We start from the raw sequence: 60,948 nt of genomic DNA on the forward strand, positions 1-60,948 counted from the left end.
TGGTGAAGAGACAGCTGAGTGTAAAATGGTAAATGGCCTGTATTTGTATAGCGCTTTACTTAGTCCCTAAGGACTCCAAAGCACTTTACACTACATTCAGTCATCCACCCATTCACACACTGCTGATGGCAAGCTACATTGTAGCCACAGCCACCCTGGGGCGCACTGACAGAGGCAAGGCTGCCGGACACTGGCGCCACCAGGCCCTCTGACCACCACCAGTAGGCAACGGGTGAAGTGTCTTGCCCAAGGACACAATGACTGAGACTGTCAGAGCCAGGGCTTGAACCGGCAACCTTCCGATTACAAGGCGAACTCCCAACTCTTGAGCCTCGATGCGAGCAAAGCTCTCAATTTAAAAGTTGGTCTACATCCTTTATTCTCCCATTTGGGTAGTGACTAAAAGAACGAGATTGCAGATGCAAGAAGCGGAAATGAGCTTCCTCCAAAGGGTGGCTGGCATTTGACTAGGAGGCCTCCTCGGTGAAGTGTTCCAGGTATGTCCCTGAAATAGTTTCTGTTAATTGATGCAAATGTGTTACTTTGTATTTTTTACCCTGGATGTTTTGTCAAATTTCCTTTAAGTCAGACTGAACTGCATTATTTTGAGTGGCAGTAGTACTTTTGTAGAAAACGTTTAAAAGTCCACAGCTTGTTGGTCAGGGTCAGGGTCAACATTTTTGCATTGCTTTGAAAAGTATTAAAAATGTTAAAATATGAGGAAAAAACATAACAGTATAAAAATATATATATATTATAGTCATTTTCTGTTATTGGTTTGTTGAATACATAACTTTTTTTCAAAGTCAAAAAAGTGTCCAGGTGAGTAAACATGTTTGCAAACACCATGAAAAATGAGTTGGTAACATTTCAATTACACTGTTTGTTTGTTTTTATTTTTCTTCTCTAAAGAAAAATAAAAACTCTCAGAAATCACAATCACAAATCTTGACAGAAATCTTGTTTCATGATTTCATAATTCATACATGAAACAGTTTAAATATGAAACAGCAGATTCTTTTTTTTTTTTATGACATTTCAGTGTTGGAATCATTATATCCATGTCAGGAAAATTAGACGTATGTCAGGAAAATGAAACTTTGCTTGGTTTTAAAACATTGCCAAATTACTGCTCAAAGTTTGACCTGCTCATCAGTTTGATGTCATGGGGGAGTTCCAGGTTGTTTGTCATCAGTTGATGTTGTCTTTAATGCAGTCATAATGATGATAATTAGCCAGTTGACTTTATCCCTTTGTGTAATAATAATAACCTCCACTGAAACTAATTAAAAGTGATCATTAACGGGATCATTAATTATTTAAAGACTGCTCTGTTGACTGGCGGTTAATGACAACACATGCAATAGCAGGTAAACAACAGAAGGTTAAAGTTACTGGGGAAAAATAGTCAACAAAACTTAAATTGAAATTACTTATATTAATGTTAAGATATATTCCTGACTGCTAAATGAGTTTGAAGGTGTGGAGAAATAATGCTTATATGACAGGATCTATTGCAAAATGTAGGTGTGCAATATCTTTCACACCTTGCTATCTTCATATGACCTTTTAATTTGTTTAATTTGCATTCGTGGACCCTGATCATTTGTGAAGTACAAAAGTTAGTTACATTAAACTTCCAGTGCAGAAAAGTAAATAAGTGGTATTTAAAAATGCAGTCAAACATTTTTTATACCCACCCCAAGAGCTATAATCAAAGAATTTTTTTCTTTTTGTTCACCATAACTTTTTTAATCTAGCTTTCAGCATCGTAGCATTATATTGTGATATGTCATAGTTTCAATAAGAAAAATCCGCTAATTTAACATCTCTGTGCAGAAGAACAATCATTCATAACCTGAGTTTACCTGATTTCTGAAAAGTCACTTAAGAAAAATTCAGAAACTGGATTTTGGCAAAACTTTAAATGGTCATATCACCATTTGGGATAGGTGGCTGGTCAAAGCATTCTTGTAATTCTTCAGTATGTTGGAACAGTGAAATTTGCAAGAGCCATCTAAGAGCATGGCTTTGCACAACACTCACTTTGTTATTTACACAATCTACAATTAAAAATAAAAATAATTCTGCTTTCTATTAAAAAAAAGACAATCCAATCCAACTTTATTTATAAAGCACTTTAAAATAGCCAGCACAGCACGTACAGTAAGTAAGTTAAGAACAGCCAAAAAATAAAACACAAATACATAAAATTACATTTGAAACAGCCCTATATTTAAAAAAAACAACATAAAACAACATAGAATAAACTAATAAAAAATAAACTAAAAAACAACATCTCACAAGGTGTCAAAGGCCAGCATCTCACTAAAATCAGCATCATCAGCTCACTACAACCAATTAAAAAAAAACAACAACAACAACAACATCTCACATGGTGTCAAAGGTCATGGTGAAGAGATGGGTTTTCAGAAGTGATTTAAACACAGGCAGAGAAGAGGCCTGTCTAATCTATAAAGGCAGATAATTCCACAGTTTTGGAGCTGCTACAGTAAAAGCACGATCTCTTCTAAGTTTACGCTCAGTCCTGGGTACATTCAGGAAACAGCTGACCTGAGAGAGCAGGTGGGTGTATAAGGCTGTAGCAGGTCAGAGAGATAAGATGGGGCTAGGCCATGGAGGGCTTTAAAAGCAAAGAATTTTAAAATGAATCCTAAAAGGAATGGGCAGCTAGTGAAGTGAAGCTTCACTGGGGAAATGTGCTCAAACGTTCGAGTGCCAGTTAAAAGACGGGCCGCAGCATTTTGCACCCTCTGTAGATAAGCAATGTATGACGCACTGACCCTTATATAAAGTGCATCATAGTAATCCAGCCGAGTGCTAACAATTGATTTTACGATTGCCTTAATCTGAATGTGAAGCTTCAGTTCAGAATCCACTTTGACCCCCAGGTTTGTGACAGTTGGCTTATTATATTGGGCCAAGGAATCTAAATACACATTGGGGGTCTCAGTGGAACTACCAAAAACCATCACCTGAGTCATTTTGTCAATGAATTTTAAAAAGATAAGAGACATCCAAGCCTGAATGTCATCAAGTCACTGAAGTAATGGCTTTATGAAATAAGTGCCTTTTTTCTTTAGAGGGACATAGATCTGACAGTCATCAGCATAAATGTGAAATGCAATGCCGTGTTTTCTCAGTATAAAACTAAGAGGGAGCAGATACAAAGAAAAGAGGAGGGTGCCTAGAACTGAGCCCTGTGGGACACCACAAAAGAGAGGAGCGGGGGACGACACATGGTCACAGAGACTGACACAAAAAGTTTAGGACCTGAACCACTCCAGTGCTGTGCCCCTAATGTTGTAGAGACCCACCTTTTAGCACATCCCAGCACACCCACTCACTTCACCAGATGCACCTTGTTTAGTTCTCTCACCTTTGATTGGGTGTGGTGCTTGTCCTTGATTGCACTCACCTGTCACACATTATATGTCACACAGTACATAAGGACTGCAATCACTCTTGGCTCACTCTTTCCGCACTTCCACACGGGGCGGCAGCTGAGGTGAGGTTCTGTTTGGGTTTTTATTTTATGTATTGTTTAAGGTACTGAGTAACTTAAATCTGTTTTCTTTCAGCATTGGCAGTCCATGTGTGTCTTTGTTTCCTTCCTTTTTTGCCTTATTTATTTGAGAATAAAAGGAGTACCCTGAAAATAATTCTGCATTAGATGGCTGCTTTTCTTATTCTAACCGGATGAGCCCATGAAGCTGATTGCTTCAGCCCTGAACCTTCCTCCCTTCAAAACACCTAATGCTGTTCCTACTGTTCCAAACTAGAGAGTAAAATGGCATGATCCAGTGTATCAAACGCAGCTGTCAAACCTAAAAGCACAAGAACAACACAGTGGCTAGCGTCAGTAGCTAAAAAAAAATCATTAAAAACTTTTAAAAGGGCTGATTCAGTGATATGTAAGGATTTAAAACCAGATTGGAAAACCTCTAAAACATTTTGCTTTTCCAGAAAGGTCATTAATTGGCTGTGAACTATCTTTTCAAGAATTTTCTAGAAAAGATAGTTTGGAGATAGGCCTGTAATTTGCAAGAACCTAGAATCAAGAGCAGGTTTTTTAGTCAGGGGTTTGACAACAGCATGTTTAAAATCATTAGGGACTACACCTGACAACATACTGTGGTTTACCAGCTCAAGAACCAACTGTTGGTAACACCTCTTTTAAGAGTCGGGGAGGGACAGCATCATCTGGAGACCCCGCAGGCTTCAAATGACTCTCCTTTAAAGAGAACAGAGGCCATGTCCACACTAACGCATCGTTTTCTCTCTGTTTTGGTCTCCCGTCCACACTGAGACGGCGTTTTCCTCAAGGAAAAATGCAGCATTTTGAAAACGCTCTCAAACGCATACACTCTTAGAAAGGATGTGTTAAAATTGACACATCATGTGTTAAATTTTAACACATGTGCTGCATCAGCTCAGGGACAACACATGATGTGTCAGTTTTAACACAATTAATGTGTCTGCTCCTTTAACACATCTTCTGTGTTAAAAAAAAGTCAACACAAGGATGCGTTATTTTGACACAAAGATGTGTTAAAATGTGTGCATTTCATTTTTTTTAAAAAGGAGAAAAAAGATGGTATATATTATACATTTATTGAATTCCATTTGTTACTTAGCATATTATAAATTATTACAAACTGAATAAACAACAGTTTTCAGAATCTTTTCAATTAAAATGTATTAAATTCAATTTTAGCCAAAGCTATATTACAATTTTTACTTGACAAAATCAAACAAAATTAATATCTGTTAGTTAATTAATAACTTTCTAGATCACTAAAATGTCAAATATATATGTTCTCATATAATCATGTCCAGACAATACATGAATTAACTTTTTTTTAAAGGTAACAGTTGTCATCTTCAACAAATTGTCAACATTCAACAAATGTGCAGTTGCATGCAAACAGAAAAATATATTTACATTTTGGCAACTATAGCATCCAGGTTATACAATTTTGTACCTTGGGTTTAAATACAGCTTATTAGCATCAAAGCTTGTCACTATATATAAAGGCTGAAAATCAAAAATTTCAGCCAATGTAATCAGTTCATATTCGTCTGACCTTTCCACTGCATAGGCATAAAAATGGTCATCAAAGAAGCTGACTTTCAGAATCCTCACAAACACGAAGACGGACTCATTAACTGACTGTGGCAAGATATGAATGACTTCACCAAACAAAGGCTCTTCTCTAAAGTCTCTTCTTAATGTCAATACAGAACCAGTTCTATAAGTCTGGCCGTACACACCAATACTGTGTGACACAAAAACAGTACTAGTCAGAGAAAGGTCTTGTTCAAGGGTTAACCTCAAGTTGTCTAACAAGACATCTGCTTTTTTCAGTGACCCCACACTAACTAGATAGGCATTGGGCACATCCATTTTCTTAGCTAGATTATCACTATGCTTATAGTGATACATGTGTTGAACCTGATGTTTAAAAGCCAATGTTTTTGACACATTTTTGAAGTTACAAACTGAATGTGCTAGTCTTTTAAATGGATTGTGCTTGGATTCAAATCGCATACACCAAAGTTTAGACAGAGGTCCAAACAAAACCATCATTCTTGGATAATGTATCATAAAATGATGTTTCGGAATAAGATTTGTGGCATACAGCTGTTTGAAAAGAGTATGGTGCTCTATTATCAGTTCTTTTAAGAATACTACAAGTCCCCTTGTAACGACTGGTGCAAAGATGATACTGCATATCTCTCTCAGTAAAATAAATAAATGCCAATGTTGACTTTTTCGGTCTACACAATCTCCCAACAAAAAGGGCAAGACCAGTAAAAGGCACCACATTTGAGATGCTGTCTGTTTTAATGCACTCTCACTGTTTCTCAAGTTCATTATAACACTTGGCTTGTTTTTAATGTCTCCATATCCATATTGAAAACTGGAAATCCTCTCATTTAGCTGTTCCAAAGTCAACAACTTCTCCTCATAAATGAAATGGCGAAGCATTAACTTAACCTCTAAAGGGGCTACACCTTCAAGTACATCATGCATGATATCAACACTTATGTTTTGTGTTACATGAAAATACTTAAGGTTATTCAGACAGGAGTCCTCTTTTACACCAGTTTTGCTTGGTTCGTTTAAGCTGACATGTTCCTGATAACTGTCTTTGGTGCGCAACTCAACTTTGTCTTCATCATATATCAACTGTGCATCTGCTTTGTCAATCATGCAAAACTGACAGAATTTGTTTGCAGAGAAACTTTCAAGGTAGCCACAAAGTGAATGAATTGCCAAATTATCTGCTGTTAACACACAAACTGTACCATATAGTTGATGGCTATGACCTTTTAAATCCACAATTAGACCAGAATTTTCAAGAAATCTCAAGTCATCAAGAAGTGGTTTCAAAATCTTGTCAAATCCATATACCTCCCTGTCAATTGAGTTAAACAAAAGACACAGGTGAATATTTGCAAGTGAGGAATTCCACTCTGGTGGCAAATTCTTCAAGGTAAAATACACAGCTCCTAGCTTATGTATTTTTGTCTTGGAACCTAAAGGATTTGTTGTTTCAAAGTCATCAAAGTAAAGTTGCATTTGAAGAGCATCAGGGTACATTTTAAACAATGGGTGTGAGGAAAAGTGAGAGCCATCACAGTAATCACGCATTTTGGCATCAGTGTTCTTCTTATTCTGAACAAAGAAGTCCTGAATGTCCTCATGTTGGAATACAAACTTGAGCGTTTCAATGACTGATACATACTGGCATGTATCTGCTGCCAAAACCTGTTTCATCTGACCATCTTTTCTTACAGTATCTGACCTGTGACCCAGAAAGATTTCCTGTGGTTTAACAAGGGAAAACTTCTCAGTGAAGTATTTGTTCATTTTATATTTCGTGTCTACATCTTCAAATATGTTTTTAGCACTTTCAAACTCCTTCATTAATGCTTGAACAGCCTCACTGTCTTGTGGTACATCCAAGCTACTCAACAAAGCAGCAGTTGACTGTTGCAAACAGTCTACAGTTTTCTCAAGCAACTCCTTTGTACAGTTTACACTTCTTGTAACATCTGTTAAAGTAATATTTGATGATGCATACATCTGTGCCATAAAAGAAGCAGCACATTCACCAAGATCAGTATAGTTTTTTAACTTTGATACTGCACCTGCTACATCACTGGGTATCTCCAAAACATCAGGAACTAGATCATCAGTTTCAACTGAACTGTTTGATGTCTCTCCTTGGTAAGAAGGTTGAACTGAGTCAGCATCCATTGAAGATGAAGTAGAATGAGATCTATGCAGGTGCTTTGAAAATGAATTTAAGTTATAATACGTCCTTGGGCAGCCATCTTGGCTACATATAATTTTCAAGTTTTGTCCATCTGTTAAGCAGTGTATTTGACGAAGATGCCAAATGAGGTTTCTCACCTCTGTGAACAGAGACTCTCTACATTTTGGACAGGTGAACATTTTACTTGCATGCTTTAATCTGTGCAATCAGCTCCAGTACTTTGGTTTTCCTTTGGGTGGACAGCGGCAGGTCATAGACAAACTCAAAGAAGGTGAAGACGGAGCCAAGCGGTGCTGGATAGGACAAGTTACATACCCAGTACAGTTTGAAAAGCTTATCCACAGCACACGTCAGGCCATCATTCAGAGGAATGGTTACTTTATCATTCTTAGCAACAATGATGTACTGCCTGGTTGCACTCTTTAGATCACCGATGCATATCAGCTGGGGTTGGTGTGTTGTGGATGATGCTTCAGGATCACTGCAAAGCGATGCAATACTTGTTCCAGGCTTGGAGATGGGGAAGATAAAGATAGATTTTTAGAGAAGTATTCAGTGAGGTGTTGACCAATGCTTTCCTCAGGTAAATACCATGAGAACTGTACTGAATACATACCAGTGCAAAATCAACCAAGTGCGTTATAGCTGATTTAAGGCTGCAACGACTGGCACCAACTGGTGGGAGCAGGTGTGTTAACACCACAAGGGCAGTGTAACAAACCTCATCTAGCAAAGAAAAGCAAGATGTAAAATTATTCAAAATACAGAAATGTGTTATTTAATGAATTATGAGATGTACATCAAAAATGACTTTTTCTTTTGTGAATAGATGAAATCAGAAATGCAGAGGCTTAATGCACCTCATTTGGCTTATATGTGCAGCTAATAAAGTCGCCCAAGGCCACATAATTTAAATTCTCCTTACAACCATCTCCATAGACCTCATTCTCCACCATCAGTAAACATAGACATATTTCAATTCATTTACCAAAGGGTGGCATCTAACAATTTCTTTGAAAAAGAACAACAAAATTTAAAAATATAACCCCTTCTTGTATAGTTTTTCTATTCAGCCTTTAACATCCACTTACTTGTCATCTAAAGACAGTAAACAGAACTATTAATTTGATCATCCTTTTTTTCTTACTTTCTAATAGTAAACGTGAGGCGGGGGGGATGGAAAAATACCTTCAGTCTTCTCTTCAAAATCCTTCAACAGAGAGGACATTCTTGTTTCCAGGGCAGCTACTGATTTGAGTTTCGGAATGATACTGGCTTCCCATTTTCGTAAAAAGAGGTCCACCTTTCCTCCTGTAAGCTTGCCAAACTCCAAGTCCAGCTAATGGAGAGAAAAAAAGTATTTAAGTTTAAAATTAAGCATTAAATACATGAAATTAAAAGTACATTCTGCCCATTTGGTAGCTGTATGGCTAAAATCAAACCTTACAGTATCACATTTCTGTTACCCACTTCCACATCAAGCTTACCTACACAGTGAAACATAACAATTTACTTGGAGTGGTATTTGAATACAAGTCTATTATTCCTTAATTTTAGCTATGATTTGGGTCCCATCAGACCCTGAGAAAAAAAATAGGACTTTCTAGCAGCCAATTTCTTATTTTGTCTGCGGTTTGTCCTGTAGAGCTTTTTTGCTGAAAATAGGTGAAAGCAGAGTTCGTACAAATTTAGGTGATCCTTTTGTCGTTTTTTCACTTCCACGAGCAGCACCTTCTGCATTGTCATTTGATGTCCCTACTATTAGATAGTCATTTGGTGGCACGACTAAGATTTTGGATCATTTGAAACGTGATGCTCATTGTAATAAAAGCCCAGTGAATAAAGATCCAACTCTGAAATTATAAAACTTTCAAAATATTCACTAGGAGCTCATAAACATACCTCCAAATGTATCCACTCCTGTTACATACTTTGTATGCAATACACAACTGAGTGGAGAAGGAGTACATAAACCATTACCAGGGAACCAAGCAACTTACCAGACTTGGCATGTCCAAAAACCGTGGGTACTTTCTGAATATTTCAGCAGCAGTGGGGGAGTCCTTGCTAATCCAGGCTCTGCGACTGGTGTATGTTTCCTCCATGCCTGACATGATAGTTGGAAGGTTCTCAGCTGAGGGCCGCAATCTTTTGATCAGGGTGACCCACTCATCTGTGCTGCTGGTATTCCCATCCTCTTGCCTGAGCTTCTTGTCTTCACCACAGTCATTGGTCACTTTTCGCTTCTTATAACGTCTCTGCCCCTGGTCGAGATTCCGTCTAAGGTTGCGCAGTTTAGTCTCTAGGAATCCACAATGAGAGACTGGATCATAATAATGCTCCTGAGGAAGAAAGGACAGAGGTATATGGATAACAGCTGAGCAATTTTAACTGAGAAAAAAACCCGCTCTAATAAATAATGAGATAAAGGTTAAAAGATACACAGTAAGTGGGAACAAGTGCAAGTATGTAGTGGAATTTACATTATTAAAATGCTAAATTTACTTACAAATCCTTCCCCCTGTCCTGCCACTCGGACACTCAGGGATGGAAAAGTGGTGATGATGCTTTTTGCTACAGTCAACTTCTCTGCACTAAGAGGGTAACTGGAAAATAAAGGTAACCTTTTTTTTACTCCTGTGCACTTCAACATTTTTAAAGAAAACATTCATTGCAAAATTTTAACAAAGTGCAGTAAGGTGCTATACTTACTAACCACACCTCTCCACCAAATCCCCAATGCAAGTCTTCACAAGAAGCTTCCTCGATGGCACTGACAGGGTACCTGTAGTTTCATACTCCTTAAGAATCTGTGGGGCTTTCCTCTTGAGTAGTGACTTCAGGGGTTGACTTTGTTCTTCTGTGGTAATGGTAGACTGTGTAAAGGCAACACCAGACACTTTACCTCTCTGCAATAATCTTCAAAGTCATGACAGCAAATTTCCACAGAGCATAGAAGCATGAGTTTACTCAAAAAGCTGCAGCAGAAGAAGGCGGTTTCTTAATTACCGTGATTATAACGCAATGACTAAAAGAAATTCTGAATAATAATTAAATTGATTTTATCTTCTAGTTGCTACTTGGTGAATAAATCTGATCCTGACTAATAGTTAATAACTGTTAAAACACATTTTATGACTTAGGAAACTGAAGAAATGCAAAGTGTACCTGATTTTGTCTAATCTCCCCAAGAGAGGTTTCCATCGGTGGCCCTCTGGCTGACAGGAAGATATGGAATCTATCAAAGTCCTTAACGTCTACCTCATTGTCAACATCAATATATTCCATGAAATCAGTGTTATGCTTTAGCAACCTATCAAGCACGCAGCCCATGTGCTGAGCTTGGCTTTGACCTATGATGTCTTTGGCACTGCTGACATGAAGAATTTTTTTACAAATCTCTTTCTCATCTATAAAAGTGGTTACAAGGACTTTGACAGATTCTAAGTTGTCATATTCGTGCTGAAAAAAAAGGAAACACATGGCTAAAGTGCATGGTCAAGTTGCTGTTGTTTTTTTGTTTTTTAAATAACACTGACTATTACTTCCTCATAAGGTCTGCATAAAAAAGAAACTATATCAGAGCATGTTTCCAGCAAAAAGCCTTAAAAAAGAAAGACTTTAGTTAATCATACTAAATGCAAAAACTGCTTTAACTGCTTAAAAAATAATTATCTCTGTCAATGTGAGGTATATTTCATGTTAACCAGTGATAAGTAATTATAACAAATATTTATCACAACACTACTAAATGTAGTCTATTAAGTGTGATAACAGAAGACAGAGGGGCGACATCAAACTAAAGTTACTCAGTCTTAAATTCCTATTCTGTGCTAGCAAACGAATGGTCGCGGTGATAACTACATTTGCTATATTCAGAGCTAACAACAATATTGTCATTTTACACAACACTGCAAATGTTAGGTGCTGACTCTGGCGTTGCTCATAGACACCAGAATGCCTGTCGGAGCCGCTAGCCAACTACCACACTGGTTCTAAGAGCAATTTCTGAATACTCTAATACATAAATAAAGTAAATAGATAAATACATGAATAAAGTAATACATAAAAATACTACCAAAACACATTAACTCTAATGGAGTATGGCACGAAAGCCAAGAACTAATAATAAAATTAAGAGTAGGATATGTTAGCAAGACTGTTACATTAAAGTTAGCTAGGTATAGTTAAGCAGTAATTAACTTAAACTCAAAACTCCTACATAACTCCAATATTTTATGTAAATTCACATTCTTCCAGAAACCCGGCATATTTTCAGTACATTAAGATAAACTGGTAAATGATACTTACTGTAAGGTCTGACAACATACTAGGCGACGTAACCTCCATCTTTGTCTCCTTTGTCTCAGTGGCGCGAAAGATAGCGCCCCCTTCCCGCCGCTGGTATGTCATGTTGCTGGGCAGATTTTGTTTCAATTTTCAGCATGTGTATTCTCAATTTCCTACTTTTGCTTCAATTGTATTCACATGTTGCGGTCAAAATTAAGCCTGTTCTTTGTGGATACTTATGCTTGTAGTATAGCCATGGCCATTAATTGGTATGCCATACATATTGAGAAATAAAAAATTAATCCTCTTTCAGAATTTTAGTACACCATACACACCTTGGTCCACATTAAATTATAAAATGTTTTATTTGTTGAACGTAATGAGGAAAGGATTAAGGAAAACAAACAATAACTAAACATTTTATTTATTCAGTTAATATAGTTATAATACATTGTTAATCTACAATTTATTTCACTAAACACAGGGCTAGCATCAAATTACTGAGCTGCTAATTTTAGGTCCTGTTGTTAGATTCTGAAAATAACACACAAAATGTGTTAAACTGTGCAACACATCAAGTGTGTTGAGCGTTTTACACATTTTTTCAATGTTTACACATTGTCTTACACATGTTATGTTAAAATTCACACAAAATGTGTTAATAGTGTAACAACACATTTTTTGTGTCACTTTTTAACACATCTTTTCTAAGAGTGTACATTTAAAATGGAGCTGTCCCATCACAGTGTGGACACTCGAAAACGCAAACTTTCTAAAACAATGACGCATTTTAGTCATGTGATGCAGTCACGTGACCAATTAAACAAAGATAGCGAAGGGCATTACAGCAGTTGTTTTGATTGTTCTCGATTTTGACAGCCCTAAAAAGATTAATATCAGTTTGTACATGCTCCAGATGGCTTTTCTTCAAATTCTTTAATTCTTATGCGCATACGCATGACTGGAATGTAAGCATTTTGGGCCGTTTCAATGTGGACGCATGTGTGGACACGGAGCGTTTTCAGACGAAAAACACAGTTTTCAAATCTATCCAGGCTAGTGTGCATAGTCAGTGTCACCGGCTCAAACCTGTCAAAGACAGCAGAGCAGGAAGCAGAGACTGTGGGGTCATGAGCAGAAGGAGAGATTTCAACCATGGTGGAGGAGACCTTCTCAATAAAAATGTATAAAAAGATTTTTACAGGCAAGGGCTCGATACAGTCAGTATGTGGTGCACTAAGAACAGAGTTAATGGTCTGTTAATAAAACATGCAAGTTGTGACATTTTGATAGATTAATGTCAGAGAAGTGCTTACTTTTGGTACCTTTTACACTTTTTTGATACTGACTCCAACAGTCCTTTAGCATCTGTAATGACACTTGTAGTTTGTCCTTTCTCCATATGCGCTCAGCTCACGGCACTCGCATCTGACAGCTCGGGTCATGTTGTTCAGCCAGGGCTCAGATTTAGTTTTAGGCAGCCTGGTTTTTAATGGAGCCACAGTGTCCAAAGCAGTCCCGCAGGTGGAATAAAACCAAGAGCTCAGTTCCTCAGTCTGGGTGCATAAAAACTCCAGGATTTTATAGCTCTGGTTAAAAACTCATGAAAACTGCTCAGCAGTGGAGGAGTTAAAAATGTGACAGTGCTGAGCAGCAGTACGAGGTTTAACTGAGGTACAGGGAAGAGAAACTACAAACATCACACTACTATGGTCAGAAAACACAGGATCACAAATCTCTATGTTAAAAACAGAAAAACCATGAGATAAAACAAGATCCAGTGTGTCCACGTTCATGTGTGGGACCGGTCACACATTGCACCAAATTAAAAGAATCGATAAGGTTTAAAATGCCCTTTGCCATGGGCATGTCAGGGCAACACACATGAATATTTAGAAAAAAAGACACACAGGAAGAAATTTCAAATGCATGCATGAGGTGCAGAAATGTGCCAAAAAGACCATAACACTTCTGGGGGTTTTTTCTGCTTTTAGTTTGGGTGTCTTTTTCTAAGGGCCTTCAACTTGTCTGCCTGTCTGTCTATTTGATTTCGATAGATAGATAGATAGATAGATAGATAGATAGATAGACAGTGCATGTAGCTCTTTAACCACAGGGGGGCGACCTTGTGTGTATTTTGCAGAGCTTTCACTTCATTGTTAGATGAAGATTACAAGATTGTCCAACACAAGGCACATTCAGCCCTTGTAGAAATTAATATGAAAGCTTTGACAGTTACACAGAAATACCATGGGTGAACACTCCAATTTCAGTATTAGCAGCAGCCATTAATACCATGTAGTCAGAAATCAGAAAGCTGTAATACACTATTTCAGGGTTTAAACATGGGGGGCGGGGGTGTAAAGAATCAGTCTTTCAATAGAACAAAGATATTTTCTTTTCTTTTCTTCTTTAAATCAAAATCTATAAAAGGGCAGGGACAGGGTTTAAGCAGACCTGATCATACAGAACTGGATATTTGGAGCACTTGACACATAGGAATGTGATAATTCCATGAATACCTGCGTCTAAGGAAGTCAAGAGTAATATCAAGAGTAAACGTCATGAGTATTGTATATATTAAACTCCTAGAAGAACAAGTCTCTTTGTATTTTTTGATTTTACTGAAGAATTTCCATATCCAACAGTCATACATCCTAACATCATATCTTCATCATCATATATTCATTTTTATTATTAGTTTTTATACTGTGGCAACCCCAATGCAATAACAGCCTAATGTTACGCAAAGTGTAAGATAATGAAGATATAAATTTTAAAAATGAATAAATATGCTCCCAGTGCTTTGTTGCACCCTTGTAGTTTGGATCCTGCTGGCATATTTCGCATGAGTGAGTACAGAAATGATTTGTATTCTCACAGCAGTAAGTAGTCTAGTCATTATACTGATAGAAAATGTTTTCCGTTTTATTAGATGTCATTTAAAAAGAACAGCGTTAGAAAAGGTTAAATGGATATAGAAATGCACCCTGTATTGTATGTCCCTCCTCGGCTTCCGTTGGAGCCCTTTGCTCGATGTGTTGTAATTGCGGCCGATCAATATGGCCGCGCTTAGGAAGGGAGCAGTGTATCTCCGTTTCGTCAGGTAAGGCATTAAGGTTGAATAAACATACGTACTGATTTTGTCATCAGGTCGATTTATCCTAGGCTGAACTGACTTTTGAAAAGAAAATCCTTTAGTGTAGGAAAATGATTTTTTTGTTTGATATCGCGGTTAACAATGGCAACGGGAAGTTATGAGTCTTAAAGTCATAACTCAGCTACGCTTAAATGAGCGTTGTTTTTGTGACGCAATAAAAATGTTCAAAATTACATTCATTTGTAAACCAGCTTCACTTTTGTTTTAATGTTTTATTTGGTTTTAGTTTGTTTGTTTTTCCCTCGTTGGGCTTTTTGAGCTTTGGTACCTGATCGACTGGTAAAAACGTCATGGATTTCACTGGAATTCGCAGCCTGAAACTGAAAGTATTTTTTTGTTTTTGTTTTATCAGGAGTTCCGGTAGTGTCCTGTTGAGCAGCAGAAAGCCTGCAGTTAGTAAACTGGGAAAATGGAGAAATATTCTATACACAGGTGTAGCGTCGTTAGCTGTGGGCGGTGGGCTGTGTGCTGTACCTTTCAAACAGGTGAGTCGGCCTCCCTGCCCCAGCAGTTGTTACAAACTTAACAGCAGTATATATCCGCTACCTGACCTACTTTACATGTTTATGTTCTGTGTCTTTGCTGCAGGTTGAACCCCTTTCTCATGACTCCCTAATCAAAAGAGCAGCCTCTCTGGCGACCGACAGCTCAAGCACTTTTCTCTCTCAGACCAGTCTAGCACTAATAGATGCCATCACAGAGTACGCCAAAGTAAGTCTGGCTCTTATGGGAAACTTTCTGTCCAATTAGTAAAATCTAGTCCAAGTTCATGTTTATTGTAGCATTTTTACCATCACAGTTGATGGGAATTTATCTCGATGGGCTCACATATACTGCAAGAAACATCCAACAACACACAACTCTGCACAACATGGTATAAAAATACAAGTTCATGCTATAGATCACCCCATAAAAAACTCCACTGGATCAGTTTTCTTTAAAATGGCTTTAGTGGAACAACAGTCCACAGTGCAAGAGGATCATTTAATATACAGCTTAATATATAACTTTTAATTATTATAATTTTTTGTGTTATTATAATAAAGATAATAGTATAAATTTCAGTGCATAATACGTTCAGATTATATCATCACAGCTGGATGTAAATAAACTGAATTAATAAAAGGTTCAGTGCGTATTAAGCTTGGGGGTAGGTAGTACTCCTGAAGTCTGATATTCTGCTACTATTACTCTTGTATCTTTTGCCTGATGGGAGAACATTGAACAGGTTATGTGAAAACTAGTACTACATTTTTCTACTAAAGTATATACTGATCAGCCACAAAGTTGAGTAGTACCTGCCCAAACAGTTTTCACCTGTTATGACATGGTCGTTCTGTGCCCATGCTCAAATCTTGGCAGCAGATCCTTTGGATCCTGTGTTCTGCAGGGTGGTGTGGGCTCCATAGATCAGAACGTTCTGGCCCATCACCTAAAGATTATACTGTGATCGTAGGGGTTTGGAGGCATTATATTGTGTTTTTGCTAATGTTTATTTATTTGGTTTCTTGTGTGTGCCCCTTGATTTTGCATTAATTAAACATAATTCAGTTTGTGGCTCCATAATGTAGTACTTAGTATAACACATTTGATTTAGCAGATTAAAGGATGCTGGTTCAATTCCATTTGAGGAATTCCCCTTTGGGGTTGTGAGAGGAGGGACATCTGGCGTAAAATTCAGCCAAATCACTACCTGCCTACTTGCTGTAATGAGCCTCTGTGAAAAGGCAGTAGCCAAAGTAGCTGCTTGTTCTTTTTCTGACAGAATGCCTTTCCTGTCTGTGGGAAACAGTAGCCCGATCATGCCTTGCTCAAAGCAGTAACATCATCACTCTGTCATCAGCAAAGCAGACAATCACATAATTCAGTATATAAACACCTGGTCCACAGACTCCTCAGTCTAACATCTTGTAAAGATTATTACTGCTGATGACACCCACTGGCAGCTATACCTATCATCAAGCGTTGCACAGTTCTAAATAAGAATTAGTAGACTATCAGTAACTACGATCAATACATGTGTTCACGAAATCCTCAAAACATATCAAGAAAAACTGGTATAAAAACAGCATGCTGTGACTGTTATGAACTGTGTGTTTCAGCAAATACTATTTTCGTTAACATAACCGAGGCTGTTTCAGTTGCTTAGTACAGTTCAGTGAGAGAAAAACAAGTAACAATGTCTAAATTTGTCATGTGTAACAAAAAAAATGTTCTTTCAAAAATTAGTTTTTCAGCATTTTGGGGGAGTTAGTTTCTTTTTTGTCACATCCCCATGAAAAAATTGTTCACACAGCACACTTGTTTTTATTTATTATAAAAACAACACAGTGTCCCTGTAAATAAATGTCAGTAAACGACCTGTGGATCATGTGTCATGTCTGGAACAAATACATCAGTGAAGTATTTTTTTGACCTCTGCAGTGGCATCAATGCTTGCACGGTGGGTATAGCTGGGTTTCACTGTCAAAGAGTTCCCACAAACTATTTGCTGATTCTTTTGCTGTGGTTGCTGCTGACACTGATGATGATCATAATGACATATGTTTTTTGGGTATTTAGTGTCATCAGGTTTGTTCAGCAGTCTGCTGATCAAACATAGAAGCACCAGAAAAGCCACTTTGTCAAAAATGGCATGAAACGAACCAAAACATCAGTTAGCTGTGGTCATATGATGTGGCTATTTTGAACCATGTTTCAGACCAGTGTACAGAATATCATGTAAGGCCAGTATCGAGTTTCCCATTCCCAGTGAGTACACATCATGCCTGTTCAAAAATCTGCTTATTAGCTTGATAAATAAAGGTTTATAAAATCACGAGTTTGCAGACTGCAGTGCTTATCCTGCTCAGTGCAACACATTAAACTGCATGTGAAAATGCCTCCAAATATCACTTTGTTCCAACACTTTCATGCTCTCAGATTGCATCATAAATCTAGCAACTGTTTAATCTTGCAGTTAAAACCATTAAAATAAAGTTTAATTTGTTTGAACATGTGCAGTGGAGAAATGGACAACAGTAAATGGTGACCATGGAGCTGTTTAGGGATGAAGTGAAGAAAAAGACAGGGAAATTGTTGGTGTGACTTAAGATAATGTAAAGGATAAGGTGAAGTGGGGATAGATGTTCTGCTGTGGTGACCCCTGAAGTGTTCCTACTGTTTCCAAAGTACTACTAAGTTGTTCTTTAATAAGCTCCTTGTCCTTATTCCAGGCTGTGCACACACTCATTGCCCTACAAAAACGATATCTGGATTCACTGGGAAAACTGACCCCAGCAGAGGAGGATTCAGTCTGGCAGGTGATCATTGGCCAGCGTGCAAAGGTCAGTCTTCATTGCTCTCTTCGGTTAGAAGTATTTAAAGAAAAACATCTCGTTTTGTTTTTTTTCGTCATTCTTTGTAAATGTGACCACAGATTTACAAACAGGTTGCTGTAGATCTGTTTGGGTCTTATTCTGATTTTGTCCTGACAGGTTAATGACAGACAGGAAGACTGCAAGCATTTCGAGTCAACCTGGTTCAGTGCAATGAAGCTCTGTGAAGCAGCAGCTGAGGCCGCATACACATCAGGTGTGTTGTTTTAAAAAAAAAAAAAAAAAACATGAGCTATTTGGCCTGTGTGGTACAACAGTCAGGTTGTAGTGTTGAGGCAAGTTCTCCTAGGGTTCATCTTTTTTAAGCTTTCTACATTGCCATTTGTGGTGGTTTCTATTCAGGTGCTGACAGTGTTGCACCTTGATCGGTGTATGGATCATTTGCTGTCACTCTGCAGACGGACAGGTTTTTGCATTTAAACAGAATGGAGATGATGGACAAGGAAGGCTGCCTAATGACTTTAGCTAATGTCTGAACTGGATAGGGTTGTTGTGTGAGTCTTTGAACACTGTTTGCATTTGTTTTTTTTCAGGGGCTGAGCATGCGTCTGTAACTGCAAGGACGAACATTCAGTTGGCCCAGGCGCAAGTGGAGGAGGCACGAAAACTCTCACTAGATGCAGATAAGAAGTTAGCCGAGACTAAAGTAATGGAGGTTCAAAGGATGGCACAATATGCCGCCTCCTTAGAGAATAATGAGGAGGAAGAGGTGCCTGAGGCTTATCTAAGAGAGGACTGAAACAAACAGCCACGAGTATCAGAAAACAATAACTTCTCATTATTCTAACACTGTCTTCTTTTATGATGTGTAATATATTTGGTTTGGTCAAACTGATGTGCTTACATCAACAACATCAACAAAAGGGTATCTATAATTCAGAGCTTCTTGGAAGAGTGTTTCTTTAATGGGGTTTTTTTTTGGGTTACCAACAGTGAACGAACACAAATCATTTGTATTATGTCAAGATTTATTGCAATAAATACAAACATCCTGTGTAAACAAAATGCAAACTGTTTTTCGTGTTGTTGTTATGGTGTTGATCCACAGAAAATGCGTTTTTAATTTCTGCTAAAATTGGACAGGAGACCGTGTGTCCACTTTACATTGTTGCCAAACTCAATTGTTAGTGTTTCAAATGAGATGCACGAGTGCCAACTATGCGAACAAAATATCCCCTGTGGTCATTGTGAAAATGTTCTGTTTTCTAAAATGACCAGAAGACACTTTGTAAACACAGTAAGTTTGCCCAGATGACTGACTGTCAAGCACCTTCTTTGCGCATTACAATAATTCTTGCATGTTTTGTTTTGTTGTTGCAGTTGAAATGTCTACAGATTCCCACCCGTATGTCCCTCTGAAGAAGTCTTTTAAAAACGGCGTTAGCTTGCTTGTTATTTGTATCTCTTGTTTTCACTCAGCAGCTTTACCTTCACTGCTAATTACCCATGTCCTGATTGAGTTCAATAGAGCTTTTAGGCAGGTTTCAAAACCCCTCCTTTGCTTTCCTGTCGTCACTTCATCCACAGCAGCAGTCTTTCCACACCGCCACTGAACAGGAAAAAAGTGAAGACTCAACCTCTGGAAAAACATTAAAAATGTATGAATTATGATGCTTTAAGGAAAAATTTAAAACATGGAAAACAAGAGTTATTCATAATTGGATATAATGTCTTTGTTCCCAGGAAAGTTAAAAATGTGATGAAGCAGAGAAATTTGTCTTAGTTTATTTATGCTTATTCCAGCAGATGGCGATCTAAGTCCACTCCACTACACATCTTTGCCCTCTGCTTCAAATCAAATCAAATCAAATCAAATCACTTTTTATTGTCACATCACATGTGCAGGCACACTGGCACAGCACATGCGAGTGAAATTCTTGTGTGCGAGCCCCACAAGCAACAGAGATGTGCAAACACAACAACACAAACGAGCAAAATACAAGAATGGCCAACCTGAAACTAATAAATATATGTACAATATATAATAGTGTATGCATTTCTGGATGTGTATACTAAATATTTTCCTACGTGTGTGTGTGTGTGTGTGTGTGTATACACATTTTTACAAATTAAATAGTAAAAAAATAAAATAATAATAATAATAAAATATATAAAATATACAGAGTTGAATATGTGCAAAACAAGTGGCATTTATATACAGTGTGGAGTGCATAATGTTGAAGTTCCAGTAGTGAAGCTGAGGTGTCTATGACGTGTTCAGCAGTCTGATGGCCTGATGGAAAAAGCTGTCTCTCAGTCTGCTGGTACGGGACCGGATGCTGCAGAACCTCCTTCCTGATGGAAGCAGTCTGAACAGTTTATGGCTGGGGTGACTGGAGTCCTTGATGATCCTCCCCGCTTTCCTCAGGCACCGCTTCCTGTAGATGTCTTGGAGGGAGGGAAGCTCACCTCCAATTATCCGTTCAGAGCACCGCACTACTCGCTGGAGAGCTTTGCAGTTGTAGGCGGTGCTGTTGCCATACCAGGTGGTGATGCATCCAGTGAGGATGCTCTCAATGGCACAGCGATAGAAGGTCCTGAGGATGCGGGGGCTCATGCCGAATCTTTTCAGTCTCCTGAGAAAGAAGAGGCGCTGCTGCGCCTTCTTCACTGTTTTGTTTGTGTGTACTGACCACGTAAGATCCTCAGCCAGGTGTACGCCAAGGAACCGGAAGCTGCTCACTCTCTCCACAGCAGCGCCGTTGATGGTGATGGGGGTGTGTACTTCTCTGCACCTCCGGAAGTCCACTATCAACTCCTTTGTCTCTGCGACGTTGAGGGTGAGATGGTTGTCTTGACACCAGTGGGTCAGGGCGCTGACCTCCTCCCTGTAAGCCGTCTCATCACCGTTGGTGATAAGACCCACCACTGTAGTGTCGTCCGCAAACTTCACAATGATGTTGGAGCTGTTAGTGGCTGTGCAGTCGTAGGTGTAGAGTGAGTACAGGAGAGGGCTCAGTACACACCCCTGTGGAGCACCAGTGTTCAGTGTGATGGGGGATGAGGTGATGCTGCCCAGTCTGACCACCTGGCGTCTGTCAGACAGGAAGCTAAGGATCCAGCTGCAGAGGGAGCTGCTCAGTCCTAGATCCTGCAGTTTCCTGTCCAGCTTCGAGGGAACGATGGTATTGAATGCTGAGCTGTAATCTACAAACAGCATCCTCACATACGTGTCTCTCTTCTCCAGGTGTGACAGGGCAGTGTGTAGTGTCAGGGCTATGGCATCATCAGTGGGATGCATTGCATTTACATTTTCATATCATGCTACATGTATTTTATATATGCAAAATGCAACTCATATTTTACTCCAGCACATGCAGCCGGTATTGATTTGTTTTGAATTAATAGTTGTGATTAAACAGGAGCCCCAGATTGTACTGCATACCTACATTTACATATGGCATTTTGTCCCTGAACTGGTGTCTGCACATAAAGTACAGTGAGACTCTGTATGAATTTTAATTAGTTTGAATTCCGAACACTGTAATTTATTTCTTCAGTTGTTACTTTTATGCATCTCTTAAAAGTTGATTGAATACTGAGTAATTTTAAATAACATTTTAAAGATGTGCACAGTTATCGGCCTTATCCATAGTATGTCCTCTGTAACAGGTACTCTATCTTAATTTCACATGTACTTTCTTAAGGTCGGTGTGTACTACAGAGGCCATTTCATACAGAGCTCATTATGGGAAAGACCTGTGTGGAGGTGCAAGCACAAGTGTGTAGCGTCAGCAGTGAGGTGACCTCTCCTCGTTGTAGATGGTCAAACCTTGGCAGGAGATTGGACTGAAAGTGTGGCTACAATGGGGGAGGAATGGGTGGGAGGTTTTGAGGTGTGCAAGGGCCAGCTGACCAGTGCGACTAGTAAGGAATGTTGTGTTTAACAAAGGCTGTTTTCACAGACTGTAAAACCAAATTTCCCAGACAGCCTGTGTGGATGTGCAGCCACTGGTCACAGGGGAGGTGGTGCCAGTGCAGCATTGCTTGCCTGGAAGAAAATGTAATAACACTTAGTGAAAAGTATTTTTGCTGCATAAAACCTCAATGAGGTAACCACAATTACAAAGGTCATGGGCCATAAATGCTCATAAACTATTTAGTGCTACTGAGGGGGGTTTAAGTATTTATGCAGCAGTATGCATTTATGCCAGTGGTGTGGAATAAGCCTTGCTGAAGCAGTTTTTGCCCAAATTGTTGATATAATTAACACATTAAGAGTTGGATAATCGAAAATAAGATGTGAATTATCATCTCATAAAGACAAGAGGTTGCCTGCTGCACTAACTCTATCGTTTCAATGCAAAGTGCCCCAGGAGGGGAGATTGATTAGTGAAAAGGCCATCACTTTCACCTGGGGATTTATAGCTCTTTGAGGATATAAATAAACCACCAGAGGGTATGAAGGTAGGGGGTACAGTGTGGTGACACATCCCGGGTCATGCTTTAATCACTGTAAAGCTGAGCTATAGCACTGAGAGGGAGTGAGTTCAGTTCTGCAGGAGATGGAGGTTCCCTGCAGAGTTCACATTGCCCTGATGAGGACTCGGAGCTAATAGAGTCTATAAAGACATCACTGCAGAATGAAACTGGTGGCTCAACGCGAGGGAGGCACATCGAAACAAGCATTTTTGCTTATCTTCAGTGAATAAATATGATGTTCGCCTAAAATTGCTGAGCGAGCAAGTTTATCAGCTCAAGCTTCAGTGCGTGATAATAACACAGTGCTGCACACAGCGTCGGATTCCTGAATGTGTAAAAGCTGTAATTATCTCAAAGAAAAGAACAATGCAAGAGTGTTTCATTACCACTTTGTTTTAGGACAGAGTAGTCGAAGTGTGTCTGCATTCACGCTGATGAGTGCACACTTTTTTCCCCCCAGCACTGTACCTGCATGTGATTGCTTTGTCCTTCAGTGACTGATCTCCTGGGGTTTATATTAACTTTCACATTCACTTCCTTGTTTCCACTACAGTTTTAGGATAGTTCAGCATATCTGTGACTGAGTTAACATTAATAAGCTGATTTAAAAAAAACAAAACCTTTGTGTGCACTGTGTGCACTGAGGCTTGGTTAATGGTACAGCAATGTTAGCATTTCTGGTGTGTGTAGGGGTTATTGTCAGTTTCCTTTTTTACGTGCTAAAGGACTGAGGGAGAATGGCTCATGATGCGTATTTTGTGTATTTTACTGTAATTAAGGAGGTTAGAAGGGGCATAAAGTGATTGACTGGACTTGCTAAAGTGAAAGCAGCACTTATATCATCTTACAATCTCCTCAACACCTGCTTATGAAAATGTGATGTAAAATAGATTGGGTTTGGTCATTAGAGGGACTGAAGGGTAACCAGTAGGTTGCTGTTTTTAATCCCCACAAAACCCGTGAACCCACTAAAAGCATCTTTAGTATATTCTTAAGCAACTTGATGAACCTTTGCCTGTTCAGTTGCTGCACTGAAGACGATAATCATGATTAAAAAGCAAATGGTTATTTGTGCTATAAATAGTTCTGTTCACATTTAATGTCTGTTTGCACAAGTGAGACCTTAAAACAAGGAAATTCCTCACTCGTTCCACAAAAAAGAAGAAGAAAAAAAACAAACAAATAAACAAACAAAACTTCATTATATGTGAGGTTTTAGTACTTCTTTCTTATAAAACTGTTTATGATCCTTATCAGATAGGTTTATATTAACTTAGGGGTGAAATCAATATCTTTTTTTGAGCCTAGTCATAGTCAAAATTTGATCCTTTCTAACTGCAAAAGTCCTTTCAGATGTATCAAGATAGTCTTATGAAACTGTGCCTCTTAATAAATGTAGTACTATTTCATCAATCTTGCGTATGAAAATGTTTTCGACTCCCTCTTGCTAATCCTGCTGTCCCTACAATAACAACAACAATGACTGCTATTGCTAAGGTTGTAATATTTCATGTGAAAATAATTAAGCAGTTTAGATGTTTCTACTTTTTTTTCATCACCCGGGAGGTTTTTGATCGGTCCCATATTTTACAGCCCAAACATACAGCAACAGATGGTTTATATGGCCCCACGGAGACCCGATTTCAAATCATGCAGTCAGTCTGGGATTGCGTGAACAGGCAGACGATACCAAGACAGCCTAAATCCACTGAAGCACTATGGCAAGTTATCCAAGATGTTTAGACAACCTCATTTTCTTTGACAGGAAGAACTGACACTGTTTAAAAGATAAAGAGTGCTTATACCAAAAAGTTCTACTTTTAGCCGCTTTTTAAATTAAATTAAAAACAAGAATCACTTATTTCTGAAAGCATCCTTTCTTTGCTGTAAAACTAGACTAAGTCGTCTATTTTATGACTGGATAAAGTCACTTCAGTTTGGCAGTTAGCCTATTGCATACTTGAACTATACTGTGACATCTAAAAAAGCTCAAAGCTATCTGAAACGTCAGTTTGGGGCAAGTTTTCCCAACACAATCAATACAAGCAAGCCACGATAGATTTTTTTTTCTTAAGACTGGGTTGTCTACTAAGAGTCAGTGCTTACATTGTAGTATCTGCTCTAGGCTTTGAAGCCCCCTGACATATACCAATGAAATTATAATGAGAGAAAATCTACTACTACAACAACAACTACTACTACTACTACTACTACTACTAATAATAATAATAATAATAATAATAATAATAATAATAATAACAATGAGAAGAAGAAGACAAAGAAATGAGCGAAAATAAGAATAAATAACTAAATGGATTTGATATATAAATTTAAAAAATTTTCTTAACAATCAAACATCGACAACTGGCTCCACACGAGAAACTAACTGAAATTAAACGTAATAAAATAACAATTAAACATAATTTAGAGTGCTGATCGTGATAGCCCTGCTACCTATATTTATGTTGCCCGAATCTGTATATAAAGTACCAAAAAAAAAAATCCCACAAGAAAACCAACAAACAAAAAGACAAACGGCTCAATGACAAGCATTTCAGAACTGCGCTAAAAGTGTATACACACGGAGACGAGTGGGTCAGCGCACGTGCGTTCTTAAGTTTCATGTGTGTGGATTTTTTTTTGTTTTTTTTTTGTTGACTTGCAGAATGGTACAGCCCACGCGGTTCTGTAGCTATGGAGAGAGGCTCCCCAGGAGCACGAGCCAGAGAGAGAGAGAGAGAGTGAGAGAGAGAGCAGGGACGAGCGAGGAGCGAGGAGAACGGATCCGGGAGTGCCGAGGCGCACAGACACACAGGAATCATGGAGAAAAGATTACCGCTCAGGAGGACTTTGCCATCTAACGGACTGCGACTTTTAATATCCCTCCTCACCGTATACGGACTTACCGGTGAGTTAACGGTTTCTGTATCATCCCTCCCATAATACTTTTGAGGCCATTGAAAGAAGTTGTTGCAGTAGGATTGCTCGGAGAGGGTCCTCACGGATACAGTCCACTACCCAAACCGGCTGGCTAGTTTTTGTTGTTTTGTGGTGGGCTCGTCCTGCTGCATTTAAGCTAAGCTTAAGCAGGCTAGTTGTTGCCTGTGGACAGTTATCTTTACGTTAACACTGATGGGAAAGTAGCTGCTGCGTCAGTTGACCGTTAGCTAAAACTCACTCTCCTCCCCCCATTTGAATTCAACTCCGTTAACATCAGTTAACTTCTTTACATCGGAGCGACTGTTACACACAAGCTAACTGTGTTAAGATTTTCAGCTTATTCCAGGAGACATAACTCAGACACGGCACTGATTGGTGTTATGGTGATAATGGGCAGACCTTCAAGCTGAGGTTACTTACAGTATGTCACATCATGACTTGGCTAACATCATTCAGGGCGTTTGGGGGATTTACCGGCTAGTTTGTCTCCCACCCACATGGTTACAAACTGAGGAGAAGCAGTGATTAGAGGTGCACAGAAATAGACAAGAAATGGAACAATCCGGGTGTCACGTATGGCTAGGAAAAAAAAGAGGCTCCTTTGTGAAAAGTTTGCCAAGTGGTTGGTTACAGATGGATTGTAGGTTATGTGATACACGACAGAAGGAGAGTCAGTGCAGAGTCTTCAGCTTTGGGGTAAGGGGTGGCAGGGGAAATGAAGACATATTTGAGTGCATGCACTGCAGTCGCAGAGTCTGTAGAAGTATTGACCTGCAGTTGGGCTGCATGCCAGCTGAAGCACCTTCCAGCCCCCTCACTGTCCCGAGGAGAGCAGCTGGAGAGCTTTGCTGTGTCTCAGACACAAACACAGATGGATGCTTAAGTAAATACTACCCAGAAATACACCAGTGTTCTTTTCTTTTCTGAATCCAAGAGCAATACACGAAAGAACAACTTTTACTGTATTGCTCATGTTAATGTGTAACATAGTGTTGGGCGGTATGGAAAAAAACCAACTGCATGATGGTATTTTTTTAAGATTCTGGATGGTTCATAATAGATCTATTATTATTACTATTAACTTTTTCATGGCCATCTGTAAGGTTTATACAAAAAAAACACTTCTCTTTTAAACCATTTAAAAGAAAAAAAACAATCAAAATAATAAGTAAACCACACTTAGACTCTTATCAGTAGTGCTCATGTGTTCAGTAGACTCGGTCCTTAATAGACTGCTTGTTCTGCTTTTAGGTTAGATGTCAAACTGGCTCCTTAGCATTAATATTTCCACAGCAGAGCTGGGTCTGAAAAAGCCTTGACTAACCTCATATCGTTGCCCTACCTGATTCCCTTTTGCTGTGTGCGAGTAGAGTTCCCTTAGACTTGCCTCCAGTGAAAGTCCAGCACAGAGACAGCATGACACAAAGCGAGTCTCATTTCTTTACAATTGAAAAATCAACAATCGACAAACCCAGCTCCTCTCTGGGTCTCAAGTCATTTGGGTTCATCCCCAGTCTTGTTTTTTTCATCCCCCATATGGCTTCACTGTTCTTGAATGTAATGAGGGAAGCCCACCCTTACTTCCCTAGCTGTTGACACATTGTTATGATGTGTTCAAACCATATGCCAACAGAAGTTTTCATGCGGTGTGATTACATACAGAGTGAGGCGAATTGACAGAACGTTGCGCTACAGGAGTTGGGATGAAGCTGTTTGCTCAACTTGTGACACACAAAAAAATCCACTTCACTCTACGATAGAGGCAAAAAATAAAGAACAAAGCTCGGAGAAAAGCGAGTGAAATCATAGTAAGGCAAGGCAAGTTTATTTATATAGCGCAATTCAGCAACAAGGTGATTCAAGTAAGGTCTCAAAATACGTGATCCAACTATTGTGTTTATTTTGTCTCTGCCCTCTTTTAAGGGCAAATATTTGTTTGTTTCTAACTTGACTATGTTCATAAGACTAATGCAAGGTCAAACTTTGTGATTTATGTCACAACACTGATATTTCTTGGCACCTTTCTGTTTTAGTCATGTAAATGTACTGTTATTAATGCTTTAAGTGGTTTTATCATTAATTATTCCGTACCATGATTTTTTTTTCCCCACAGGTTGTGGATTGTTAATATTGTGTATGATTGGAACTGAGTTAATATGGGTATCATCTCAGTACACTCTTCTGCGCTCCTATTGGCAATATAGTGCATGTAAACCACTTGGAAAACCTGAGCGAGCATTTCGCCTGTTCACCATTATTTTCAAAATTCAAACATGCATGAAATTAAGCTCAGGATGCTGCCCAGCACAAGTGTGGCTCCCAATATAACAGTAACTAATGGCCTTTTAAAAGCTGTGCTTTTTGCCTAGACACTTAGAATTACTATTGATTTATCTCTAATTATATTCTTGCTTAAATGCTTGATCCAAACAATATGTGTTACAGTTTTCCAGAGCTTAAGCTGATGTACAGAGATGCCATGTTTTGTCAGATCTGTAATTAAAGAGCAGATATTTTTGCTTTAAAACCCTAGAAGACTGAGCAAAAACTCTCCGAGAAGCCATGTCTTGTCTTAAATTGTATAATATCTGCTCTTATAGTAAACTGATTAATCGGTTGAGCACTTGTCTTTTGCGCCTGTCCTCCTGCTACAGTCAGTTTCATTTCAGTTGCTTTCAACAAATGTTTTTAAAGAAGCCTCTTCGTGCCTTTCTTTTTGTGTCTGTTCCCACAAAACACTGGTTCATAAATCATCACAGCAAACCGATAAACAATGCAATGTTGCAATCTAAGCTGATTAGCCTCAAAGGCGTGTTCAAGTGTGTTTGTTGATTTTCCAGTCCAACATGGTACCTCTACAGCCAGATTTTCTTAGCATGAACACATACGATAACGTAGCCAGCATTTTTAGTTTTAGGGTTTTTTTTTTTTTCGGTTTTGTGTTTGGATAAAAATGTGTACAGGTTTTTGACTCGTAAAAACATTGTTAGCAGCCATGTGGTCCTAGGGGACATTGTGATGTAAACACTTTTGAAGTTAGTTTTCTTCACTTCGCTGTAGCGTGTGGACAGGATTTTTGAGGAGGGGATTTGTTAAAAGGCGTGGCCACTGGCTGTGAGGACTGTAATTGAAGACCATAGTTTTGTGGTTCCTTCTCTTGGGGCCACATGATTCACAATCTAAATAAATAATGTAGTAATGGAGCCACCCCAAATTACAGACTCAGAAATAGATTTGAAAAAGCAGTGCAGCGACTGAGCAGATTTGGTCCTTAAGCTTAATATGATTCTGGACTCATTAATTGACAGCATGATGTAGCCAAGAAAGTTACTTTGTCATTAGGAATATAATTAAAACAACCGTGGCTTTGCCACCACATGGTATAGGGCAGATCAGGTCAAGACCCTTTTGTTGGGGGAGGAGATTGGATAACTTAATATAAAGTTACATCCCAGTCTTACTGGCTTTTCTGAGCAATTACAGCGTTAATACCTTGGATCGAGTGATTTAACTTTTTCAGGACTGATTACAGACATTAGTAATTATAGGATAACCAATATTTTAATATATTTTTAAAAATAGCATGTTGTCATGTTTTTATTCTGCTATTTTAATGCTTATTTTTTTATGTTTTAAGTATTAGCTGTTATGGTGTTTTAGTGTCTGTTTAAGCCTTATGCACTATTGGGGTTAGCACTGTTGCCTCACAGCAAGAAGGTCCTTGGTTTAAATCCACCATCTGGCCAAGGCCTTTCTATACGGGTACACCGACTGCAGATGTTTACCTGTCTCTCTGTGTTAGCCCTGCGACAGACTGGTGACTTGTCCATGGTGTACTCTGCCTCTCACCCTGTGGCAGCTGGGATAAGCTCCAGCTACCCTAAATTGGATAAGCAGTAGAAAACTGATGGATGAATATTCAGTGTAGTCTGAAGCTGCCTGCTAACTTAACCACTAGCATAACCCTTTGCCCTTTTGCTGTTTTAGTGTAGCTTTCGCCACTGTAATCCTTTTTCCTTATCTATTCCCAATATGTCTTGGTTTTCTTCAGTTTTGACAGCATTGTCTTACTTTCACCCCTCCAGCTGGCCTGATAGCAAGCCTGCTATCCTTGCCTTCATTGGATGTCACTGCAAAATATTGCATTTGATCATTAATGCATCTGGGAAACTGTGCATGCTTGTCATGGTTGTGTGGCCGTACAGCAGAAAGAATTGCAGCATTTATTGCAAGGTCAGCTATATCTGCGATATGCAGTCCAAACCACAGCTCCACTACGGGAGCTGCTTCAGACTGTGTTCTGCTCTGTGCTCAGTGGTGATAGGCTTTTGTCCATAGCATGTAAACAATCAGAACATTATGTGGGTAGGACCCTATATCACAGAAAGTCATACAGAGAGAGGCAGTTTTGTATTGTGACAAATCAGCATGCAAAAACACAGAATAATGACCCCAATAATCAGCCTATCCATAGCTAATGCTTAAAAAAAACACCCTTTGTCATGATAAATTTTGCACCACTCACTTGATGCTTCTGCATATTTCAGCTAGTCTCTTCCAAACAGTGATAGTGATAATTTAGCATGACCTATTGATTTATTTGTCAGTAGATTCAACCATTTCTCTTCATTGCTGATGTTAATTATCCACAGTTGTTATTTGTTATCAGAATTATGAGCAAGAAAAATGGCTTTGAAAGAGCATTTTAGCATTTGGATTCACATGTGTGGGTCACAGCTGTCACATCCATCTGAGCCTCCTTATTTGATCTCAGTTGAGAAGCAGCTGACTGAACACCCCTAATGACATTAAATGCACACAGGGTTTTCTTTTTGAAGGAAGGCCATCAGCAGATGAGTGTGTGGCTTTGTTGTGTAGGCTTGTGTGTAGGCTGTGTGGGGAGTTCAGGGAGCAGTCTGTGGTCACCGGCTCCTGTTGACTCCACCCTTTGCTTCCTCTTCCATGACAGATGTGACTGACTGTCAGAGGCTCTGAATTGCAAGCAGCTTCCTGGTGGTCCTTTAGTGAAAGCTGAGTTGTAAACCGCAGTTTTACCTCTTCAGCAAATTTGTTTGTAATTTAAAACACATCATCGTCAGTGACACTAAAGTTGCTGTTTGTTATACCTTGTAAGTGGGGCATAGAAGATGGCACCACTTTCCATTCATTCCAGTGTGAATAGCTCTCTTTTTGTGTTCTTTCTTCTTGAGTGGGCTAATGCACCAGTACGCTTTGGTATTGACTGCAACATTCCACCAATGTGTTCCAAAGCATTTTGTTGTTTGTTGAACCACTTGTCATTGACATATGAATCTTTCAAAGATCAAAAAGGAGGCACCTAATTCAAGGGATGAACTGCTGTGCTTTTGCACATTTTGCAATAAAGCACATTTCACACAAATGTGCAAGTAATGCAAGAAAGTCTAAGTAAGCTTGGCTGTGTTAAAGAATAAAGGTAATCTTATCAAATATTGACTTTCAAGAATTATTAGAATCGTAAAAGCTCCACTTTTTGACTTATATACTGTATACAACCCAATTTCCCATTGTTCTATTGGAGATTATGTATCGGAATTTCAGGAGCGGGACCACGCCTCCAAACACGCTCCTTCCGGTTGTCATCTGTATAGGTTCCCCCAAGTTCTGCAAACTGTTCATTCTTGTTTACATGCCCCACCCTCCCTCCTTGTTCTCAATTCTTTAACTTCTTCACTCCTATTTAGTATATGGGGATCTGCCAGACCCGGGAACCGTCGCCAGTCCTCTTCGAGGCCTTCCCCAAACCGCAGCTCAATTCATGTCCAAGCATTCACCTTTACCCACTAAGACGCTGTCAAACCTAAAACGAGGACGTGGGCCCAGCTAGTGAAATAAAATATAAAGAAATGAGGGGTGACTATATAGAATCCATCTAAAAGTAATTTTTAACCCCACTGTCTCATTTTGTCAGTCACTGACTTCTGGTGGTATTTGTTGTTTTATGTCTGTACCAACTTTAGTAGTTACCAGTCATTATGACTGCAGTGCCTGAGTGCTTAGCCATTCAGAATTGGAAGGAAAGGGGAAAATATAGAAAAATACACAAAAAATGCTAATATTAGCAGTACTATTTTTACTAGTGTGTCTTGCCTACTGAATAAATCTTGGATAGACAGGAATCAAATGTTTCAATTACTGAGTCATAGGAAACGGTGCTGTATAAATGTCTTCCAGATATTTCCATGGTTAATTACCTACCGTGAATGAACAGAGGGAAACTTTTTAAACAGTGTTTTTTGTCTACTGTTTTCAGGAGTCCAGGGTTTTTCCCAGAAAAACAGAAAGAGTAGATCACATTGTGTGGCTGTTAGGGTCACATGAGCACACTGTTGCTTTACAGTCCATATTAAAAAGCTATACATACAGTATGTCCACAGTCAGCAATCCAGTTCCCCAGGAGAGGAGCACAGAGGTTATGGGAAACAGGTGTGGCGGCTGAGCTTCATCCGCTCCGTCTCATTTGTTTCACTCTTTTCAAGTGTGGGATGAGCACGCAGTCAGTTGTGTGCACTGACACACCCCCTGCCACCCAGGTGGGAGATTAACACCCACCAGTCAAATACTGGGCAGTGTTGGTCGTAGAGGGGAAGCTATCTGCAGCGTGGTCTCGTGCCCACAAAGTATGGTGAGTAAGGTGCATTAAATTGAATAAGAATAAGCGCACCTTCATATTACTCATCTGCTCAACCGCATCAAATAATCTCCTGTTGTGTTCTGACTGTGTGCCTGAGTGAGTGACATTTTTACCTATGTAGGTAATTACAGTCAAGACTTCTAACACACATACTGCACTTGAAAGTTTCACAAAATGTGTTGGCCACAGCGTTAAGACAATTTTTTTTTTTCTTGAAAGTAACTGTTCTTTATTCCCAGTTTGCATCGTACACAGTTTTGCTACTAGTTGGAGAGCAGTTTTGAGAGTGTTTGCAGATCTTTTATACAGACTACTGTGGCAACCCGTTAGTAATGAACGTGATTGCAAGGAGGTTTTTGTGACGTGCCCTCTTTGTACTTGATTTCATCGCGCAAGATCCAGCAACCTCCAGAAACTACTTGACACTCCAGGAGGGAAGGGGATCATTAACCGTGTGACTGAGACCTCAGTTATTTATTTATTTATTTATTTTTTAAAAAGGTATGTAAAGTGGGGCCCTGCGACAGACTGGCGACCTGTCCAGGGTGTACCCTGCCTCTCGCCCTATGACAGCTGGGATAGGCTCCAGCGCCCCCCGCGACCCTGAAAAGGATAAGCGGAAGCGAATGGATGGATGGATGGATGTAAAGTGGGATTTTTTTTTTTTTACATATTTAAGAAGTCATGAGTACACCTCCTTTCATGTGCATAGGCTCAAACTCTCTCCTCAAACTCCATCTTTTGTTTATTTTTAGAGGTTGTTTAGTTTTCCTTTTAGCACCAGCCATGTTTTACCCATGTGTGCTCTAAGTTCTCTAGCATGATGTTTATTTAGTAATAAGACATGTGATATGCACAGAGAAAGAAAACAGACATTTTATTGAAAGATGTTTTCACCTCCGTCAGTCAGTCGCAATTCTGGCTTTTATCAAAGACCTTATTTACCCTCCTTCATCTGATTCTCATTGTATGGTTCTTTTTTGTGGGGATAATCATTGACATACACCTGAATTAAGCAGTGAAAGCACAGAAATATTTGGCTAATTGGAGGTTGAAAGGTTCAGTTCCTTGTTCCTCCTGTCCTCATGTGTGCTTGGGCAAGGTACTGAGCTCCAAATGGCCCCAGTTGCATCCATATCTGTGTGAGTGTGAGATGGGTAAAAAGCACTTAAAGACATGTGGAAAAAGAAAAGTCATATATAAATACCAGTTCACTTGCCGTTTACGGTTGAACTGTGATCCAAACCCAGAAGTGAGGAAATGTTCACTGCATGCGTTATTTACAATAATATATTTTCTCATGAGTGACAGCCTTAAATTATTTCTTGCATTACCAAGGGTAGTTTAAACATCTGACTGCGGAATTTAACATTTATCTGAAACAGCCTGTTTGTCTTTAAGAAAATCAATGCCGTGACACTTTTTGGATTTCACAGTTACTGTTTTATCTACTGTGGTCCAGGTTTTCAGACACTCAAACCCAGGGAAGGAAAACCTGTCTCCTAATTCACACTTTGCTAATTTGTCTTTCTGAGCATGGTCCAGAATGCAGATTTGTTGCAGTAAAAGCTTCAACACAATACTGCACAGCCGTACTCTTGCTGGTTTTCAGACAGATTGTTCTGTTCCCCTGAGAATCACCGCTACACTACCCATGTCCATGCAGCCCCCTTCTCCATTCTTCAGTCTCTCTGCTTCTGTTTTAGTTTCTGATCCCTTCTTCCTTTCAGCTGAATACATTTCCCCACCTTGATTAAAGCAGAAGCAAAGAAGAACAAACAGACTGCAGGTTTTATTACTTTTTAATATTGATGAAGGGAAGTGGACCATATCTGTACACTTTTTTTCCCCACATTAAGTTACTCTGTCACTGAGGGGATGAGTCATAAATCAGTGCTAATCTCTGAGAAACTTCATGGTTGTTGTTGTTTTTGCCTTGGAAAGAATAATCAACAAAACAAATGGACAGACCGGTTCCTTTTAGGTCTTAAAAGAGTGGAACAATATCAGATTTTTGAGAAAGCAAGGCACATACTCTACATCCTAAATGTGTTAGGCAAGCAATAACAGAAATCTTTGTTTTGTACATGTGAGCTTGTGTAACCTAAATTTGTTAAATCTATTTGTTAAAAGTTTGAATCTCTTTTGATTTGAACAAATGCAGGTGAATGTGGAGAGTGTGTAGAACGTACTTATGCATTTGCCTGTTTCTCTGAGGTCCCTGTGGATACAAGCTTCAATCAGCTTTGCATTTTGTGTTTTAACAAAAGACCTGAGTGACCCAGACACCTACATATTATCTCCTTGTTCTCTCTGTTGAAAGTGGGTGGCACATCTGAATAGAGAGAAGCGCCTTAATCTGCTGCAGAAAAATGGTGAGAGTATGTGAGTGGGTGTGCCGGAAAAACAAACTTCCTCTTAGCAGGATAATGCTGGGGCAATGCCACACTGACCAAACTACTTACTACTTATATAAACAGGATAGGATTTTGCTGGTTTGCTTTACTTCCTCCCCCTTTTGTAAAACAGCCAATATTGCTCTATACGTGCATAGAAATCATAATATACTAATTGCACTAATTAAAACCCACAGGTGTAAGCCTATCTGAGTGATATCTGAGTCTGTCTTTAAGTTATTCCAGGTGTCTGGATAATATTTTGTATGATTTGTCTGTTTGATTGTGGTAGAAATCATAAAGGGGATTACTTTAATCAGTAATTGAAATCTGGTTTGTTTAACACTTCGGTTAACTGCTGGTCTATGCTAGCCTATGCTAGGCTATAGGCTCGGAGCCTATAGCCTCCACCTGGGTGTTTGCAGGGACAGCAAGAGGTCCTTGTGCCACGGGACTCGTGCACCTTAAGAGAGATCATCTCAGTAGCCACAGGGACAGTGAAGAGCTGAAGCCAAAAACCAGCTGTTACCTTGGTTGCATGCCACTGAACACCAAACAAAGGCAGCTGCAGGTTCATCCTCAGAAACCTTTTACAACTTTTGCCCTGGATAGATCTTGTTGATCAAAGACTCTTTCCGTCATTGCTCAAGTTAAGGTAAACTGTGACTGTGTTTTGGCTTTCACACTTAGTTTATGCCCATTTGTTGCCCTTGCGAAATTTGGCGTATGCCAAGAGTGATATCAGAAATACTGGCAGCAGCACTGTTTTTTGTCTGACACACAGCCGGCACATCCAGCTTGGAACAGATTGGTCTTTACCAGCAATTCAATTACATGTCAGCATAGAAACTTAGATGAAGATGCTGCAGCAGTTGAAAAAAGATGATATGTTCGTAAGAAAACTGGGGATGAAAAAGCATACTGAGGCCAGTACGCTTTAAGCACCAGTGGTCATGGGGCTTTGCTGAGGTTAAAGTTTACACGAGCAATGGCCAATGCATCAAGCATAATCACAGCTTTAAGTTAGGACAAATGCAAATCACCGAAAGAAGAAAGGTTGTGCTTGACTCTGTAATAGTTGGAGCTATAATCTGATAAATTATCCAGCATGGTTATACAATATACTAAAATGTATCAGGATTTTCGTGGTCATGTTTTTAAAAAACTCAGATCCCATCAGAAGGGATCATATTAGCTTCTCTAGTCCAAACAACACCAGGCATAATGTATTAGTACTGGGCATTTGACTGGAATTAAAACTGTATAATATTTTGCCAACTCTAGCCTGCTGACTTTGCAGCATGAAGTATTTTGCTTCATACTCATATTTAAATTAATATCATAATGTGAAATTATTATTTGGGGAACTTTTTGCAACAGAAAATATGACTGCAGTACACACCCTCAGCCATTGGTCATAATCTTGACATTGTGCTTATGTTGTATGTGCTTCAAGGTTGTGGTTTGGTGTGGCTCACCAATGACTAATTGTAAAGTAAAAGAAAGTATGAAGTTGATCAAGTACTTTTGTAGTCCAAGCAACTTAGAGTCACTTTCTTCTGCTTTTCATTCATTTCATATCAATATTTAAGCTTATTAGCATGACCACAAATGTATTTAAATATGCTTGTAATCAACATTCAAGTTAAGTGTTTAGCTGATTAGAAGATAAAATGGCATAATTGAGTATTTTTTCATATCCAGCCACATTATTGTTCCATCTTTGTTGGAGTTAATGAACACAGCTCTTTGTATATACACAGATGATGTCCACGGAGTAGCATTGTTTTTGACATTCATAGGCCTTGGAGATGATAATTTTAAATACTGTTTGTTAGCAGAAATTGGCATCATGCAAGAAATCCAGAATTAGACAATCATGAGAATCATTTGAAAGCAAAACATTGTAATTCCCTCTGGGGGCTGTGGGAAAGTATGTTTCCATTATGTTTGATTGGCTTAATGAAAGTACAGTAGCCCATTTAGACTCAGCGAAAGGCAGTGGAGTCTGTGATCAGTAGAGAACTCATTTTTTCTTCGCTGTAAAGCCCTCAGCACCACCCAACAAGGGCGGGATCTATTTCTGTCCTAATTTCTTCATCAGGAAATTACAGTAATTTTAAGGGAATAATGACATGTAAATGTGGAGGCAACAGCAGGTACCTAAAAACAAAGTGTGCCTCTAAGGTCATTGCAAGGTTAACATAGTTTAGGAGGCTGTTGTTTTCACCCAACTTCTTTTATTAGCACAGAGCCTGGAGTGGAGGGTTATTCTTGTAGCCATAGTATACTGTCCTTGCTTGGCCTGTTTGGGATTTTAACAAATGCTGTGAATGATTTACTGGGATTAGTTAATCGGATACTAAGCCACCCATGAAGCGCACCTTGTTGTTTTGTAGACACTTCACTGGTGCAATGTCTGCCCAGACAAGTCAACAGTTACTAAAGCAATGGATTGCTGTGAAATGTTTATACAGGACGTGTCAAACTCATTTTGGTCAAGTCATCGGCCAAATACATTCCAACTTGATCTCAAGCAAGATGCACCTTTTCCCTTTCTTGAAGTCTAAATATATTCACTTGAATAATGTTTTTTTTAAAGATGTAATGATATGTTCATTACATCCAATTACTCAACTCCCCTAAAAATTTACCAGATTCCAGAAGGTATTATTTCTTTTCAAATTATCTTTCTAATCTATTGAGTAATCCATTTGGAAAGAGATGACCTGCAGCCTAAGTGTAATTTTCGTCACTGTGTTGTATAGTGAGAGTGGTCTATGTTAGCACTTACTTGTCAGGGATTTCATACACTTAAGCTCTAATTAAGAAATTCTCAAATTGTTGCCTCTCTATTTTAAAAAAAGAGACCTTCAAAATTAAGTTGCTTATTCTCACAGCACAAAGGCATATTCTTCTTCGTCTTCTTCTTTATGCCTCATCCCATGCCAAATCATTTTAATCTGGGAAGAAATTCCATCTGATCCCCCCAGAATCAGATAATTTATACTAAATGAACAGATTTTATCTAATCTGAAAGTAGATAAAACATGTTTATGTTTCTCTGCATCGTAGGTATTAGATTGGTGTAGTTTTGCAGTGAAACTATGTTGTATCCCATGCTATTGAGGCAGGTTTCTGGAAGTTGGTTGTAGAGAAAATCACAGACAACTAAAACAAGATTTTACTTCAGATTGTGACATATGGATTGGGTGAAAATTGATTTGGTGGCAAAAATATTGGAAGAAAATAACACAAATTAAAAAGTGCAAAGTTGTGACCCATGCCATTGTACTTTAAAGGTCTTTAACTGACAAAGGATTTGTTAAATGTACTGAAGTTGTATAAAAATATAGACCGGTTTAAATGGAAAGCATTTTTTTTTCTAATTTAACTCACATGTCTTTTTTGCCTTCTTAGATCAGCTGTGACTTTTGTAAATAGCCTTCTCTGTTCTTTTCCACATGCATGGAAAAATAACATTTCCACCCATCTTTGGGTCATCTAGCAAATTTGCACGCACATACTAAAGTACCGCAAACCCCCACAGCAAACAATAACAAATCCCACACAGTAGGACAGGACACTGTAGGAATGTTTATCTTCCACTATGTACCAAGCAACACAATGCCCTTCACAGGTCCTACGGCACAGCTATAGTTGACTCTGATGAGAGTTTGCTTTCTGTCATGACACTCTGTATGCCTACATTATTGATCTTTTTTCTTTTAAGCTCCGATCTTTAATCAAATGTGACTCAGATGTGAAGGACACACAAGTCTGCATTGCTATGGGGGAGCAAAGAGAAAGAGGTTTTTAAGAGGACAGTGACATGTGAAAGAGGCCTGACCTGCCCCTTTTTTAAAGGCCTGTCAGCCTGTATTTGTCTATGTCATGAATTAGACCCCTGAAAAAAACTCACACCCTCACAGGATATAATACTCGGAAGGAAGGAAGAGGGGGGGTTCACACTGCACAAATATTTCTAACAATAAAAGCATACTATTCACCAATGCGCCACTTGGCCGATCCTGTTTCTAACTGATTAAGGAAGAGTTATAGGTGCCGCAAGAATGAAGAAAAGATGTGGGGGCCTGTGTTTGGCATATAGGCATTGTCTAATGATTTATTTTTCCTTGCTACTACTTTAGAAGCTAACAATACTAAGTGGTTCTGCACTGCCAGTTCACTTTATTATATTAGCGGTGTTTAAAGTCATAGATGTCTCTCAAATAGAGGACCTGGTACAATGTCTGCGAAAACAATTCCCATGTCCACTTAAATATTAGCGGATAATTATTTTCTGAATTATATTCTGACCTGCTTTTTGTGTGATATTGGCAGTGTGTGCAAATGAAATTATCAAATGAATGTTAATGAACATTTTTACAATGTGACCTTGATCATCAGAAGGAAGTTTTAATAGTAGGCCAATGGTTCTGTTGGCTTATACGAGAGGGAGAGAGTGTCTGTAAGGAGTATAAATTACTGCACTCATTAAACGGTAATGAAACACTGCCCTTCAACCCACCTACCTCCTACACTCACTTAAAAATCACTGAACCAGGAAAGGGAGCAAGCTGTAGGCTAACAAACTGGAGAGGAGCATGACAGGGATAACCTTTACCTTCAGAATGATCATTTTTCCCACTTCGTTCAGAACAGCTTCAGATATCTACTGTGATGTTATTAGAGTGTAGTCAGGTTCACAGACATATTTTCATTTATAAGCCAAACTGATTTGTTCGATAAGATTTTTTCTTAGACCTGGTATTCTGAGGGTTTTCCATTGACATGTTTCATATGCTCCTCCTTGAATCGCTACCTTATCGTGGTGGAGGGGTTTGTCCCAGGGATCCCAGGGGCTATGTTGTCTGGGGGCTTTTGTCCCCTGGTAGGGTCTCTCATGGCAAATTGGTCCTGGGTGAGGGACCAGACAAAGAGCGATTCAGAAGACCCTTATGAAAAGGATATCGAGGGAACAGTTTACCCTGCCCGGGATAGGGTTACCGGGGCCCCGCCCTGGAGCCAGGCCCGGCGAGGGTGCCCGAGCGTCTGGTGGCTGGGCCTTAGCCCATGGGGCCCGGCTGGGCACAGCCCGAAGAGGAGACATGGGCCCATCCTCCCGCAGGCCCACCACCCGCAGGAGGCGCCATAGGGGTCGGGTGCATTGTGTGCCGGGTGGCGGCCAGGAGCGGAGGCCCTGGCGGACTGACCCCCGGCTGCCAAGACTGGCAATAGGGACATGGAATGTCACCTCTCTGGTGGGGAAGGAGCCTGAGTTAGTGCGTGAGGTTGAGAGGTACCGGCTAGATATAGTCGGGCTCACCTCTACGCATGGCTTGGGCTCTGGAACCAGTCTCCTGGAGAGGGGCTGGACTCTGTCTCAGTCTGGAGTTGCCCCTGGTGAGAGGCGGCGGGCTGGGGTGGGTATTCTAATATCCCCTCGGCTTGCTGCCGGTAAGTTGGGGTTTTTCCCGGTGGACGAGAGGGTTTGTTCCCTGCGCCTTAGGGTCGGGGAACGGGTCCTGACTGTCATCTGCGCTTATGTGCCGAGTGGCAGTTCAGAGTACCCAGCCTTCTTAGAGTCCCTGGGGGGGGTGCTGGAAGGTGCTCCACCTGGAGACTCTGTTGTCCTGCTGGGAGACTTCAATGCTCACGTGGGTAACGACAGCGAAACCTGGAGGGGCGTGATTGGGAGGAACGGCCTCCCTGATCTGAACCCGAGCGGTGCTTTGTTATTGGACTTCTGTGCTAATCACAGTTTGGCCATAACGAACACCCTGTTCGAACATAAGAGTGTCCATAAGTGCACGTGGCACCAGGACGCTCTAGGCCGTAGGTCGATGATCGAGTTTGTAATCGTATCACCAGACCTGCGACCATATGTTCTGGACACTCGGGTAAAGAGAGGGGCTGAGCTGTCAACTGATCACCACCTGGTGGTGAGTTGGATCAGGTGGCGGGGGAGGACGCTGGACAGACCTGGTGCACCTAAACACGTAGTGAGGGTGTGCTGGGAACGTCTAGCAGAGGCCCCAGTCCGCGAGATCTTCAACGCACACCTCCGGCAGAGCTTCAACAGCATTCCGAGGGAGACTGGGGACATTGAGTCCGAATGGACCATGTTCAGCGTCTCCATTGCCGAAGCTGCTGCATTGAGCTGCGGCCGCAAGGTGGTTGGTGCCTGCCGTGGTGGTAATCCCCGAACCAAATGGTGGACACTAGAGGTAAAGGGAGCCACCAGGCTGAAGAAGGAGTCCTATCGGGCTTGGTTAGCCTGTGGGACTCCGGAGGCAGCCGACAGGTATCGACAGGCCAAGTGGCGGAGGGCTTTCGCTTTGGTGGCCTCAGAATCTCATCTCTGATTTTTGCGGATGATGTGGTTCTGTTGGCTTCATCGGGTGAGGGCCTCCAGCTCGCACTGGAACGGTTCGCAGCCGAGTGTGAAGCAGCGGGAATGAGGATCAGCACCTCCAAATCTGAGGCCATGGTTCTCAGCCGGAAAAGGGTGGAGTGCCCACTTCGGGTCGGGGATGAGTTCCTGCCCCAAATGGAGGAGTTCAAGTATCTCGGGGTCTTGTTCGAGAGTGATGGGAGAAGGGAGCCGGAGATCGACAGACGGATTGGGGCTGCAGCTGCAGTAATGCGGACGCTGCACCGGTCCGTCGTGGTGAAGAGGGAGCTGAGTGTAAAAGCGAAGCTCTCAATTTACCGGTCGATCTACGTCCCTACCCTCACCTATGGCCACGAGCTGTGGGTAGTGACCGAAAGAACGAGATCGCGGATACAAGCGGCAGAAATGAGCTTCCTCCGAAGGGTGGCTGGCCTCTCCCTTAGAGATAGGGTGAGAGGTTCGGCCATCCGGGAGGGGCTCAGAGTAGAGCCGCTGCTCCTCCACATCGAAAGGAGCCAGCTGAGGTGGTTCGGGCATCTGACAAGGATGCCCCCTGGGCGCCTCCTGGGTGAGGTGTTCCAGGCATGTCCCACCAGGAGGAGGCCCCGGGGCAGACCCAGGACACGCTGGAGAGATTATATCTCTCGGCTGGCCTGGGAACGCCTTGGTATTCCCCCGGATAAGCTGGAGGAGGTGGCTGGGGAGAAGGAGGTCTGGGCCTCTTTGCTTAGGCTGCTGCCCCCGCGACCCGGCCTCGGATAAAGCGGATGACGATGGATGGATGGATGTTTCATATGTAGTTCTAAACATGCCTTAAAGTTTGATGCTTGTTAAATATTAATTAAAAACAGAACACAACAAACAGAACACAAAAATGACCGAATCCCTAAATTTAGCTGAAAATGTTACAAATGGCAAGGAGCAAGCAACAGTAGGCAACTCAGCACAAACCTGCACTCAGCTTCCTTGCTCTCTGACCTCAGTAAATATTTTCCTGATGAGTTAATGACCTCAGTAACTACTTTCAAGGCTTACTGAATTTTGTATTTCATGATCTCCATTGGAGTCAAAAAGGAGGATAAAAGAAGGCCCACTGTGTAACTTTGTTTCAGTCAGATCTCCACATTACCAGTTGTGTTCACTTTCAAAAAACCACATAAGTGAGGATGGAAAGGCTCAACTTGAGATTGCCTTGTGTCTTATAAAAATTAAGATGGCAACATCCATCTTTTATGCGCAGTCTTTGGACTGTATATAAAACTGCAGGTTTGATCAATTATGTGAACTTGTTGAATTTTGTCATGTTCCTTTATGTTTATAAACTATGTAAACATTAGACAATTTTTAGCCATGTTATTGTTTCTTTTATTGTTGTAATTGCAATATGTACAAACATATTGAAACAGGGCTCTGTTGTAAATGAAACATTAGGTTTTAATAAAACCACCTGTATAAATAAAGGTTAAATACAATAAACAAAGCACATTTAAAACAACAACATTGACCAAAGTACAGGACATGAACAATAAAATAAGATATACACTCATATACATGCCAGCTCACAAGAGTAAATATATTTACAGGATTGCGAAAAATACATGGTAAATGGCCTGTATTTGTATAGTGCTTTTACTAGCCCCTAAGGACCCCAAAGCGCTTTACACATCCAGTCATCCACCCATTCACACACTGGTGATGGCAAGCTACATTGCAGCCACAGCCACCCTGGGGCGCACTGACAGAGGAAAGGCTGCCGGACACTAGCGCCACCAGGCCCTCTGACCACCACCAGCAGGCAACGGGTGAAGTGTCTTGCCCAAGGACACAACAACCGAGACTGTCCAAGCCGGGGCTCGAACCAGCAACCTTCCGATTACAAGGCGAACAGACTAAATATCTAAGCTCTCACTCCAGGATGTAAGCCAGGGAATAAAAAGTATTTTTAAAAATAAGCAATGGGGAGGCCAGCCTAACATTACTTTATCAGTATCATAAGTGTGAGATGTCAACTTAGAGAAACCCGGTATCAGCTCATGTCAAAAGTTAAAATGACCCAGCTCAGATTCATTTTCATGACCTGACATAGATCAGGATGTTTGTTCACTCTTCTGTTTTCACTGCTGAACTTCTACTGAATAGCTGTCCTATTTTCTTGCTTTGTGTTGTATTCATTCTCTGCTTAACTCAGTTTCCTCTTGCTTTTAGTCTTAAACCACACTCCCTCTTGCACAGATCCTATGTCTGCATTCTTCTCCTGTGAGGTCTTCAGATCAGTTCCTCATGAGTGCTGTTTGACACGATAATCTATGCATGGAGTTTGTCTACATGAACCTGACATATTGTCTGTTTTGTTGCTGCTCATGAATGTTGCTGGCTGTGGATCCCTCTTGTTTCACACTGCTCTGAAACGGACTGCAGGGTTCATTGGGAGGATCTCAAGCCATGAGACTGCTTCCTCAGGGGAGGTCAAGGCTGAAGCTGGGTCGGGTCTCTGATAGGTGGAGATTTTGGCTCGTCTAGTGGCCGACTTGGACTGTTTGAGTGTTGCCAGGCAAAAAGGAAGGTTTTGATTTACCATCGCGTCTTCCGAGCAGCTTGTCGCAATTAGTGATGTCAGCAGGGAAAGAAACAAATATGAGGCATTTCTTCAAAGAGCAAGCGTACTCTTCCCATGAGTTCATTCTTTCCTCGGGTTTCTGAAGAGAAAAGGGGGCAAAAGTGCAGCCTGTTTCTCTTTGGCCAAGTTAGGTTTTGCAGGTCTTCGTGATCTGCAGGCTAAGGTGTCACATTTAAACTGAACCAACTAGATTATAAAGCGTCAAAAACAGTGACAACATATAAAGTTGGACGGCATGATAAGTTTTGTTTGTATGTTTATTTCATAAGCCGTACTTTTTAGATGGATAACCAATAATAAACTTAGTGACACATCTGAGCTGTGCCTCAGCTCTGCGTTCTATTTTCTTGATTTAAACTGTATAACACTGTTTTTTAACACATTGCTTACATTTAGTTGCCTGCCGTATTTTAGACAATTTATCACAGCGCTCTAGTTTGTGAGCATTGGTTGTGTTTTTCATGGTTGCAGCTAGCAGTGCCAAGTTTCCCCACTCTCCTCCTGGCTGTAGGTATCCCATGCAGAGGCCATCTGTCTCTACTCCCCTAATGGTAAGGGTGGAGTCCTCTTTAAACACCTCCCCCACACACGCACTGCCACCACCACCCCGTTCCCTCTTATTTTCAAATGCCTACTGCAAAACAAACAGAGCATGGCATAGATGGAGTTTAGTTTCTTTGTGTGCTTTGACTGGCCTGAAAACTGACACGAGTCAGATAAACTACCTACAGTAGCAGTTGGGGTGTCGTGTCAGGTAGCAGCAGAATGTGGAGCATGTTGAAGAGAAGTTGGGTTAGAGACACGTGTCTGCATACATCAGTACAATGTCACGCATGCCAAGTATGTAAGTGTGCTGCAGGAGGGGGTTTTATCAGCCTGCCATCTACATTCTTGTTTCTGTCATAGATACGTTGTAGGTCTTGATCTCTCTGTCAAGCATTTGTCTTTTTTTCTTTCGTCAAGCCAAACAAATGAGTTGCACTAGTAAGGTGACAAAAAAGAAAACAGCTGTTGTGATGGCTCAGATGACTGTGGAGTGGAGAATGTGGCTCTGACCCTGATTCTCCCCCACACCAGTGCATCCAGAGGACTCCTATAGAAATAATGCAAACACAGGGCAACAAATGCACTGCAAAGCACATTATAGGGGAAATTTTTTTGTGGGGAAATGAAGTAATGACCCAGAGTGACTTTTCCAAATGTCATTTTCAGGCAGATGGCAAATAAGGCCACCTGGACTAAACAATTCAGGTTAAAAGTTTAGATGCAGTGCAGAGCTGTATTGGGTCAGTCTGCACACACAGAAAGGTTTGAAAATGTGTGTGAGGAAGAAGAAAAAAACTCAGGAAAGCCCAAATGTGACAGTACAGCACGAACCTTCACAACACAATGCAACATACATTTAAGACTGAGCAGCCATTCAAAGTATATGCCCGACTCGCACACATGTTCACACACTTATTTCTTATTTTGGAAGAGAGAAACTCAGTGTCTGTTTGTCCGTGTGTGTATGTGTGTAGTCACTGAAATTACAGGGGACGTAATGGAGCACGGGGAGCCTCAGCCTCATTGGCTGTATTCCTCAGAAACCAAGATAGCATTGCTGTGGCTTACCGCTCACATTCATGCCAGCAACTCAAAATACCAGCCAGTGGACCACTTTTATAAGCTTTACTCCATACACATCCGAGACAACGGACAAAGTGGAACTTTATGGCTCCCAAATATAACTTACTCTGCAAGCATGTCAAGAAACCCAAGAAATACTGTTTGATTATTTTGAATAAAATCACCTTTTTATGTTTGATGTATGCAACTTTTTCACAAAGTTTAAGGTGGATGTATTCTGCTTTTCAACCTGAAGCAGGGCTGTAAGTCTTTGTACGACTCTGAAAAATGAGTAAACGTGCGTCAATCAATCACTCATTGGTGAGATTGTTCTAGAAAAAAAAAAAACCAGGAAGGATTTTTTTCCATTTAGAGCACTAGCCAGAAACCTGCAATTTAAGACTTATTTCAGGTTACCTTTCCAAGATACAGCATTCATTCCCACCAAACTAGATGTTTTTGTTTGTTTTGTTTAAACACAGCCGCATGCCTGTCAGCAGTGATCTGTAAAGTGATAGGGATGAGAATCTTTGGCAATAAAAATATCCAGTTCTGATTGTTGGTGTCATGGTTTGATCAATTCAAAAAGGAGAAAGAGGATTTCTTTGTTTTGGTTCTTAGTTCTGTACACAGTAGGGTTGGCACATGTACTCTGTACTCCATAGGCTGATGTTCTTCTTTGGGGCAGCATAGTATTCTTGCATGCACCCATTGTATTATCATTATCCATCCATGCACAATGCACAATGTGTGGGGCACCCATCAGTAAAACGCTTGTATACAATGTGCCAAACTTTTGACTCCTATCATTTGCCTGCTGAGCTGCAAATGAAACTTAGCTGAGTGTTAAGTAGTGCTGATTATGTCATTTTCTGATTAAGGCGTGTTTACAGAAAATGACAGAAAATATTGGTGGGCACGAGGCTCATTGTGACACACAACGAGCCTCGTGCCCACCAATTTCTGAAATTACCGTTAACTAGAGCCTGGTGAACTCTATCACTCTTGCAGATGCAGTAACTACATACTATTAGTAACACCAATTACAGACAAATGCAGAGAAAGCTCCTTCTGTAAAACTTATTTGTTTAGGTTATTTTTATGTAGCTTATAAATAGTATATTGTTAGTTTTTTGTTGTAAAGTTTGTGTCTATTATTTTGTAAGAAACACAATGGTGTCATCAGCATAAGGCAGTGGTCACACACTTATGGTTGGTTTGTGATGTACAACTAGGCTAATCCTAGCATACGCCTCTTTTAATAGATATTGGTCCTCATATGTGTTAAAAGGTTGTCAAATCTATCTTTTTTTCAAGATAAATCTTTTGACACATACAGATATGATACAAATGTGAAGACACAACCATTCATTTCACCAAACTGTAACTTTTTGCTGTGGTACTGTATTCGTTTTTCTGTCTACAGTATTCAGATGGTCATTAATGTTCAAAGCCAAGTTTACGGGTTGCATTTAAAAAAAAAACTGTGGTGGGCCTTAATTCAAATTAAGGGCCTCATAAAAATAGGCAATGAAGCCATCCTCTGGCTTGCTTTGTTTCATCTCCTTCCAGTAAATTGTTTTCTTGCTTGTTTAAAAGGTACTCTGATAATTAGCAAAAGGGACAGGCTGAGTGTCCTGTGGTGAGAGTGTGTTGCTTGTTAAGAGCAACCCAGAACCCAGAAGATATTTGTTCTGCTTTTCAACCACAGGAAGAAACATGAATGAAACAAATGGCTGTTAGTGTAACCTTGGGAAAACTACTCAGAATGTTCTGATATATTGCTCCATTATGTTTGGTGCACACTGCTAACATTAGAAAATTGGTCCAACATCTCACATAAGTGGGGGAAAAAATGTGTTGTAGTGCAGTTAGATACCACATGCCTTGTGAGTATATGCTGATGTTCTGTTTCCGAGAGTTGACACAATCCTCCAGAAAAAAATCTTCCTGAATTAGCTCATCTCAGCTACTGTTTTTCAAATTTAATATCGTCTGGTGGTGATAGTACATCTATATCAGTGTTGTTACAACTGAAAAACTGGATGAGGAGACGCAAATTGAATCTATGTGACTTCCCAGACAATTTTCTTCCACTGCTACACACCAGAGAATTAAAAAAAAATCTCTTAATCCAATGAAGTGACATTGTCATGAGAAATTCATTTTTCCCATTTTAATTATAAGCTGAAACTCTGTCTTTTGTATTTCTGAATCCCAACTCTGTTTTTTCTCTCAGCAGGTGTGAGCAGTAACCAGGTAGTTGTTCCTGAAAAAGTGAATGCAGTGCTGGGAAAGAACATCACACTGGGCTGCCGAATAGAAGTGGGTCCCAGCCTCAGCTTCACGCAGAGCTCCTGGGAGCGTCGTCTTCCTTCAGGCACTATTACCCTGGCGGTATTTAATCCCGAGTTTGGAACCTCATATTCTTCACAATATGAAAAACGTATCTCATTTGTTTCCCCTTCAATACGAGATGCCACCATTACCCTTGAAGGAGTTGACTTTACGGATATCGGGTCCTACACCTGCAAAGTGGCTACATTTCCTTTGGGCAATACACAAGCATCCACCCATGTTAATGTTTTAGGTAAAGTACTGCTTCCTCACTTCACTTACTCACTGAGTGGTTCTTCATATTGTCCTTAAATCTCACTTTTTAATGAAGGTCATTGTTTGTTGTGATTTAGCAAAGCCTAGGTGAGCACTCAGTGTCTGCCCTGGAGGAAACAGCGGCTCCCTGAAGCAACCTAACGTTTAAATTACAGCCTGGACACATGCCATGTACATTTAAATCCCTGCAGGAATCTGAAGCTGCATAAAGGCTGCTTTGGTGTGGTCCCACCTATCTCCCTCCCCCACTGTTACTTTAAAAGAAAAGCCAATGTAACTGTTTTTATATTCACAACATTATATCCAAACGTTTCACAGAGTTTCCATGGCATCCTCTGTAAAGTCACTTAGGCCCTACATGCAAGACACAAAACGGAAACCTTCTCATTCAGCAAGCACATAAATATAATGCAGCAAGTTCAGAGTGTCCCAGCTCAATGCAACTTAGTTGCTTGCAACAACAGTTTAATTGTAGGGTGTGACACAGGGTGACTCTCATGACATTTAGTTGCGTTTTGCTAAGCTGGATTACAACTACAGTCTGCACCTCTTTCCCTCAAGGCTGTGACGATTGTTGATAGTTTTCTCTCCTTTAACCATTTGTCCATTATGTCCTTAAGTGATAATCAAAGCAAGGTTATTTGCCAGGTCACTAAACTAAAAATGAAAACTACCTGTGGATCCCTTCTGAGCTTCCAAATAAAATAAACAAAACAAAGCCGTATTATATTTTAATGGGTTTTCCCATTAGTATGTTCTTATTTTATCCAAACACAAAGCATACATTGAAAGCAGCATACGTTCCTTTACATAGAAGTTTCTCACTGTAGCCTCACTTTCCAGAGGAGCAGAAACACTGAACTTTCCCTGTGGTCAGCGTATGTTTCAAGCCCTAAATTGGTGCCGTTGCTGAGAGGAGGAGATTGCAGTGTAGGCAGCAGCAGGTTCTCATCATCCTCCAGAGACTGAAGGAGACTCTGATGTCTAATGAGCGGTACATTAAGTGCTGCTGTGACAGCCACGGTGTCTAGAACCTCACAGGGTTCAGTTACAGCTTTCTGTCTTCCCTGAACACCTTCTTGCATATTTTGTTTTTGTTTTTTGGGGGGGTGGGTGGGTCTTATATGGATGCATATATCCACACTCAAACACAAAAGCACATCCTTAGTCCTACTTTACATTTCAGATGTAATTAGGGTGTGGTGTATATTCTTTGCAGTATGATACATGTCAAGTGGAATGTAGATTATCTCACAGGGTATTTCTCTGTGAGAAGGCACATCACGATTACAACACCAAATGTCAGCAGGTTCAGAGAGGAGTGCCTTCCTCATCTCTGCTTTGTTTAGAGGTGACTTTTACAGTTTCCTCCGCCACTCTTTTGATCATGCAGCCCCACTGTCACAAGTCCAATGTGAACAACAACCACAGCAAACAAGAATTTCTGAATAAAACAAAGGTTTCTGGAGAAAACGTCATGGTTAATCCAGCATACGATTGTGTACATAATATTGGTTTTCCAGTGTAAATCAAAGTTGTTTTAGTTTCAGCTTCAGTTTGTAAGTTAACTTAAGATTCCCAGTTTTGATTCCTGTTTATACTCTGAGGTTTATGCGAAGACAGACGACTGCGTTTTCGTTCCTTTCAAGTGGACTAAAGTAAATCAATGATACTTTCAAGCCCATGAATAATGCACCAAAGTCACGACAAACTTCATAATGATCAACAGGTGCAAGAGACGTCAGGTTAATTTCAAACCTCACACAATCGTGATGCAAAACTTGCTATGAATAGTATCAGTACTGTGAGGCACAATCTCAATAATTGTATTAGCTTTCTCACGTTCTTTCATTTTATCTTTGTGTCAACAGCAACTCATAAAAAGGGCCAAAGCTTTTAAGGAACAGTTCAACAGGAAATGTTCTTTGCTATGTGAGCCAAAAGTCCTCGACATTAAACAATCGGAAAGAACCAAAGGAGGAAATTTTGACACATGACCCATTGTTTTCAGATACTTGCAGGGCAAAAGGAAAACTACTGAAAAAATAATTGGCTGTCTTTTAAACAAAACACACTAAATTACTGGCAAGATGTAAGTGTGTACTAATAAATGGTCCTGCTGATAACTCTTTAGAGGTTTAAGCTCCTCTGACTGTTCATATGGCCCAAATTGCAACTCTGTTCTTGAGAAAAGAGCCCAGCAAAGAGATGGCTTTTTCCAGTCTGTTGCCATACCCGAACTACTGCTTCAAACAGTTAATATTTCTAATTATTATTTTTTTATGCTAGATTTTACCGTAAAAATGTTCCAGTGTTTAAGTGCATGGCCATTGACCATGCTTTTAAACCTTTTCTTTATAGAGCTTTCCACTCAGCGTTTAGTCTGCATTTGTGGACAGGAAAGGGCCAGAGCAGCCAGATTGCTGAAGGGAAATCGTTACCCTTTCCCCCAACAGATTTCAACTCATCCAAAGCGTCCCCCTCCCTTTTTGACAGCAACTTCAAATTAACACCCCTGACTGATTTAGGTATTCTGATGCTTCAGCCAGCTCGCGTCCGAACACAGAGCTGCTACTGTTTATAGTCAGAGGCCTGCAAGGAGGGGCAGGGAGGAGGGAGTGAATAATGTGAGGTAGAGGACTAAGAGCAGCGTCCCCACCCCGGGACAGGAGACGCCAGGTTATTTTTGGAAAAAGGCGGTGCCGGTAGTTATTTGAATTTGTTGTTGGAACTCCTGCCTGTCTGAGGTGTCTTAAAGATGATGGTCTCGCCTTGCAGCGCTTGCCCCCGTGCACCACCTTTAAAACTGTCACCACTGTAGTAAGTGGAACAGCTGTTAGTCTTCATTTAAAAGAGGCAGCTAGGGGGGAGACGGTTCAGATTGTGCACTGCGGGACAAAGAATAAGGCAATGGTTTGTGATATGTTTATTTTGTGATAGATTAGAATAAGACAAACAGTTTTTACTGCTTTACACAACAGGTAGAGAGTTGAATTCTAGTCATGTCCCCTTCACATGGATCTGTTTTGTTTCTCTGTTGAGAAAATCCTTGTTGCGTTTAAACATTGAGTCGTTCTCAGGAAGCTGGTGTATCATTACTTCACCTCTAAAGTGCTGAGAAGAGTACGGTAACTCAGCTCCTCGTCTTCCAGTACAACAAAGTCAAATATAAACACAGCACAGTGTTGGCTGCACAGTGTTTTTCTTCAAAGTCCCATGCCTGCTTCAGGTATTGATGCACTTTTCACAGAACAGGACTAATGGAGGTTACTGCTTTGTATTACCTTCACTCAGACATACTTTATTTTTGACACACAGCAATAAAGAAGTCTCCACAGAAATGTGTACATATAATTGAATGGCGTGGTTCATTAATTTTTAAAGCATATAGGTGAAATGGAAGAAGTCAATCTGTGCTCTTTTGGCAGTTAAGTACACTGAAGCCTCCGGGCATTATTTATTCATATTCGTTCACAACGGGATCGATATTCATTTTGTAATCTTTCCCCCGTTCTGTCATTTCTTCCCCCTCCTCCTTCTCTTCACTCTCCCTTTACACAGTGGAGCCAAAAGTGTACGTGTCCGCAGGCCCCACAGCTCTGCTGGACGGTGGCAATGAGTCACTGGTGGCCACCTGCATTGCAGAGCGTGGTCTTCCTGAAGCCGAGGTTTTCTGGGAGACGGAGCTGTACGGGCGATCTGAGAAGCAGAGTCAGAATGAGGCAAACGGCATCACCACCGTACATGTGCGCTACATGTGGCAGCCACGGAGCTCCGCCCAGGGGAAGACACTCACCTGTGTGGTGAGACACCCAGCCCTGCAGACAGAGTTTCGTATACCCTACATGCTAAATGTCCAGTGTAAGTAATGAAACATAAGACCTTCCAATATAGATACCTTAGTTTTGGCTAACTGCAGATACACAGTGTGGCTGTAATACCAGTGTTGAATTAATTGGCTGTATTCCTGCTGAGGAAGAGCCAAGGAATCATCCTTGCAGGCTTAAATTAACATTGGTTTTCTAACTTTGTTTAAATAAAATGTAGCAGTTAATAAAATGTACTGATTCTGTATTAATTAGTAAAATAACAGATAAAAACAGGCTCAAGGTAAATTTAAAGCACATTATCATAGTCTTGTCTTAGCTCTGAGAGAATGTTTAGGCTGCTGTCATTTACAGCCACAAAACCATACACATGTCATGAGCTTCCAAGAGTCAGCTGAAGTGAAATAATATTAGTAAAGTTGTGTACAACACATTATGTTACCATAAAAGCGATAAAATCTACTGAACAAGCATTACACTCAGCCAATGTCCTCCTTGTGTAATTTCTCTATCACTCAACATAATACGTTTAAAGGAAGAGGAAGAGGCGCTAAAACACTGTTGTGTCAACTCACATGACCATAGATTTCAGTTAAGTAAAAAAAAATTCTCCCAACACATAAAGAAAAGCTGCTGGTATAGCTGTGTGAAATCCCTCCAAAGTGCTGATAGCTTCCTTCGTGCTATGTTATCTCTCACACTAGTTGCTGATACTGAGATACATCTACCACTTTGATCTGGCATGCACATATCAAATCTTTGCATCCTTGTTTTTAATGTCAACACTGAGGCTGCTAATACAGATAAATAAAATTATTAATCATCACTTTAAAAAATCAGCTGTCTTTAAAACAAAACAAAAGTCTCAAACACAGCTGAAAATGTATGTAGAGGTAAAAGTGTCAAATATAATCCTGCAGCCACTGCACTGAAATGCTTTTACAATATAGAACAAAATAATCATCATTATTATAACACTATATTTTTAGCCCTAAAACAACCAGTGTATTTTATCAATATTAACCCGTGCTGCTGCCTTGATTTGCAATGAGCATGCTCAGTAAATGTTTCTTCCTCGCCTATAAAAGAGCAATTTAGGAGTCGTCTTAATGTTCTAATCATTGATGCATACTTCCTTGGCGAGCAGTAACGTTACTCTGTGTTTGGACTGTGTGAGTGCAGGCTAATGAAGGTGTTTTATGAAATATTGATCAGACCTCAGCAGGAATTCAAGTAGCAGACTCGGGCTGCTGGGGGCAGCGGATGGAGACGCAGAAAAATCAAGGTTAATATGGGAAGAAAGGAGCTTCCCAGCTCAATAAATCACACCAAGTGCAGAGGCAAGGGATTCTAAGTGCAAAAGAAGCACAATTTCAACGTTGAACCGTGTGAAAAGGGTCAGCGGACATTGTGGGCCAAGACATCTTCTTGTGCGAAATAATGAGTTCCTCATTTATCCTCCAGAGAAATCAAAATGAAAAATTGGATATCTAAGACAGTGTTTGCCATGTTTTATTACAGTGGCATGTGCTGGGCTTCATTTAGGCATCCTCCCGTCTTCCTTGATTTTTTTTTTTTTCCCCTTTGTCGTGGCGACGCAGTAGAGTGTATTATTAGCTGCAGTTCATCTGCTGTCTGAGTCTGTCATTTTCGAACTTTCCACCAACCCAGGATCATTTGTTTGTTCGCTTGGCTCGCTTTCACCAACAGATCCTGTGCCCTGTTACAGTCCTGCAAAGCCTTTTCTTTGTCGTCATGTGCTGCTGTGCTTTATAATACGTGCTTTGTTTCCTCCGGAAAAGCTCATTTGTCATCAAGCTGCAGGGATCACAATGACTGATTGTGAAGTCCAAGTCTTTTAACTTGAAAAAGAAAAAAAGAGAATAAATGATGGTCAGTGTGACCAACCCGACTGCAGGAGGAGGTTAAAAAAGTACAGTAAAATTGTGATTTTTAAAGATTTTTTATTGTATTTTGTTTTACAGTTGCACCAGCGGTATCCATCATGGGAATTAGCAAAAATTGGTACGCTGGCCAAGCAAATGTGAAATTAAACTGTGAAGCCAAGGCCAACCCAGCTGCGCGTCAGTTCACATGGACCAGGTCAGTATGCCTCAACAGTCTCTGATATGTGAAATACAAAAAATGCATTATATCTCTCACACACATTATTATACTGGTCAGTCAAATAGCTCAATAATTAACACAGTTACTTGCAAACTGTGAAAAGCTTACAAGTTCTTTCAGTTGTAATTCAAATGGATAAACTGACTAAATGTGGAATAAACTAAATCTGCAGTACCCAGGCAGGGGATTAATTTGGAAAGGAAAGTGCTGAAGGCAATCCAAGAGCATTATTGCAAAACAGAATGCATTAATCATTTCATCTGAGTTATCTTGTTTGCACAGCACCACCAGCTATAGATCTAAATTTGGACTTAAGGAATTCAAGGCCAGGTACTGCTTAGACTCAGCTGTTGTAACCTTTGCAGCGCTGAGTAGAGTTTGAGTGCTGTAAAAGCGACGCACTTGTCAACTCATAAACCCGAGAAAAATCTTTTGTTGTCTTAAAGCAGTCGGGAGTTTATATTCATGATCTGCACTACTGAAGAATGTAAATAATAGAAGCCAGGGGTAAATACTCTCTATGGGTCATCAAGTAAAATCTCACTCACACGGAAGTACCCTGAAACTTGTGTGTTAGCTTAGTTGATCAGTAGCTCGTCCAATACCGGGCTCAAGGGACCCTTCATTAGCAATTACGACGGGACTGATCAGCTGTTGTTTGGTTCATTTGCATATATCTAAGATGGGTTTAAACAAACCTCAGTGAAGCAATGAAGTGAAGAAGCCTCAGTCTATAAATTACCTCCAGCATAACTTTCGGGCCTGGACACTGGAGCTGTCGAATGCACTGCTGCGCCCATCGGGAAGACTCCCTGCTATAAATAAAAAGATTCCAAACAGTTCATGCATCAGAGCAGCGCTGGCCTATTGGCAGCTCTTTGTCATCATCTTGCTTTGAAAACAAGGACTATGCTCTCATTTGGGCTGACAGCCTCAGTAAAGTCTAGACAGCCAACCTCTTTTGGGCCAGACCTTGTGTTCATGCAGAAAGCTTTTTCCTCTCAACTGATGGCAGAGCAGGCAGCTCAGATTATCATGTGATCTTATAATAGTTGCACCAGGAAAACTGGACCAACAGCGCAGTGATGTCATCGCAAGTCTTGAATAGCCTTTTTCAGTTGTACATCGAAAATGATTTATCTTAAATATGAAGTAGTGATGTTTTTTTTTCCAGTCCTGCAGGCTTTTTTCTCTGTTGTACAGCACGCTGAAATGTCTGTCTGTCATGTTTAATTTGTGTACAGGTTGGATGGCTTGATGCCTGAGGGTGTTGAGATCTCAAACAATAGCCTTGCTTTCACTCGGCCATTGGAGCGCAATGATTCTGGAGTCTATCACTGCGAAGTGACGAATGACATCGGTACCAGCAGTCAGGTTGTGAACATCTGGGTACAAGGTATTTTTTCTCCCTTTTCTCTCTCTCTAGCTATTTAACAGCTCTCTTGTTGTTGTTGTTTTTTTTTTCTTTTTTTGGTTTTGTTGTTTAACCATCTCCAGGGTTTTCACAAGAAAAGTTGTTTGACTAATTTAGACAACTAGTAAATTAGTTGCCAGGAAGGTCCCTAAAAATAAATCAAAACAGCCATTGTATTAAAACCAAGAGGGGTCAGCTTAGCCCCTGCAATCAGATTAGAGTGAAAATCCTGATGTCATCTCAGGAAATCTTGAGAGCTTACTCACTCTGAAACTAAAATGAATAACTGCCTTTTTGCATTTTTCATGCTTTTCTCATGTAGGATTAAATTCTTTTTTTAAATCAGGGCCCATATCAACACTTTTAGCAGAGCTAGGTCTTTATATATGTATAAATGCCCCTGCCCTGATCCGCTTCCACACATTCCTGGCAACAGAGGAGCACGGGGTGCAGATAGAGTATCAGTACCAAACGTTTCCAGTGTTGTGGCTTTGGCAACATTAGATGTTTCAGATAAGGAAGCGGGTGTTTACCCCTGCTTGCTCAGCAGAGTACGCACTCATGTAGCCTTTCTCTGTGTTTTGTTTGAGGGCAAGTTTCACAGCAGGACCTAGTGAATTGTGCTTGCAGATTTGCAGTACACACAAGTTTGTTTTTGTACACCATGAAATATGTTATTGAGGAGTTGTTGTTTTTTTTACAGCTGCAGTTGCACAAATTATGATCGAATTAGTTTAATTGAGCACTTCAGAAATGAGACTATCAAGTAGAGAAAACCTCTTAATTGTATACTGGGGTTTCCCTGCAGTTGGATTTGTTGAATGTTGTAGATCCATTGATACAATTCTTGTCATAAAACATGCAGCTCACTGAACTGCCCCCGTCTGCCATCAGGGTGCGGATCCTGAGAACTCTACATCATTTTATTTTCATTTCTCCTCTCCTTCTTTTAATCCTATTCCAAACAAAGCTACTGCTGCTTTTGGCCACGTATTCCTCTAACACACGCAGTCTTTTTGGTTTCCCATTGTCGAAAGGAGTGAGCTGGAGATGTCCCAAAAAAGTCTGTCAAGCTCCATCTGCGTACAGTCCTGGTTTGGAGTCCCGCTCCAAACAAAAGCACAGCTGACATCCTGTCCGAGATGGACTTGCGCTGAGCAATTATCTTGCTTCTCTTGTCAGATATTACAACTTGGACATGCGGCCCCTTGCCTCTCTGTCCTGTAGAGATAGTTGGGTTGAGCTCAGTGATATTTCCTCCCCACACCCTCACCCTCCCCGGAGCTGTTTGGTGTAGCTGTTTCACATTCCCAGTTGCGTACGCAGCCTTGTGGTTTTTGGCCGCTCGTCTCTCAAATGATCAGCTACATAGTTGCAGACGCTTGTAATCTGCGTGGGGTTAAAATGTGCCGCTGCAGGGTGGGATTGATGGTGACTGATGAAGGAAGTGATTGCCAGTATATCGGTTCTCCAACCTTGATCTGTCTTCCTTTTCCTCTCTCCTGCTTTTGCTTTACTCCTGATCCTTCAGGCTCACACACTGTGTGTAATTGTAGGTAATTAGATTCTTACTCAGTTACCAAATCATGGAAATCATTATAGCTCTATGGGGATTCAGATTTTGATAACTAGTACTTAAGAACCTCCTGGTGATGCAGACCTTTTATTAGTGCGAGTCATATTGCTTTGTAGTCGGGCCTTTGATCTGCCTGCGCACTGATCGACAAGGAGTGTCAGACTGCTCTTCGTTTCAGAAGCTGGAGGTCATCATGGAAGCACTTATCCTGACCTTGAGCTCCAGGCAGCCCTTTCCTCTGCAGCTGTAGCAGAGAGCAAATCAGATGCAGGAACCGCACATCGATCAGTGTTTCAGCTTCTCACATGACTTCCCCACAGCAGAGTTTAGAGGGGAAAAAAGAGGGGAGAGCTAATCACACTTTCTCTGATGCGTAGGAGTGCACGTGCTCCGATCCCTCTCCGTCTCACTGTCATGTTCACGCACACATTGACATTTAACACTTAACCTCTTTCTGCCCTGCTTATTTCCCCCCGTTTTGCTCTACAGCACAGCTTTCAGCAGGCTCTCTCTCTCTCTCTCTCTCTCTCTCAAGAGAGGCATGTGTCTGTGCAGTGTTGGTATAAATTGATCTAAAAACCATTCGCACTTGCTTTGTTACAGAACATAAAGTGTAGTCTTTCTTCCTTTCAGTTTTATGATTTGTCTCTCCATCTGCTGTCTTTCCTCTCTGGTTTAAATCATTTCATCACATTTGCTCTGCAGATCCTCCCCCCACCACCGCAGCCGCCAGCACCACTGCCTCTGTCCTCCACGACACCCCTGGAACCGGCACTGCTGTGGACCGGCGGAGTGCCCCGTTCACCTCCCCCACCTTGGCGTCCTTACACGACAGCAGCCTGGGTACTATAGTTGGTGGGGCAGTGGGAGGAGTTCTCTTCCTGATCCTCTTGCTGATCCTTGGCGGGGCTTGCTATATGCACCAACGTCGAACCTTCAGAGGGGACTACTACACCAAACAGTATTTGGGACCCTCCGACATGCAGAAGGAATCTCAGCTGGACGTGCTGCAGCCGCACGAGCTGCAAGAGGTCTACGGGGACAAAACGAGCAAAGGTAGCCAGGATCTGAAACCCAAATTGGGTGGGGATATCATTTACCCCGACTACACACCTGAGCGCAAAGACAGGGACGACTGGGTCGACAGGGGAGATGCCAACAGGGGTTTCAAGGAGGGAAACTACTACCCAGATCACTACAACAGCCAAAACATGCACCCCTGCGGGCCTCCTGTGCACAGCCCCATAGTCAACAACGGCTCCCCCTATCTCCCGGAGGACTGCTATGACAATGGTACAGACAGCGACTACGTGTCCCACATGGACGGATCTGTGATTTCACGCAGGGAGTGGTATGTTTGAAGAAACAAGCAAATGGAGGGGGAGAAATGGACAGCTGACTGAGAATAATTTGACAAATGACAGATTTAAATATCATTAAAAGCTGTGTCATTTCAGTTAAAGGATAAAAGAACATTTCTCAGCTCAGTCTCACAATGAGCTCTTTGAACAATACTGCTCTGCCTTGATTTTAACCACTTAAACCTTAAGGACATGGACATGGATTGCGTTTCACTTTTGTGGCATTTCAAGGAGCTGCAAATATGCTGGAGCGCCTCGGTGATATTATCTGTGTAGGTTTAAGAGGCTTCAGCGTACAGTGACGTTTCATCTGATGTGAATGAGGTTTTTCGTTCTCGTGTTTGCTACCTATCTTTGTCGCAGGTCACATGTCAGGTGTTCAAAGCCTTGTCAGTGAAGTATTTATTGCCCTGACTGACTGAGCTCTGCTCCCATTAAATTCTGTGGCATTAAAAAAAATGATCTCATGATTGCTTACAGCCTTTTCGTACAGGCGAGCTGTTTATCATGACCGCGATCAGTATTTCTAGCAAATTATATTGCATGGTTTTGTTTTGGGTTTTTTGTTTTCCAAAGTATGTTTGTAAGTGAAAGGGAAAGTCGTGTTTAAAAGGGAGAATTACACAGGCATTGTACCAAAGGAAAGAAAGCTGACTTTACATAGACGCTGCCCCCGTGCACAGCTCTTCTGTGGCTTTTGTCATTTCACAGCATCTCCTGGAACTTTGTTATACTATGGAAAACCTGAGCGCAGTCACACTTTGTGGATATAGTTTTACTTTCAGCTCCAATTATTTTATTTTGTTATATAGTTGTTGTTTGTAAAATGCCAGGCCTGGTTGATTTGAAAACACCCATGGATTTGATGTCACAGCAGCTATGTACAAAGCAAAAGGGGCTAGTAAACCGCTCAACTCAACACCTGATCTGATAAAACTGCGAATGAAAAAAAAAAATCAGTCATTGCTATCTGCCATGGTTTTTTGGAAGACGATTTCTTTAAATGTGAGACAGCAGAAAATGTTTGACACTTTAGGTTAGCAGCACAGTAATAGCAGACTAATTAAAAACTATAATCAGTGAATGTAGCTACTTCGAATGGCTAATCCAGAAAAAGCGCAGACCCTAAGTAGAATTAAAACATTTGCTTTGATATTAACTTACTCATTTTACTCAGTGGAGAAATGTGTTAATTCAGTCACATTCATGCAGTGAAAAGCACAACTCTGTTATTACAGTTGTGAGCAAACATCAAAAGAAGCCACCCGGGCCTTGGCCTTCCCCACTTAGCCATGATAACAGGCTGTGATGCTGTCTTTTCCATTTTCCCTCCTCACTATCCTCGGATTTCTGTCGGTAAGACCAACACCAATAGGGTTTTTTTTTTTAAACTTCACTTCAAAGTAATGTGTTATAAATACCAGATGTGACTGTAACGGCTGTCATCATCTAACATTACGCGGCTCCATAAACCACCAACAGTTTCACTGCTCCCGCTCGACACTCTAGTGTCGTGATTCATTATTGTAAATAAGCAACAAATGGAGAAGGAGTACTAATAAACTGATCCTTCAGTTTCAGATTGGATGTGTTTGTTTAAAGTGTGATTGTTTGAGTAGCTTGGAAACGTCGCGAGCAGTTGACGTCACTACTGTACAGGCCCTAATGCTGGGGTTTGGCTCCTCCGAGGATACGCAGCAATCATGGAAACGGGAAACTTAATCCATGAATGAAAAAATCAGAACCATGTAGGTTAAAGCTGTCTCTGCAATGGCTCCCCAAGGGAAATATATATATTTTCTTCTTTTTTCCTACAAACAACAAAAAACTTGGAACAAACCCCAGGAATATTAAGTTAAAGCTAAAAAGTCGACATCATCAGTGATCTCATCTGTTCCTGCTTGATTTGACCTCAGCCATTTGTTTCCTCAGGAATGATACATGAATCAAAGTGACCTATGCTAAGTCTCGCATGAATGGGAAAACGTACCCTTTTGGAAACGCACCACTTTAGTCAGCTTGTGTGTTACAGCTAGAGAAAAGTCTATGAATATGTATTAAAGTCAGATCAGGACAGGAGGTCAGGTGTATTTATTATTATGAGGTTTAATAGATTTTGGACGCACTTAAAAAAACCAAAAATATTTCTCCGCCCTTGATTTCTCATGCCAGAGCTTTGGTTGAAGGTTTAGAAGCTGAGAATAAACTACTTTAATCTCTTCAGCTCGCTCTCACTCTCATCGCCAAAACACACACACCCGCCCGCCACACATCTGCCACTGCAGCCCACATTCAAGGAGCAGTCCTTGCCTCAGACTTCAGGCTTTTTAATTAACTTTTATTTTTTTCCCCCCGTCATCACACTCGGCGACAGAAGTGCCCGGGCTCTCTGATATATAGCACGTCCATGTCTGCATGTGCGTTTTGTTTCTTTTTTTTTTTTCTATGGCCGATGATTCATAGCTGTCTGCTTCAGTTTCTTATTCAGTCTCAGCTACATCTCAGAAAGACAAAAATGAGCTGGAGTGATGAATGTTTTTTTTGTTTGTTTTTGTAGTTGTTTGCATGTAAATGAAACTATTTGCTTTTTATTTCTCATCACAAATGTTTCTATACGTGTACATATTGGGATTAGGTTTCGTTTAGGATTAGCTGTTCTCTCGGTTCGGTTTAAATGTTGGTGTACAGTTTGTTCTGGATTCCCCTACTGAATAGTTGGTGCCTTAAATGGGCTGAGCAATGCACAAGCTTAGGAACTTAAAACTATTAATATCATTAAAGAGGAGGACCGACTGGTTCTTTAATATGTATTTCATCTCCATATTTAAGATTTGCTGTTATCA

The 60,948-nt window shown here is 40.5% G+C and overlaps 3 protein-coding genes across 4 annotated transcripts; 2 read left to right on the forward strand and 1 right to left on the reverse strand.

The window, feature by feature from the left end:
* Positions 1-7,078: 7,078 nt before the first annotated feature.
* On the reverse strand, positions 7,079-10,699 carry LOC146619166 (uncharacterized). Its single transcript, XM_085370288.1, has 7 exons — positions 10,476-10,699; positions 10,020-10,183; positions 9,817-9,913; positions 9,308-9,649; positions 8,496-8,646; positions 7,924-8,033; positions 7,079-7,817 (listed from the first exon to the last, which is right to left on the reverse strand). Exons 1-7 carry the CDS (start codon positions 10,638-10,640, stop codon positions 7,488-7,490), a joined length of 1,359 nt encoding a protein of 452 aa, XP_085226414.1. The 5' UTR covers positions 10,641-10,699; the 3' UTR covers positions 7,079-7,487.
* Positions 10,700-14,649: 3,950 nt separating this feature from the next.
* Positions 14,650-19,124, forward strand: LOC146619167 (diablo IAP-binding mitochondrial protein-like). The gene is made up of 6 exons (XM_085370289.1): positions 14,650-14,703; positions 15,110-15,242; positions 15,346-15,468; positions 17,973-18,083; positions 18,234-18,330; positions 18,668-19,124. Exons 1-6 carry the CDS (start codon positions 14,660-14,662, stop codon positions 18,871-18,873), a joined length of 714 nt encoding a protein of 237 aa, XP_085226415.1. The 5' UTR covers positions 14,650-14,659; the 3' UTR covers positions 18,874-19,124.
* A 6,208-nt stretch (positions 19,125-25,332) lies between these two features.
* nectin3a (nectin cell adhesion molecule 3a) lies at positions 25,333-60,551 on the forward strand. 2 transcript variants are annotated; one of them, XM_085371230.1, is made up of 6 exons: positions 25,333-25,464; positions 47,427-47,777; positions 51,362-51,661; positions 53,613-53,730; positions 54,999-55,150; positions 57,450-60,551. In XM_085371230.1, exons 1-6 carry the CDS (start codon positions 25,377-25,379, stop codon positions 58,103-58,105), a joined length of 1,665 nt encoding a protein of 554 aa, XP_085227356.1. In that variant the 5' UTR covers positions 25,333-25,376; the 3' UTR covers positions 58,106-60,551. The 2 variants fall into 2 exon arrangements, with proteins under 2 accessions (XP_085227356.1, XP_085227357.1); XM_085371231.1 differs by having other exon boundaries at positions 47,430-47,777.
* Positions 60,552-60,948: the final 397 nt, after the last annotated feature.

The sequence above is a fragment of the Diplotaxodon limnothrissa genome, linkage group LG14 (genome assembly GCF_057381915.1).
Source record: "Diplotaxodon limnothrissa isolate DT_005_m linkage group LG14, D_limnothrissa_male_GT1.1, whole genome shotgun sequence".
Lineage (NCBI taxonomy): Eukaryota > Metazoa > Chordata > Actinopteri > Cichliformes > Cichlidae > Diplotaxodon > Diplotaxodon limnothrissa.

Excerpts from the sequence above, each read along its gene's own strand:
- LOC146619166 (XM_085370288.1), bottom strand. The coding sequence starts at position 10,640 with ATGGGCTGCGTGCTTGATAGGTTGCTAAAGCATAACACTGATTTCATG. Across the intron at positions 9,914-10,019 it reads TTGGTGGAGAGGTGTGGTTA|TTACCCTCTTAGTGCAGAGA; the intron begins GTAAGTATAGCA and ends TTTATTTTCCAG. Across the intron at positions 7,818-7,923 it reads ACTTGGTTGATTTTGCACTG|CCTGGAACAAGTATTGCATC; the intron begins GTATGTATTCAG and ends CCCATCTCCAAG.
- LOC146619167 (XM_085370289.1), top strand. The coding sequence starts at position 14,660 with ATGGCCGCGCTTAGGAAGGGAGCAGTGTATCTCCGTTTCGTCAG. Across the intron at positions 15,469-17,972 it reads CCATCACAGAGTACGCCAAA|GCTGTGCACACACTCATTGC; the intron begins GTAAGTCTGGCT and ends TCCTTATTCCAG. Across the intron at positions 18,084-18,233 it reads TCATTGGCCAGCGTGCAAAG|GTTAATGACAGACAGGAAGA; the intron begins GTCAGTCTTCAT and ends TTGTCCTGACAG.
- nectin3a (XM_085371230.1), top strand. The coding sequence starts at position 25,377 with ATGGAGAAAAGATTACCGCTCAGGAGGACTTTGCCATCTAACGGACTG. Across the intron at positions 47,778-51,361 it reads CACCCATGTTAATGTTTTAG|TGGAGCCAAAAGTGTACGTG; the intron begins GTAAAGTACTGC and ends CCCTTTACACAG. Across the intron at positions 55,151-57,449 it reads TGTGAACATCTGGGTACAAG|ATCCTCCCCCCACCACCGCA; the intron begins GTATTTTTTCTC and ends TTTGCTCTGCAG.